This window comes from Podarcis cretensis (assembly GCF_951804945.1).
Source record: "Podarcis cretensis genome assembly, chromosome: 4".
NCBI classification, from domain to species: domain Eukaryota; kingdom Metazoa; phylum Chordata; class Lepidosauria; order Squamata; family Lacertidae; genus Podarcis; species Podarcis cretensis.
The window spans coordinates 103057091-103129179 of NC_137173.1; the positions used below are offsets into that span (position 1 = coordinate 103057091).

General features: G+C 42.1%; 2 long non-coding RNA genes across 3 annotated transcripts; one reads left to right on the plus strand and one right to left on the minus strand.

Annotated features, from left to right (window-relative positions):
- The first annotated feature begins 11507 nt into the window (after window positions 1-11507).
- Window positions 11508-41477, plus strand: LOC307214482. Its single transcript, XR_013838143.1, has 5 exons — window positions 11508-11638; window positions 12947-13133; window positions 36487-36625; window positions 40811-40884; window positions 41366-41477. It is a non-coding gene; the product is annotated as an uncharacterized lncRNA (long non-coding RNA).
- LOC307214480 lies at window positions 33854-52416 on the minus strand. Of its 2 annotated transcripts, XR_013838141.1 has the most exons (3): window positions 52293-52416; window positions 38528-38638; window positions 37303-37429 (listed from the first exon to the last, which is right to left on the minus strand). It is a non-coding gene; the product is annotated as an uncharacterized lncRNA (long non-coding RNA). The 2 variants fall into 2 exon arrangements; XR_013838140.1 differs by lacking the exons at window positions 37303-37429; window positions 38528-38638 and adding an exon at window positions 33854-34158 and having other exon boundaries at window positions 52293-52410.
- Window positions 52417-72089: the final 19673 nt, after the last annotated feature.

A 72089-nucleotide genomic window follows, 5' to 3' on the forward strand; every position in this document is an offset into this window, starting at 1 on the left:
TCCTCAGTACCTTTGGGCTTCTTTGTTCTTTGGTGTTGGTAATACCCAACAAGCCTAGCAGTGAGTCATGGGTGAATTGACTGTGCATGCTGGAACACACACCAGAAATCCTTTGCGGTATGCTGGAATTTTTTGTTTTAATGTTTAATTCTGGTTTTAATGTTGTCTTTTAAATTGTTGTAACCCCTTCTGGGACCTCAGGATGAAGGCTGGGTATTAAATTAAAATTACCATCAACAACAAATCTTTTGAGTCTTGCTATATGCTTTACCTCCCCTATCTTGAGAATCATTATTGTCCCTTGTTTCTAGTTATGCCCTAATTATTCTTTCTGCAATAATAATAATAATAATAATAATAATAATAATAATAATGATGATGATGATGATGATGTTGTACCCCACTCATCTGATTGGGTTGCCCCTGCTACTCTGGCTTTCCTATACAGGGCTGCCTGCATATGTAACACTGAAACTTAATTCCTATCTTGTGCTTTTCTGAAAGATAACTTCTGTTTAAATACTCCAACAGCCAGAAGCATGGTTGTTGTTTTTCATAGGGAAAGAACCCAATTTATGTGCAAGTAAATTGTGCTAAATAATAGCATGTAAAAAGCAAACTTCTGGGTTTTATTTTAAAGCTATGAAATCTTAAACAGTTACATTAGTATTTAAGTATATTTTGCAAATTGCAGTTATTAGCTAAATGTCTTCATGTGTTATCCACAGATTTCTTTCCTTACAATTAGCTTTATTTCTGTTCCTAATTTACCAAATAAATTCTAATTCCAATTACCTTCTCTAAGAACCATCATCAATTAGTTTTTCGTTGAACATTACAGAGCATTGTAAAAGCTGTACTATGAGGGATGGCCAGAAATTGTCTTTCCAAGCACTGTTTGTTGAGTATGAGCAATGACAAGGCAGCCCTCCCAAATGCCCCACCTACAAACGTGGTTACCCCACCTAACAAGCAAGGCTAGCTACAGTGCTGCTCAAGCACCACTAATCATAGGCTTTTTTGTCCTAATTTTAATAAAAAATTTACCTGTTCAGTATAGTTTCCCATTATTTTTGTTTTGTAATGAGTGGTGTGAGAAGTCTCCAGGATGAGGACACAGAAAATGCTGACAAAGGAAAAGGCAGTTTAAATTAGATACATGTCATGCTGCCTTTGTTTACAAGCCATCAGATTTATGTCCTCTTCTCTCTTTTACTGCCTTTGTTCAACAGTTAACTTTACCTGGAAAGCCTTGTTTTAGAGTTTTGCTGCCTCATCTTCTTTGTCACTTTTGCACCATTACGTTCTTTTTCAGCTGGATTATATTTCATTTATGGTTTTGGAATGCAACATTATTAGTGTAAAATTAGAGATGGACCACTGTAAAAAATTTAAGGTACACTAGCAGTAAACCCATAAAGTTAAAATCTTGGATGCAAAGTATTGTATTATGTAAATGGAAACTATAACACAGTAGTCCAGAAGGAGCTGCTTTAAATGTGCATCCCAATTAAAGAAAAGCATAGAAAAACCACAAGCCAGTCAGAGCCATAAAGATCAGAGGAGGACATTGATATTGGAATCCCTGTAATCCCAACATCAGCAGATGCCTAAAGGAACCATGGAGAGCAATGACCAAGGACATTTGTTAAAGATCAGAATACGAAGAAGGAGGGAAGCAATGTGTAGAAAGAAAATGCCCATAAAAACCTGTTTTTTTTTTATTATAAAAAAAAGACAGCTGCCTTCCCTAGCGCTTCTAATATTGGATAGCTTTAGCATACTCAGGAATCAAAAGTTTTGTCTTTTTTGTAGGAAATGTATACTTTTTTGTGCATTCTGCAATCTCCTCTGCAATCTCCTGCTTTGTTAAAGATCAGGTAGGAACAGAAGAAACACTATGCTCCAAACACAGCACAGATTCCTCAAATTCATAATCAGCCAATGGATTACTACAGTTTTAAGGTGTTGTAACCCCCTTCTGAGCAGCCAACATAATCAAATGAGTTCCTGAGCTGGTACAAATTCATTTTGAAAGATACGAATAGCTCATTTCTAAGGAAAATGGACTGCAGTAAAGAGCTATCAATAGAAGAGACATACACTGACAAGTACACAGAATAATGTCTTATGTTCTTCCAAAAAGTGGATTTATATATGTATATTAAATTCATGGGGGCCTGAGATGCAACATTTGGACATTCAGGGGTCTCATGGAGTAAGAAAGTGAAGATTTTCGGGGTGGGGCTAAGAATACAGGTTTAGGGAGAACTGGTAAATAAACATAAAAATGAGAAAATGTAGCCAGGTGTGCATATAGTAGCATGTGGCTTGGAGGAAAAAAGAAAGGAAGTGATACCATTTGTAGGCCATTGGATGCCTTTCACCCAACCTGAGAGGAAGGCAGTGTTCAGCAGGCATCCTGCTGAGGACTCAGTAGGGCTTGTATACAGCTCCTGCTTCATCTCCTTCCATCAACACTGCCTCACTTCCATGTAGGGTAAAGCGCACCCAATGGCCTACTAATGGTATTGCAGAAGCCCAGGAGATGTTTATTTGAAACCATGGGTCTTGTCACCCAAGAAGCTGCTTTTGTTCCAGTCACATTGTTGGCCATCTGATATAAATGTGTATAAATGCTTCATGTATCATCAACAAGAGCTATATTTGAATGGGGAATAAGAATATTGCATGTGAGTAGTGTTAACAGGGCTTTGTGAAAGTGAGGAACTACAGTAGATTCCGGCATATAAGGAGACTTTTTAACCACAGAAAAGAGGTTACAAAGCTTGGGTTCAACTTATATGCCGGGTATGAGTGGCGAGGAGTGGAGCCCCCCCCCCCCCGCTGCTGCTGGGGTGGCTCCGAAGCAGCAGCAACGAGCGGCAGGCTCAGCTCCACGCCGGGCGGCTTTCTCCCGATGCAGAGCTGCCCAGAGTATTAGGCGACTGGGCTTATAAGACAAATCCCCAAATTGCAGCTGCTAATTTGGGGGGTCGTCTAATATGCCCAGTCGCCTAATATGCCGGAATCTATGATATTAAGATATAATACAGTGGTACCTCTGGTTACGTACTTAATTCGTTCTGGAGGTCCGTTCTTAACCTGAAACTGTTCTTAACCTGAAGCACCACTTTAGCTAATGGGGTCTCCGGCTGCTGCTGTGCCGCCGCCGCACGATTTCTGTTCTCGTCCTGAAGCAAAGTTCTTAACCTGAGGTAATATTTCTGGGTTAGCAGAGTCTGTAACCTGAAGCATATGTAACCTGAAGTGTATGTAACCCAAGGTACCACTGTATATAATAATAGATAATGCAGCCACAAATTTATGACTTGTATAAACTTGGTTTAGAAGTGCTGACCACCAAAACAGGACTTCCTCAGCTGAAGTTTTTTTTTCCTATAGAGATAATTAGTACTCTCATTTGTCACTGAGACAACCAATTAGAAGATTGTTACTATAGAAGTTATGTATCCACCAGTTCCGATCATGGATGAACAAATCTTCCTTGGATTTTCCCCAAGACACTGAAACTAGTGAAAATGAAAGTTGCTACAAACTTGAATTTAGGATCACTGACCTATGTTATAAAACCTGTTGTAGAAAATGGATCAAATGGTCATGATGCAGGAACAGGTTCCTACTAGAAGCAGGACAGATGTGTGTGTCAGACTTTCATGTCAAAACTTTAGCAACTTTAGCAAACCATTTCTTGCCATTCTTCCTGGATCCACATTAGCTTCTGCAAATCTTGTCAGGGCAAAAGAAGCCAAGTGGAGCAGAAATATCTATAAAGGTGAAGCAAGCAGGAAGAACTGCAATCTAGACTCTTCAGGCTATGTGAATGAAATGGATTCTGCTCCTCTAAAGACGAATAAATGATTTACATGAATATATATTACACCAGTGGTCCTTACAACAATGCTGTAAGGCTGGCTTGAATTATTATCACAGTATTATCACAGGAGGTTCATCTTGCCTCTATCTTGTTGTTCTTCCATGTGGTGTTAAGACCTACCTATTTAGGAAGGCTGAATGTCATTGCTTGCCTGCCGTAATCACATGCCATTCTTCTGGATTTTCCCTTCCTCCAACTTTTTAATATGTTTCGTACTGGCTGTCTTATTACATTGCTACATTGCATGCTTCTATTGCCACTTCTTTTTGCATATTGCCTTTCTTCTTATATTTCATTATTCTCAGCAGCTGCCTTGAAAGGTGAGAGATATACATATTTCAAATAAGAACATTATTGTGGTTGGGAGAGGCTTGGGGAGAATGGTGCTCCTAAGGTCATCCATTACATTCATGGCTGAGGTAAAATTTGAACTGATTGTTTCTGGTTCATGGGTCTTAACAGCAATGGCACACCAACAACTCTTTTGGAGGGCATCAATTAAAAAGCATATTCACTTCTGGAAAACAACAGTGGTTAGATCACCTACAATCACCCTGTCTTATCTAGTATCAGATACACTAACAATGGAAGGAAGATTCATTTTGTTCATTGCCACCATCCAGGATGATATTTCTTTTAATCAGTTCCTCCCAGTACCTGATAAGAGAACACAAACTGCTTAAATTAAAGGGTGGGCAACAGACCTTCAATAATAGATACCTCCTATAGTCTAGTCCTTCAAAAGAATTTTGGGGCTAGCAAAATTAATATTCAGTGTTTTTCTACTAGGATGGAGTTGAAATTGCAGTTCTTTTATAAACATTATTTATTTATTTGGGATATTTATAGCCCATCCTTCACTGTGATAGATCTAAGGGTAGGTTACAATGCACGAACTGTAAAAAAATTACAACAGCGAAAAAACAGATAAAGAACCCTATTCATCAGGTTTCCAATTAGAGTAGCAAACATACAATATTAAAACTACAAAACTAATAAACAGCAAAGCAGGCTCTCTTAACTCAAGAAGCAGCAACCACACAGTGCAACCATTTTGCACTGAAGAAACAGTAACCAACCAAGAACAACACATACCAATTAGGGGTGGGGGAAGAAACTATATTCCGTTTGCATTTAAATGCAGTCTTCCTTATTTTGCACTTCCCAAAACAGTATGTGAACTGAAACACAGCCATCTTTCGAAATTCTCACCTCTTTGAATTTTGCAATGCGGTTTTTCAGTGAAGTAATGTGTACAAAGATGCCTATGCCGAAGTGAAGTTTTGAGGGAAAGTATATTGTGAAAATAGCACATAAAGTGCATTGTATTTTGAAATTCTCCTAATATACAGTATATTGGAATAATTCTGCAGTAAAATGCTGGTGAATTTTCATGAGAACTTATTTTAAAAAATTAAAAAATTGCAAACCAATTTGGAAATGTGGAGAATTGAATTCAAGAAAGGATAAAGTAAAGGTAAAGGTAAAGGTACCCCTGCCCGTATGGGCCAGTCTTGACAGACTCTGGGGTTGTGCGCCCATCTCACTTAAGAGGCCAGGGGCCAGCGCTGTCCGGAGACACTTCCGGGTCACGTGGCCAGCGTGACATCGCTGCTCTGGCGAGCCAGAGCCGCACACGGAAACGCCGTTTACCTTCCCGCTGGTAAGCGGTCCCTATTTACCGGAGGTGCTTTCGAACTGCTAGGTTGGCAGGCGCTGGGACCGAGCAGCGGGAGCGCACCCCGCCGCAGGGATTCGAACCGCCGACCTTTCGATCGGCAAGCCCTAGGCGCTGAGGCTTTAACCCACAGCGCCACCTGCGTCCCTAAGAAAGGATAAAACTGAACCTGAAAAAATCCCTAATAGTAACCATAAAATTAACACCACCACCTGCTTATTTAAAATACAATAAAATTTACTCTGTTTTCAATTTAAAGTTGAATCTGTGCTGCTTTGTCCCACACTTATTCACAACCTCGGGAAGCTGAGGTGTTTAGTTAGATGGTGGCAGAGGTAAAAGGGTTAAAAAAGTAAGTAAAGCATCACAGCTAAGTGAGTAAGAAACACTAACGTGTGAAACAGTTCTCTTTAACAGTGGGGGGGGGGTCTCCACATTGTGCAACTGCTTCCATGAGCAGCACATGTGACCACAACTAGGCAGGACATTTATTTTTGTGTACATGCTTGTACTCCGAAGGGTATACAGCCAATTATTTAGGGCTGTGACACTGCAGGAAAATACAGATAGTAGAATTAAATTCAACATTCAACTTCCTGTCAAATAGCCCAGGGCAGTGTGAGGGAGGATGCTTTTCATTTGGGCCACAGGAAGGGGAGAAGGATCCCCCCACCCCCCGCTTAGCATTTATGTATTAATGAAGATTCAGGGATCAGGTACACTCTGTTCTCCCCATCACAGTCCCTATGAGGAAGTCCCCTCCCCATCCCTGCTGCCTTTAATCCTATGATGAAAGTTCACTTTGATGCCAGTGGGATCTTCAAGCTGGGAGGAGGGAGCCATTTTCATCCAAACAGTGGCAAGGGAGGAATGCCCTCTATCTATTTACACCATGCTCCCAATCCTGGAAGGTGGCTGGGCAGATTCCGAGACCAGGGAGAAGAGTCGGTGGAGGAAGATTGGAAGAAATTTAAATACTATTTACAGAAACATTGTAAAATTAATAACTGTTAGAAGGATGTTGGAATAATATTATATGATTTTAGCAGGAATGATATAAAGGATTTAGGAATAATTGACTGTTAATTGGTGAAAGGAGGAAAAGTAAAGTTACATTATATTAAGATAAATTACAGGACTAAAATTTTAAAAGAGGGAAAGGATTTGCTGAAATGGATAATTGATTTAGAATACAAAAAAGGGAGGTGTGAGGAGGTCAAGGAAATAAGCTAATGAAAGATAAGTAATGAGAAGATTTGCTGTATTTTTTTGCATTTTTGTTTCTGTTTAATGGATTTTATTTTTCTGTTTTTTCATATTGTGATGTGTTGTTTTGTTTTTGTTTAATGTGGTATTTTTACTTTTTCTTTCTGTAACCTTTAAAATTTTAATAAATATTATTTTTTTAAAAAAAATATCCTGGAAGGTGGCTGGTATGCTATTTCTGTTTTAAACAAGAAGCATAATGTAATAATTACACTTCAACTGATGTGGTTTAAACTACGTGTAGCTTGAGCCCAACAATGAACCCAAACAAGGATTTCATAGTAAATATATTGCATTTGGCACTTCAAGTTGAAGACAGGAGTGCCTGGCATGCTCTGGTCCAGGGGGTCACGAAGAGTCAGACACGACTAAACAACTAAACAACAACAACTTATTCCAGGACAATTATTTTTGTTTGACTTTGTTGTACTCTCAATCAGTGACTTAAACAGCAAATTCCCATCTGATTTTAAATGTATTGTACAATAAATGAGAGAACAGAAAAGTTCAGGTTTTGGAATTCTGCAAGTGCATTTAGTTGGCCACTGTGAGAACAGGATACTGGACCAGATGGACCTGATCCAGCAGTTTCTGCTTATGTTCTTAGGTGCATGTGGTGTTCAGGCACATCTCCTTAGTATGAAGATAAGGGTGATACAAGAGTGCATGTATTTTCATCTGTGAAACGTTGTTTGGGGTATAACACAAGGAATCTGTAAAGACAGGGTTTTAGGGTTGTTTACAAACTGGAAACACATCAATAGTTTTTTTCAATGAACTGTTGACATATTGTGACATATACATGGGAGGAAAGTTAAAACCATTAATACTAATAAAAATCTTGTAATGACAAGCAGTCATATTTTGCCTTAACTAGGGAACAGCAGCTATGCCTGAGGTCAAAGTCATTCATTAATGTTAAAACTATCAATAAATGATTGCCTTTTATTATCTTTTAATTAAACTTACTGTGTCAGAATATGAATTGTAAATTTGACCTTTGGTGCCTACGCACTTTGTAATGTGGATGTGGCATTTTCTTCAAGCAGGCAGGTTGAAAAATTAGAATGCAAAATGAGTCTCCTTCCAATATTTCAAAAGCCATATCCTAATAGCAAAAGGACTTAACATTTTTATTAACCAAAGGCTGAGCGTTATAGCAACTGACAGGTACAACATGTGATATTATATATTCATCTTGATAGTGGAGGTAGTGATTCCTTTTGCCATTCAAAGCTACATGTGCAACACCTCTTGCATTGGGTGCATTGGTGACAACAAAGGATGAGTGATTGTCAATTTCGGTTTCTCTTGGTTCTTTGATTTTTCCAGTATTGAGCTCAGGTCTTCATATTATATAGCAGTTTGTTGTTGGCATCCATCTGTTCCAAGAGACTATGGAGTGTCCCTGTGGGGGTAAAGTCAAACCACTGTTTTTGCCGCACTGAAATGACCTCCCCAGGGTGCAAGCCTGGGCTTTGTGTATGAAGATCCTGGGCTATCCAGATGACAATGCCGCACTCTTAGCTTCACTGAAAGCAGAGAAAAATGTTTGTCACCAGCTTGGCTGCAAGAGTTGCTGGAATGAGGCTTACAAGGTTGTCTTAGGAACTCCAGATTTGTGTAGGTTTTACTTTCTTATTAGTATTAGAGTTTTAGACCCAAACTCGGGGGGTTATGTGAAACACCTGAGTCCTAAATTATTAAGTATAGTAATTTAATTCACTGAAATTGTAAGTGCTTGTATGCATTACCAGTGCTTTTTTTGTTAAAAAAAATGTTTAGGGGTAGTCTCATTTCCCTACTCATATTGAAATACTGCCCCTCAATGAGGCCAAACTTAGATTCACAAAATGTTTTGGGGTATACGTACCCCTGCATTGCCCCAGAAAAAAAGCACTGTTCATTACTATGTGTTTAAATTTGATTGGTTGGTAACTGAATTGTCATGTGATTGGCTAATGTTGGTCACATGGGAGGTATCTCGTGAAGGAGAGATTCCATTTTATGTTAAGCAAGATTACCGTGTTTTAGAGTCCACTGTGAATACTGCTAAATTGAATAGTGTTTGAGTGCTACTTCTCTGCTTGAAAAAAAGAAAGCAAAGCTGCAGAAGAAGGTAAAAGTGGAAATCTCTCATAGGACCTGCAAGACATGGCCTAAGTGAGATACAGAAGGCTGCATGCTGAGTTCTAGAAAGAGAGAAAAATACAGTTGTTTGGAAATTAGAAGAACTGTAAGCCCATGCTTGGAGAAGCATGTGACTGTAAATATTGTGTTTTAATTCATCTATAAGTTGCTGCAAGTAAAGTTTTTGAATGTTAAAGTCCAGACACTGGTCTAATTTCCAAATGAGGTTATCAGTCATATATATTATTTGAGCTTCTTAGCTGCGTTTTTGCTACCCTTACTTCAACATAAACTCACTCAATGGGTACCAGGGTTTTATTCCAAAAGACAAAGTGCATAAATGATTGGCTGCCTGAATCACAACTCCTTATCCAGAGGTCACAAAACCTAATAAGGTGCTTCATGAACTCTCCTAGCATTTACTGGTTGCAAAACAATTGGAAAGTAATGATGAGATTAAAAGAAAGGGTGGATTATTTCAAGCAAAAGGAGAAGACATAGAGGTTATGGTGGCTCATGCACTCCTGAAGTCAAATCAGAATAAGTCAAATGCGCATAATACTAAAAACCCCCCAAAGCTGATTAATTGGTGTTTCATATGAATTTAGTGCAGCAAATGTGAGATAGGCAAGCAAGAAATTAGCACACTCTTTTTTCCAAAGCGCATTTATGGAGGTTTCCCCCCTCTGGCACTTTTTGATTTAAGAAACGGAAGGCTCAGGAGATTTGTTAAACAACACAGAGAGCAAAACAGCACTGATTGCTCGAAGTGTCAATCTGAGCCCCCAAACAAAATAACTTTCCAACGTTTTGACCTTTCGAACACATGCAAACATTTCAGCATGTTTAACATTAATATTATCCCAAGGCACATGCTTATTAGCAAAAAGTCAAATCATACTCTGGTTTTCAGTACTTGCTAGCTATAGCTATTAGATCTTAACTTTTATAAGAAATGTGAACTAGACTGGAATTCATCTCTTTATATTTTTGTTGCACCCAGGATTAAAACTATACTGAGCTTATACAAAAAAAATGTTTTCAAATCTGCAACACAGCATTTGAAATTTATGATGAACAATAGATTCATTGATTGAAATTTGTCACCAAGACAAAGGTCAGCTGTGGATTTTAGCATTTAAAAGGTGGGTTTCAACATCTCAAATGTCAGTACATGCAGGTCCCACTGCTGGAATGGTCATTATCAGAAATTTCAGTTATCCAAACACCAAGAATTATACCCAAACCTCACAACACTAACAGCTAATTCAGAAATCTGAAAAGCCAGAGTTTGCCCACTTGCTTATTTATTTGTGTTTTGCTGGCTGGTAGCAGCCATTTTGGGCAGAAACCAGGAATGTATTATACCTACAAAGCGGGACCTACATGTATTACATGTATAGGGACACAGTTGGCGCTGTGGCCTAAACCACTGAGCCTCTTGGGCTTGCTGATCGGAAGGTCAGCAGTTCAAATCCTTGCAACGGAGTAAGCTCTGTCCCAGTTTCTGCCAACCTAGCAGTTTGAAAGCATACCAGTGCAAGTAGATAAATAGGTGCCACAGTGGTGGGAAGGTAAACGGTGTTCCCATGCGCTCTGGCTTCTGTCACAGTGTCCCATTGCGCCAGAAGCAGTTTAGTCATGCTGGACACATGACCTGGAAAGCTGTCTGTGGACAAACGCCAGTTTGAAAGCAAGATGAGTGCCACAACCCCATAGTCGCCTTTGACTGGAGTCGTTTGACTGGAGTCCAGGGATCCTTTACCTTTACCTTTTATATATATATATGTATTGCAAAATCATCAGGTTCATCTCACGTTTCATTTTTAGGGTCTTCCAGCGCCTATCATTATTAGTGATGCAGTTGCTGTTTGATCCAATGTTATTTCAAATGACTTTGTAGCTGATGGTCTGTGTCTTTGGTCACATGTCACTGTTAACAGACAGTGAATGTGGAGTTTTCCTTTCCACGCTAATGGTGGATTGTGCCCAAATTGAGGAAAGTTCCCTAACTTACACTTGTGTTCCTCTAGTCAGTGAATGTTGGAGTTAAGAGCAAGTGCTCCTTTGTATTACCTTACAGGGTTGTTGGAAAGGTGACAAATGCATCTTTCCCTCATCTCCCTTGCAGTGGAAAAGTGACCCTGTATGTTCTTGCCTTCCATCATGCTGTGACACATATGCAGTTGCAATCAAAATTATTCAGCCCCCATTATAAATCAGGTTTATTATCAAAATTTAGACTATCAGATGTTTACAATGAGCAAATCAAACAAAAGCAATTGAAATAGCTCAACACGATGGATGCTTCAAGTGTTTTCCCCAAATTCAGCTCAAATTGCAATTTATACTGGCTTCTCCAGTCTCACTACTATTCAACCCCTTCATGGCAAGCATCTTTAGTACTTAGTAGAGCAGCCTTTTGCTGCTATGACCTGCTGCAAACGAGATGCAAACCAGACAGCAACTCTTGGCCCCATTTCTGAAGAATCGTAGCCCGTTGCTCATGAGCAATGGCCTCCAGTTCAGCAATATTCTTGAGTTTGCATGGTGCAACCACCTTCAAATCCCACCAGAGATTTTCTATGGGGTTCAAGTCAGGTGACTGTGGTGGCCACTGTAGAACTTTCCAGGACTTCTGCAACCAAGCCTTGCTGGAATTTGAGGTATGCTTGGGATCATTGGAAGGTCCAATAGCTTATTAATGCTGACTTGGTAACATCAAGACTGGATTTTTACAATGCTCCCTATGTGATGCTGTCCCTCAACTTGGTTCAAAAGCTGAAGCTGGTGCAAAATGTGGCTTCTAGGTTGCTGAGTTTAGCACCTCACAGCATACACATAGAACATATGCTAAAGAAATTGCACTGGCTGCCAATTTGCTACCAAGTCCAAGTTTAAGGTGTTGATGTTGATTTATAAACAACATGCAACCAGGCTATCTGAGGCAATGCCTTCCCCCATATTGCTCAGCCTGACCACACTGATACTCAGAGGTGGCCCTCCTGGTCATTCTGTGCTGTGTGGAAATGCATCACATGACCATATTAAAGAGGGCCTTCTTGGTGGTATGGCCTGTTTTGTGGAATGATCACCTGTCAAATATCTGGCAGATACTAACTGTGGTGGTTACTAATTTGGCCAGGCATTCCTGGGCCACAGTTATTTTAATGTCAGTTTTACCACTTCATGGATGTCACTGTTAGATAGATCAATGAATTTATCCTGTTGTGAACCATTGTGCTATGACTTTAATTAAAGGCAAATAAATAAGTCAAATAGTAATCAATAAAAGACTTCAATTGAAAATGAGTGCTACACACTGAGATCAGATTAGATATTAAGGCAATAAATGTTTTTACAGCGAATGGAGAAGGTTTAGTATGATCTCTCCAGAGGACTCAAGCAGCTATGCTTCAGGATGTGGCAGATGGTCTCCTACCAATTAGCCTGTTTAAAGGGGGGGGGGCGGATTAAACACCCTTCTTCCTGACCTCACTAATGTAGCAATCAAACCTCTCTGTGCACATAGGACAAATCAACCAATCCTCCACGCAAGATTATAAAGTCTTTCAAAAGTAGGCTTCATTCATTGTTTAACCTCTCTATTTAGGGATGTTGTGAGACATCAAAAAGTTATGTTCACAAAAGTTGATTCCTGATGAGTTGTTGGCATCTGTCTCGAGAGGCAATGGAGTGTGCCTCCGGGGATGAAGTCAAACCACTGCATTTGCAGCACTGAAGTGACCTCACTGGTGAGCAACCCTAGGCAGTGTGCACAGAGGTCCTGGGCTGCCAAGATGACAATCTTGGCCTTGCTGATGTGGTCCAAAGGAAAGCAGAGCAACATGTTTGGCACCAGCTTGGCTGCAGGAGTTGCAGGAAGGAGGCATACAAGGCGCCATCTAACCACCTTAGGGCCTTAACTCTGGATATGTGTATAGTATACTCCTTAACCTTTTCTTTTCTTGAAGATATCCTGCAAGGCAGTGAAGATTTAGGATCAGAGTTTTCCTTCTCCTAGATGAGCTACCTTCTCAGGCTGATGAGCCATATCTGCCCATCTCCCTCTACAGAATTTTCAGAAACCGTCTTCTTGAATGTCGAACATACTATAGGTCTTGTCCACTTAATCCACCAGAGCCTGTTTTCATATGCAGGGTAAGTCCCTAACTTACTGAGAGTTTGAGACTCATCAACTACTCTCAGCTGGTTTAGCTGGCTACTCAAAGCCATTCCTGGGTATGACCTCTGTCACATGCTGATAGCTCTCACCTGTGGCTCCTACAATATGAGTGCAGGTTGGGGACCAAACATGGGCAAACTCCTCCAGAAGTAGGATGGCATGTCCCCCACCAGAGGTACTACCCATCCCCTAACACCCCTCCTAATGACTTAGGCTGAGTCAAATAGGGCCTGGCTGACTCCAATCTCGTGCCTACCTCTGCTTTCTCTGTAGCCCAAGCTTCTCTCTTTCCTTTTTCTACAAGAGACCAGTAACTTACCTGTAGTGGCAGGAAAGTGAAAAGCTGAGAGTGATCACGCTCCATCTTACCAGCAGAACATCCACTTCTTTAGGGAATGGGGCAATCACTACAAATCAATTCAAAGATGGTACTGTTAGTGATGTTTCTCCCTTTATATGAAGGAGTCAATGTATCAGAAGCAGGTAAACTCCCAGAGTGGCTGGGGCAATCCAATCAGATGGACGGGGTACTAATAATAATAATAATAATAATAATAATAATAAAATTTATTATTTATACCCCCCCATCTGACTGTGTTTCCCCAGCCACTCTGGATGGCAAATAATAAAATTGTTGCTGTTGTTGTTGTTATATCAGTTCATGGACATTCTAGTTTATCCTGTTGGATCATAGCTAATACTGTACTGAAACATGGCTTTAAGGATTATTACTTTAAAAACAACAACAGGTAGGTTGTCGTGTTGGTCTGCCATAGTCGAAATAAAAAAAAACTTGAAAAAGATTATTTTAAAAAATCTTCCAAAAAATTCCAGATATCTGATATCAGATATCTGAAGAAGTGTGCATGCACACGAAAGCTCATACCCATAACAAACTTAGTTAGTCTCTAAGGTGCTACTGGACAATTTTTGAAAGGATTCTTTTAAGGACTTTTTTAGAAAGAAAAAAAAAATTAACGACTTGATTCATTTAAAGGAATTTTTCTTTTTTAAATTATTTCTTATTTAAATTATTTTTTAAATAATCTTTTCCAAGAATTTATTTTATTTATTTATTCATTTTTTTAAAAAAAAAACTTCTTTTGTTAAGCAGCTTTCATCATCCTTAAGCACCAGCATCAACCGTCATTTTAACCACCAATCAGAAAGAAGTCACTCCAAAGCAGTGTTGTGGTGCAGAGACAGAAAGACAAGTTTTTGGGAGCAACCAGATTTTAATGTGTCAAACAAAAGCACCATGTATTGCCCTAAAAGTCCAGGGAACATTAGCTGCTTCTGAATGTCCTTTTCATTGGACATGCATCCATATTATTTTCACCAGGAAAAGTCTGGGGGCTGCCTTACATACTTCCTTTCCCACCAGTCCTAGAACTTCCCAATGAAAAAAAAAAAAGGCGGGAGGGGAGAGATAACACACACACACAGAGGGCGGAGATTTGCCCCATTTCACACACCCGCTCAGTAAGAGCGGCGGGGGGGGGGGAGGTATCAATGCCGACTCCTTAAAGGAGCAGATATTTTCCAAGCTCTGTAAATGGAGATGGAAAAACTGAAAGCAGGCAACAGGGGGAAAGAGAAGAGAGCCCGCAAAAATCCAAAGCCTTGGCAGCAGAGTGGAAGCTTCTTAAAGAGGCAGGCAGCTCATTAGAACCCAAACCAGTAATGCAGGGGAAAACACACACACACACACACACACACACACACAATTTGGGCAGGGGATGAGCACACGGACTAAAAAGAAGAAAGGAGCAATCTCAAGTACAGTGGTGCCCCGCAAGACGAATGCCTCGCAAGACAGAAAACCCGCTAGACGAAAGGGTTTTCCGTTTTGGAGGTGCTTCGCAAAACGAATTTCCCTATGGGCTTGCTTCGCAAGACGGAAATATCTTGCAAGTTCCTGCGGGGTTTTTTCCCTTCCCCCCCTTTTCCTAAGCTGCTAAGCCGCTTATCAGCTGATCCGCTAAGCTGATAAGCCGCTAAAAGCCGCTAAGCCGCTAATAGCGCTAATCCGCTGTCAATGGGCTTGCTTTGCAAGACGAAAAAACCGCTATACGAAGAGCCTCACGGAACGGATTAATTTCGTCTTGTGAGGCACCACTGTAAGTTTGGTTTTGCCCTCCAAAGCCGCTGCAGCCAGGCAGCAAGGTCTGGCGAATGAACGCCAAGGATGGAGACATACTGGTTGCATGATCCACCTGACAGGACAGTTTGCAAGAGTAGCTGCTCCCTTGGGGAACTGGCAGGAGGAAGTAGATCCCACAGCAAAGGAAGCAGGAGCTGGAGCAAACGCCAGATCGCCTCCAGCCAGGGCTTCTTCTGGTATACAGTGGTACCTCAGGTTGAGAACTTAATTCGTTTTGGAGGTCCGTTCTTAACCTGAAACTGTTCTTAACCTGAAGCACCACTTTAGCTAATGGGGCCTCCTCCTGCTGCTGCTGCTGCGCTGCTGGAGCACGATTTCTGTTCTCATCCTGAAGCAAAGTTCTTAACCCGAGGTACTATTTCTGGGTTAGCGGAGTCTGTAACCTGAAGTGTCTGTAACCTGAAGTGTCTGTAACCCAAGGTACCGCTGTATTGCAGGGAGCTGAGCAGAGCCCAGCCAGCCAGCACGCACGTTGCCGCCCCTTTTTCCCGTGAGCGGAAGTGGGGCAGCTGTTCGTCATGCAGCTGCTGTGACTCCCAAGCCTACAGTGAGTGGCCAAGCGGCAGCTAAGCACCGCTAGCTGTAGGCTTGGCCGCCCGCTGCTGGGCAGGCGCCCTGGCGCAGGACCCACTAAACCAAATAGAAAAGATGGCCCTGGCTGGACCAGGGTGGAAGCAAAAGACCTGAGAGACTCCACATGGAAGAGGTTGCAGTCTTAACTGAAGATTGCAAATATAGTCCTCAGAGCCTAGCTTGCTGAATCTTAACTGGATAGGAGTGTTATAGGGAATTTGGCTTCGGTTTGGATATGAGAGGAACTGAATCTCTTCCGTATCCTCTTAGAGTGGCAGATCATTCACACTGAGAGGAACCATATAGTGCTAACATTTTAAAAAGAAATTAAGGTAACTGTAATGAAGTAAATGTTACCATCTTGTTTATTAAGTAACTGTGCACACAAATATCACCACCTGCTTCTATTCATAACAATATTCATAAAAATAAAGTATAGCTACTTTGATTTGTTCTTTATTTTGGGATCTCTCAGCTGCTTTGTCCTGGTAAGCTGAAGAATTAAACAATTCTTCTAAACACACCATGATGCCATTTGCACTGCCACTGTACAGTCAACTTTTAGAACTTCATTTTAGAAAATGTATGCCATCAATAGTGTATCTGAAGCAGATACGTTATCTTGGAGAATATCTTTAGGGCAATGTAGGTAGTCCATTTAAAATAATGCAATGTTGTGTAACTTTTAGCAATTGGTTGCACACTGTTTGAAGCAGCAAATTAATGTACCAAATAGCATATGTGGGAATACTGCTTGATCTGATTTTACAAAAAGAGGCAATAAAGGAAAGTCCTTTCTAATTTCCTTAATGGAATTTTCTTTATTGTTCAAGAATATTTAGGCAGAAGCAAGACTTGCATTTTCATTAGTACAGTTTTAATTTCCTAAATGGCCATATTGCTCATCTACATGTGGCTAGTAAGAACCATGCAACCCAAAATACACATTTTGGAAGTCGTTATAGGAAAGTGGTGATTACCTTAAATGCTGTTCTAACTCAAACATCACACATCTGTACCAGCAAAAGGATGAGAATCTTACAAATACATGTCTACTTGGAAGTAGGGCCCACAGCATTAAGTGGTACTTACTCCAAAGTAGGGCTGGGGGAGAAATTTTATTCAGCTTGTGTTTAAAGCTAAATCTATCAAATTTACACCCAATGTGAGCCTCTCTGGGAAGAGCATTCCACAAATGTAGAGCCACCAAAGAAAAAGCCCATTATTGTGTTGCAGCCCTTTGGACCTCTCATGGAGGAGGCACATGGAGAAGGCTCTCAGATTATGAATTCAGGTCCGGGATTGTTCATATGAGGAGAGGCATTGAGGTATTCTGGCCCCGAGACATTTAAGGACTAACAGGTCAAAACCAGCACTTTGAATTAGCCCTGATGGAAAGCACTCCTTGCCACTGAGGCCACCTGAGCCTCAAGCGACAGCAATGGTTCTAGGCATACTCCCAAGCTACATACCTGCTGCTTCAGAGGGAATGTAACCCCATCAAGAGCAGGCAATTTCCCATCCATCCAGCCTAGGGAACCACCCACTAATGGTGCCTCAGTCCATTTATCTGACCTACTTAATGAGAAATACTTTGTGAAAGCATGGATGAAGATAATTTTTTTTATTTAAAAAATGCCTTTTTATTAGTTAGAGAGGTCACTTGGGAATTGCTGACACTGGAAGAATGAGCAACCACTGTGTGTGTGCTGGCTAGAAAGTCAGAGTTGAACAAGGGGGTATTATTATGAAGCTTGTTGACTGGTTTGGGCATGTGGGGTTAAGGTGAAGCTGCACAGCATGTTATGATGAGAGAAATAGCTGAGTATCATTTCCTCATCAAAAAGGTAAGCCTCGCTGCACAAGGCTACCTAGTAATCCTGGTGATTAAACAACTAATAACACAGGCCTAGTGAGTAACAGCATCTTTCAACCTTAAACAAGTTTGTTGTGATGTTCATGCCACTCTGAACTCATATAAACATCAGGATGCAGATGTGATAAATAAACTCCCATTCCAGTTGTAAAATAAGTTGAAGTATACTAGAATAGGGAATCAGAGGACACGCATGCATGTATTAGTTCTATAAATGTTCAGAGTGTATCTATAAAATGTGGTCCACATTTGAAAATGACTACTGAAAAATAATTGTATGTCATATGTTTGCACCCTTTGTGTTGCATAGGCATACAGTACATGTAGTTTGTGTTTTGATATGCCTTCCTAAGAGCATAATGTAGTATATGAAGCTGCATTTCATCTGAGTTGACTAATGTAGAGTGCAATCAAATTAGGATTTGGTAAACAAAATCTTCCATAGTCTTATTAGTATCTATCATGCCTGTCTGCCCTTGGCATTCATTGAAACAGCTTTAGCAAGAAAAAGTGACCATGTAAGTCCTGGCACCTCTTGATGGTTGTTGGATATCATTCATTGTTTCTATATACAACTGAGAGAAACTTTCTTTGCCATTCTGAACAAAAAAGGTAGCTAATTTGCGGATTGATTTCAGTATGCATCGTCACAGTGCAGTTGTCAACCAAAGCAGTTCAGATTTAAAATCTCCTTAAGAGTAATTGGAAGGGAACATCTGTGCCCTCCAGAAGTTATGACAGTATGAAAGTAACTTTCAAAAAATGCATAAGCAAAGGTTGCTTCAGAAACAGCTTGCTAATCAGCAGCAATATGGTGACCCAGTTCTCTGACAAGGCAGCATCATTAAACTTTCTTGTATACAGCATCTGTGTTAAAAAACATACACCCAACAACAGAGGATATGCAAAAGGGGGGAAAGAGAGAGGAAGTGTGTGCACTCAGTGGACTAAGTAAGCTTTCATTATCAGCGATATTCAACACTTGTATTGAGAATCTCCATTGCCAAATTAACTCAGTTGCCAGAGTGGGGGGTGACAGGATGGAAACGTCTAAATCTCTTTGGCAAAATCAACTCTGAGCCAACACAAGAGATGCTAGCAGATTTCATTGTGTTTTTAAGATCCTTTATGCCAAAACCCATCATGTTTAGCCAGTACACATGTTTCACTGCAACAGCCCTAGAATTGCCACTAGTATATTTGCAACAGAGAAACACAACCAACCCTGGGTATCTGATAATGCCACTAATGATATGCTGCACAGTTTTAAACACCTGTGGGTCTCATTTAAAATGTTCAGCTAAAAATGTTTAATCTTTCCTCCTTTTTTCAAACAAACAAACAAAACCAAAAACACCACTGGCCTGCTTCTGACATAAATGAGAACAATGACTTCTGGCTATATGAATACTCTGTTAGAAAAGTCACTTAAATAATGCAGATAGAATCCAGAGAGAGAGAAAATCCTGATAACTTTTTACTGGTTTTTTGTTTGTTTGTTTGTTTGTACACACACACACACACACACACACAATAATCTAACAACATTTCAGGTTTTACAATCAATCATTCAACCTCGCACTTCCGCCTCCACCACGGTTTCCCCAAAGTTTGGATTTGTGCTGCATATTTTAGTTACTCCATGCCTTTGCTTCTACAAAAAAACACAAAAACAAAAAACTTCCACTGACCTTTCCACTGCTATTCTCAGTCAAATCCTATTTGTGTCTTAACATGTTTACACTGAGTTTTTAAATCTAAAAACATTTTCCAATTCTCCTTAAAGTCAATCTCCTTTTTATCTCTAGTTTTACAAGTCAAACTAGCCAATTCTGCATATTCTGTAATTTTCAATTTACTAAGGATTTTTAAAAATAAAAATAGAGATTTGGTGGATCAAGGGGATGCTTTGGACATAGCGTATCTTGATTTCAGTAAAGCTTTTGACAAAGTCCCCCATGATATTATTGCAAGGAACCTGGGTTGAATGAGGTAACTGTTAGGTGGATTTGTAGCTGGTTGACTGAGGCAAAGAGTATTCATTAGTGGTTCCTCATCATCTTGGGAAAAAGTGACAAGTGGGATGCCACAGTATGTTGTCTGGGCCACTTGTTGGTCAACGTCTTCATAAACTACTTGGATGAAGGAATTGAGGGGATGCTCATCAAATTTGCAGATGACACCAAACTGGGAGGGGTAACTAATGCCGCAGAAGATAGAATCAGAATTCAAAATGACCTTAACAGATTGGAGAACTGGACCCAAACTAACAATAATGAATTTCAATAGGGATAACTGTAAGATTCTGCACTTAGGCAGGAAGAACCAGATGCACAGATATAGGATGGGGGACACTTGACTTATTGGCAGTACATGTGGAAAGGATCTAGGGGTCTTGGTGGACTACAAGCTTAACACGAGTCAACAGTGTGATGCAGCAGCAAAAAAGCGAATGCTATTCTAGGCTTCATCAACAGAAGTATAGTCTCCAGGTAAAGGGAAGTAATAGGACCACTCTATTCTGCCTTGGTCAGACCACACCAGTGATACTGTGTCCAATTCTGGGCACCACAATTTAAGAAGGATGTTGACAAGCTGGAACGTGTGCAGAGGAGGGCAACAAAGATGATCATGAATCTGGAAACTAAGCCTTGAAGGAGCCGGGTACTGTATGTTTAGCATGGAAAAGAGGAGACTTAGAGGAGATATTATAACCATTTACAAGTATCTTAAAGGCTGTCACATGAAAGAGGGAACAAGCTTGTTTTCCCTGCTCTGGAGAGTCGGACGCGAACCAATGGCTTCAAGTTGCAAGAAAGGAGATTCCGACTAAACCTTCAGAAAAAAAATTCTGACATTAAGAGTTGTTTAGCAGTGGAACAGTCTCCCTTAGGAGTTTGTGGACTCTCCTTCCTTGGAGGTTTTTAAGCAGAGGTTGGATCGCCATTTGGACTAGACCCTTCGAACTCTATGATTCTATGTCAACTAGAGACTAATTAAAAACTAATGCAGCAATGGGAGTCTATCTTGGACATATATGTAAGGAGAGTGGGAAACCAGTTTTGGAAAATTATATTAAATTGTATTAATTTGGTAACGATTTTTAATAATTTGAAAAATCAATAAAAAATAATTGGCAAAAAAATATTTATCACTAGTAACAGGGCCTTCATTGCATAGGCTGCCCCAAAAGAATGCTAAGAATTTGTTAGTCAGTGTCACTGATTGCTTTGTTCTCTCTGTGTGTTTATATTACCGCTGAGCTACTTTGAATTTTTTATGCACATATTTGCCAATGTGAAAAAAATCCATCTGATTCCTCTCTGTTCCAGTTGATTTCTATTATCTTTTCTTATGCTCACACACTTTATCTATTGGCATTATCTGCTCTCAGTGACACCGTCCTCTATTCAAATATGTTCAGCTACATAATAATATATAAAAGTAACCTGCATCATAGCTGGACAGTGACTGGAACGCAGGTCCTGCTCTATCACTACATTTCACTGGTCTTCAGTATATTTCTAGCTTTAGTGAATTCAATGGCCGGCTCCAGGATTAAATAAATATGTCCAGGCAGCAAGTGACTGTGAAAGCAAAGTGTTTCATTATCTCATTACACTCTTTTAGCTAGTTTCATGCTAGTGTTTGCCTTTTGGAGATGGAACTTACTTGGTATGTAGGTATCATTTTTCTTGTGTCTGCCTCCAGCATCTCAAATGTAAAAGGAGTCTCTAGCTACTGAGTCTCTTCAGACATTATGGTACATGTGTCTTAGTAAGTGCGACATAAATCAATATCCAAAATGATCATCTGGGCTCCATTCTTCTAGGCTTTCTTTGACCTTTCTTCTGAAAGGGGAGAAACTTCATGTCTGCTAAGTAAAGCTTCTCAACTGCAGAACATACTAATTTATCTGCAGAAGCTATTTTTCATCCCTAGGCAAAAATAAATTCATCCTTCCCATCATGTGATTTAGCATTTCCCCCCTAGCCATTTTCCTGATTTTTTTGTTCTTGTTCTGCACTTCATCCAAATGGATGGACACTTCCCCCCACTCATTAGTATAGATGAAAATGGAAAAGAGTAGGGCTACAATTTGGAAATTTGATGGAGAAACTATTGCTACCATACTACAAATCCTGCTGTGCTGAGGTTGAGAGAAAATTCTGTTTCTCCTATGGGATTTCCCCTTGGAATTCTTTTGCTTTTAACTGCTGTCTAGCATTGAGTTGTGACAGCCCTATCTAGAAAGAAATAACTGGACTAGGATTTTTTTCATGGGGGAAAAAGATTTGTGGATAAGGTGTGTGTAAGAGAGAGTGAGAGAGAGACAGACACACACACACACAGAGAGAATAAAATACTCAATAGATTGCTTGTTTTTGCACATTTTCTATGGCCCTGAGGCAAAGTCAATATTGTGTAGAAATTTTGGAATGGCCACCAACGTTACCAAATCAGGATTAGAATATGTCGGAACCAAATAAACACTCAAGGCTGGTCCACTAAATTGAATGGGACACTGTGACACCCACCTCAGTGTATCCTCGACCACTGCCACTGGTCTGCCATCTTGCAGCACAGTATGAGTAAACTGAGGAGAAGCTCAGTATGTACCTCAACTTGATTAAAATTAAGATGGGCTGGGCCACTGGGGACTACAGGATCCAGTCCAAATGGCCACCCCTGCCTTTTAGTTACTGTAAAATGACCAAAGACCTAGGATTAACTTCCCCCTTTTTGGTTCCAAATAGTTCAATAAAAATGTATTACTGGCCAAACACGACAGGTTCATTCATTGCTGTTTTCAGAACATTGTTCTATTAAATGTTATTCTTCAGAGAAAGTCGTTGTTACAGTTTTCTAATTTATACAGACAATGGACAGCTGTCCAAACATTTGTGACAGAGATAGTGATTTCTACTCTTAACAGGCGAGATTTCTGAAAGTCATTGCATATTGTAAACAGTTTTAAAGACCTGGGTTGAACTAAACAGTTGAGCTGCTAGAGGAAACTAGTGAAATGAGTCCTGCTGGTGCAATGGGACTTTCCTCACCTCTCTTCCCCCGATGTCCCTCAAACTGGTTAGGGGTGTGTATGTCAGAATAACCCCCGGAACAGCATGGAGGTTGAGGGGAGGGGATATAGTTCTGCCAACAAGCTGAAATATTTGTGCTGATGAAACAATCAAAATAGTGTGACATTGAATTGCTCTCAATATCTTATTTATTTTTTTAAAAATGCCATTCCACATTTATATTCAAGGTAATATACAAAGCAATGTTGCAGAAACCCTTACAAGTTGACCCAAAATTCAGTTGCCCTAATGCTTTTGCAGAGGCTTGTTTCTGAGGAAAGAAGTCTCTACCTGATGACTGACCAACTGATTGATTGTTTTAAAAGTCATTGAGGAGTGAGAAAATGGACCTCTCTATAAAGAGTTTCTAAAATTAAGTACCACAGGGGGTGGTTAATATGTTTTCTCAAATGTTGTTTGTTTAGTCACTATTCATTGCTAGTGAATGTAGTTCTGTTATATTCCAATAGTTGTGTTTATTTCATTCTTCTACCTTACAGTTAGGCTAGTATGCACCTACAAGAGGTATCATTATGTAGAACTTTTGTTCACCAGCCACTCGAAGTCTGCTAACCCCATTTGTGGACTAACATAGTACTCAGCAACTTTCTATTTTCTCCCCTACTCTGGGCAGCTAATAAAACTAGGAATTCTACCAAGGCCTTGGTGAGCTGTGGTGTGTTCACCTTTATGGGCCTACACTGTGGAATCTTTTGATCCTGACCACTGAACAGTTTCAATGATCAATAAAGATACACTGACAATGAAATGGGTAGGTGGGAATGTTGGGAGATTCCATGTCCCCTAATAATCCATTGCTCTAATAATGCCAGCTCAGTACTGTGGAACTTTTTATTATTACAAAGTACCACAGAACCATGGTGAATTGCTGATTGGCAATATACCATCATAGCCTTAGCACATGCCTCTATTTGCAGATTTAAAATAACTCCACATTTTTGGCCACTAAATCCCTCCCCAGTCTTCTCTAATTGCCACATAAAACGAGGTGATCCACCGTAATGAATAATCATAATGAAGTAGCCACGCAGCACGCCTCTCATTCCTTTCCTTATGCCATTATCAGTGTCACTATAGTCTCCGCTGCATATTTCGCCTATTATTGCAGCTGTCAGAGAATTAAGTGAAATCTATCTGGCAACATCTGGCTTCTCAGGGGGAAAAAATGAATAATTTCATCAGCCTTCCCCAGCTCCGTCAGTCTCATCCTAATTATGATGTAACAGAGGGCATTAGCATGTGGTGGACTTGGTGATTAACCTCAGGCAGCTGAAAAAGTGGTCTGGAGAGATGAGCAAAGCATTTGGAACAGCTCGATCAATTATAGATGCTCCCCCCCCCCACCTTCGCACCGGACGAGGCATTTAAATTACAGCAATGACCTTGTGACTGGTAACAGTAAGTTACGCTTGAACCCATTTAGAGGGTCAGATGTTTTGTAGCACATTTCAATAGTTTAAATGCTTATTTCTAAATTCATTTGGAATTAATTCCTTTTTTTATTTTTTACTAGCGACTAGAGCTGAGCAAAATCTTCACAGGTTTGATTTTTGCACTGGAATTCAAGATATCAGTGCAACAGAATTTTGTCTTTGAATCTGGAGCAAAGTGATGAATCTATTACAAAGTCACGAGGAGACACGTTTATCTAAAGGCGATTTTGGGCCTGAAAGTGAGGCAGTCTGTGTGCTCTAAAGGGAGGCACCCAGACAAAAGTTTGAAAAAAGTCTGTGCTCACGAATGTGGGCGAAACAAGGGTACAGGGTGCTGATTATTTGATGGGGAAGAGTTTTCTATAGGGTACATAAAGCAAGGGTAGCTCAGGGAGCTTCACCAGAATAGTCACTTCCCATTGCGTTCTAGATTCTATTTTTTCTGTCATATGTGGGTTTGTTTGTATTATTCCAAACCCAGCACACCAACTTCAGGATTCTACAGGCTGCATATTTTCTTCTTCCTCATCGATATTACATTTATATCCTCTCTCCGTTCCTACAAGCTGTCATTCAAGCTGTCACTCATGGTTCTCCATTTCCCCATGTTATACAGTGGTACCTGCAGTTATGAACTTAATTCGTTCTGGAGGTCTGTTCTTAACCTCAAACTAGAGGCGTACTGCACCGCCGGCACACAATTTCCGTTCTCATCCTGCGGCAAAGTTCTCAACTTGAGGTAACTCTTCCAGGTTAGCAGAGTTTGTAACCTGAAGCGTTTGTAACCTGAGGCATTTGTAACTCGAGGTACCACTCTACTCACAACTCTGTGAGATAGTTTAGGCTGAAAGAGTGTGTTGCCCAAAATCACATGATGAGTTTTATTTGAATCTTAACCCTGATCTCCCAGCCCTAGTCCACCAAGTCCTCCACATTCTGGGGGCAGGGGGAGATGTAAAAGTGATGAAGCTGGATGTAAAAGTGATGAAGTTGTTAAATTTTCAGATATACGTTTCCCACAATAAAATATAAAGCATTACATCTAACGACTTCCATTCTTTTCCTTCCATGGTTCCTTTATACTTCCAAAATATACTGCATATTCTATTTCTGCCGTCTATCCCTCCCCTTTTTCATATAATCTTAATTTCAGTTATACTGTTGAATTTATATTAATCCTGCCAGCATTTTCACTTGCTTACAGTTATTTTCCAAATGTTCCACAAATAATTTCCATTCATCTTCCTCCACTCCTTCTTGTTCTCTTACCCTGCTGGCTGTTAGCTCTGCATATTCCATCATTTTCAGCTGACCTTCCTCCTCCTTTGGGACCTCTCCCACCTTCCATTTCTGGGTAACAAAATCTGAGCTGCTGTCATTGCATACATAAATAACCTTTTCTGACCCCTGGGTACCTCTGTCTGTATCTTTCCTAAAAGGAATGCCTCTGTTTTTTGGGGGGAATGCTGTTTTAAACAGTTTTTTTCATTTCATTATAAATCATTTCCCAGTAGTCCTTAACTATTCTGCATGACCTTACTTTTTTGTTCAAGGCCGTCATATTCTTCAAAAAAGTGAATGCTTCACACACAGCTTTAAGGCACGATCAAGACATACAGAAATGTGATGGAGTCTCATTGATGTCAGTGGGAGAGTTAGGAACCTTCTACCACTAGAAGCAATGGGAGTGAAATGCCTTTCCTTATTGATTGTGTAAGTAGTTTGAGGAAGTGGCTTAAATATCCTAAAGTTCTGTAGGCAACTCACATTAAGAAGCAATCCTGTTTGTATGAAACTTTAGCATATAGGAGCGGGGTCTATTTATTTCAACAAGCTTTAGAACCAGGGGTGCCAACTTGAACGAAATATTGGGAGGCAGGTAAGCCCCACCCCACATAATCAATCACAAGATGTGGTGTGCAAACACTATTTAACTGGTAGTGCCCATCAACTTTGGAGGGCCAGCCTCGTCAACTTTTTTTTTTTTTTGGGGGGGGGGGTAAAGTGACCTCACCCCCTAGGAGTTGGCTCCTATGTTTAGAACTGGCTGATGTTTAAAGCAAGACTGCTCCAACAAATATAATATTTCAAAACCAGAGTTGATGGTCAACCTTTTTAGATACAATGGTTTTGTGATTACAGATCTTTCTTTTCTTGCACCTAATTCATATTGGGGGACAGGGGGAATTGGAGCTTACTGTTTCATTCCAGTATACAGGCATAGCAAACGTCTTATGCCATCTGTTGGATAGTGATTAAATTCATTTTGGGGCATACTCTAGTGCAAAGCGTACTGAAATACAGTGGTGCCTCGCAAGACGAAAAACCCGCTAGACGAAAGGGTTTTCCGTTTCGGAGGCGCTTCGCAAAACGAATTTCCCTATGGGCTTGCTTTGCAAGACAAAATGTCTTGTGAGTTTTTCCGACTTTTTTTTCCTTTCCCCCCCTTTTTCTAAGCCGCTAAGCCGCTAAGCCGCTTATCTGCTTATCCGCTAAGCTGATAAGCCGCTAAAAGCCGCTAATAGCGCTAATCCGTCAATGGGTTTGCTTCGCAAGATGAAAAAACCGCTAGGCGAAGAGAATCGCGGAACGGATTCTTTTCGTCTTGCGAGGCACCACTGTAGTGTGCCATGCTAACAGCTTCAATGGGGCTGGTGCAAAGGATTGTCCTATTTTATTGATGTTCTTGAAGCCTTGTGCAAAAATAATATGTGAGAAATTTTGGAACACATGAGGAATGATCCAGCAAAAACCAAACCATTTTAATTCCCAATAATTTTAACGGAAAAGATTTACAGTGCAATTCTGTACATGTTTGCCTAGGGTGAACACGCATGGTGAGCTGTTTAACTGAAAAACAAAGAAAGAGTGAGGCATAAAGAGGAATTGTATGCATATTCACTCACAAGTAAGTCCTGCTGCATTCAATAAGGTGCAGCCTTAAACAAGTTTAAATGAGGCTGAATTATGCCCACCATAACTAACATTCCTAGACCAACTTCCCATAATAAAAATATTGTTTATGTTTTAATGAAAGAGACACCAGTGTCAACACTGCTTTTATTAAAATGAACTTTGCTATTTATTCTTTAACAAGAGTTCTCTCTTAATAAAAAATTGCCTTTCCCAAAATGCTTGAATAATACCTTCAATAATACACCAAGAATTTCTCACCCAACCAAATGAAATATTATATTTACTGCTACCTTTGCATTACTGCAACTATTCATGTACTGGAATATATTGGGATAAATGTAATCAAGCAGCAAGGGTGAAATATGATGTGTTCATCTAGTATATAAGAATCTTGCACCTCAAGTACATTAGAACTAACTTTCTTTTTTAACGCAAGTCATACGATTAGCAATACTAGCTTCTCCAAATGCTTCACCAACACTACTGAAACTGAAGACTTTATGCTTAGCTGAAACTGAACTATTAAACAAACTGAGTTTCAGTCTAAGCATGAATTAGAAGTTCGTGTGGCAAAATTTTATCTGTATGATCATACCAACTTTCGACCTGCCCCTTGGACTCCCCAAATGGTGTTTGTGTAAACCAGATGAAAGCTAGTATCTTATGCTTGGCACAGTTACAAGCTAAAGCAGATATGGGACTCTGCAACACACAGGGCCAACACCAGATTTCAGGGGAACCTTTACATGGTGTTGGTGATGGGGTACCACCCAAAACAACCCCTCAAACAGGACACCCTACCTGTGGCTGCCACATGCTTTCACAGCTACTGCTTTGATGCCACCCTTTGTCAGGTTTTGGAATATGCTTTCATGGAGGATGGGTAGTGGCACTTTGAATGGGGATGCCCACCATCTTATGTTAGCCAAAATGCAATGTCCCAGTCCATAGAGCTATGCGATCAATAGATCAATAGGCTGGGACATCTCCAAAAAGGAGATAAGAGCTGAGCAAGGTCCCCATTCAAAAGCTGCAGCACTGCCCACGACTGAAAATGATCCAGGGTTCTTGAAGGGGGGCCGGTGAATGGCAGCATGGCCAGGTCAGGCCATTGGGGGCCCTTCCAGGCTGCTCAGCCAGTGTGCAACCTGACTAACCTGTAGTGTGGGGCTTGGCAACATGTATCCACATTCTTGTGCATTGCATATTTGTTAGTGTCTGCTGTTCCTCATTCTAAAGCACAATCATTATTGTGTATGTCACATGCAGAGTTGGCGTACTTCTGTGCCATATTCCTGATTTAAAAACCCATACTGCTGCCTAAATTCCTTCTTTGACGATCACTCGTACCTTAGTAAGATTGTCTTCCATGAATATAGTCTTAACAGTGTTCCATAAGTGACTGTGGAAGCCAATTCTGAATCTGCACATCCTTCCAAAGTGGGGACATAGGTTTTCAGGCAGGAGTTGATCAAGGGCGAGGATTTGCCAAACATGCCTTCCTCTTAGCTTGTTTATCCCTTTTTTTCCTGAGTTTGTGTTTCTTCAAAGTCCTTGAGGCTATTCCCCAATTGGAGTGCTCGCAGGCAAGTGATTCCAAGTTGTTGGTGTTTATACTACATTTTTTAAATCCCTTTTGTTTCCACTGGCATTATGCTTTCCATTCTTAAGTTGGGAATATTTTTTTTTTTTTATAATAATTTTTTTATTAATTTTCCATTTTTTTAACAAACACAACAGAAAGAACATAAAAACAAACACATAAATTCATAATTTCTTAACCTTATTTCCATAAGCCTCTTTTCTCGGACTTCCCCATACCTTCCCCTTTTTGCATCCTTTTATTTTTAACAATTATTCAACAACCCTTTTAGCCCCATTCTTAAGTTGGGAATAGAGGAGTTGCTTTGAAAGATGACAATCAGGCATCTAAACAACATGACCAGTCCAATGAAGTTGATGTTGAAGAATCATTGCTTTGACACTGGTGATCTTTGCTTCTTCCAGTATACTGGCATTAGTTCACTTGTCTTCCCAAGTGATATGTAAAAAAATTTAGAGACACCATTGATGGAATCTTTCAAGGAGTTGGAGATGGCATTCGTAAGTGGTCCTTGTTTCACAAGTGTACAGTAAAGTTGGTAGTACAATAGCATTGTAAACAAGCATTTTGGTTTCCCTGAGAATGTCCCAGTCCTCAAACACTCTATGCTTCTATCCAGAGAAAACTGCACTCACAAATCTCAGGTGATGCTAGATTTTGCCATCAATGTTGACTCTTGTGGAAAGATAACTGCCTACGTAGGGAAAATTATTGAAATTTGCCAATGTTACACCATTAAGTTGGATTTGTGGCCCTGTGGAGGGGTTGTTTTGTGCCTGTTGGTGCAGCACTTTGGTTTTCTGGATAGTGCGTGATAGGCCAAGCTTTCCGTAAGAAAGAAATCTGTATAAATTAATGCAGATCTGAATCATTTTGTGCCATGAATGTATAATTACCTTAATTGCACAACAGCTTGCAGATTAAACCGCTGGTCTTTTTTCATTGATATGTTAATATCCATTGCACATGTAATAGCCATTAGGAAATGTATCTGCAATAGGAAGCTTGCAGGTACCTGTGGCATCCCTGCACATGCTCTTTTTTCATCTGATTATGGATGGTGCTCAGCCACCCAGAAGGCCAGAGGACTCAAGCCTCTGGCTCTCCATATAAAGAACGGACACGGGGCAAGATTTAAAACAGTCACTATGCAGTAAATGCTCAAGTGATTCCACCCAAAGTATGTAGTTAACTTTCAAGTATATATTTATTCAAACAATCTGAACAAGACATTCTTGCTGCAAGATTTGTTTTTCTGCCGATGCAGAAATCTCAGACCCACATTCTAATATCCAGGTGCCAAATACAACATTAGCAATCACATTATGATTTGCCCAGAGAGAATTTTTTCCTTTCCCGGAGACTTGGATGCAATTACTGCCTGAGCCAACTCCCAATGAAGTCAATTAGCCCTTAATTAGCAACTAAACCAGTTAGCTGGGATTCATTATTATAATATCATAAAAATGCATAGATGTTTGTAGACAACTGAAATGGCAAACCACCTATCATGCAAAGTTTACATTACAAAAATGGATTTGTTTAGTTATCACACACAGGGAGGTTTTTAGAGGAGCCTTTCAAAGGTCAGTAACCTTTTGCTCATGGGGGGGGGGTGCAAAACAGAATCAAACCAGAGGACTTAAGGTTGGCATTGGTAAGTAGCAAGGGAACAAGCATTAAGGTCAAGCATTTATGAAGGACTTTAGCCAAGATAACTGTTAGGATTCAGATGCAGAGAGAGGCATCCAAGGACTACAGGCAGAGGCAAAACAGTAGCAAGGACCAGAGAGGTATGGCATTAGCATTCGCCTGAAAGCCCTGCTGCAACTTCTCTCCTTCGTGGAGGATAAATTAACCCAAGTCGGAAGCAGAGCTTCTTTGTCAGTAGCTCCAGCCACATTTATCAGACCAAACCACGGATTAAACATCAAATCCTGCTTGGCCAGGGCATTTCGTTTTGAAAAAAGCCTTTGCTTGTTAAATTGCTGACTTCACTGCCCTGGATTGGGATTATCACCCCCCCCCAAATTATCACATTTCCCCCACCCCCCAGTCTTTACTCTGCTTTCCAAGCTTGCATTAATGGAGGCACCAGAGTCTTTTAAACAAATCAAAATTATTCCAATAACCAGGAGTGATTTGCCTGATAGCGCATAACTAGCAATAGCCTTCCAGCAGCAGTGTTGTGGCCGCTTACCATGACACTGAGGCAGTGGTGAGGTCAGGGCTGTGCAGTTGACTGGCAGAGCCAATCCAGGGACTTTCTGGAGGTTGTATGTAGTATTCACCTAAGTTTTTCTGAGAGCAGATGGACTGAAATGAATGGGCTTAATTTAGTCATGCCCATTAGTTTCAATGGGTCAACTCTTGAGTAAAATTAACTCACATACCACTGCCCAATGTGTTTATTTTTATCAGTTATGAAAACATTGGGTGGAAGAAATGCAAAACTATCAACTCCTGAAGCAAAGATAATGATTTTATTCCTAAAGTAGTTCCTAATTTCAGAAATGACATAGTTTCAATTTAGTACAATGGAAATGATTATGTCTTAGACTACGGATGGAAAGACCTTCCTATTTCTGTTTCCTCAGTTCTGAGTGTCACCATCTGAAACTCAGTCTCCACATTTCTACAGCAATTTGCAATAAAAAAACAACCTTATAAAAATTACCAAGCACTTTAGTTTGAATTTCTACTAATAAACACATATTTCCAAGCAATATAACACAGATCCCCTGATAAATATATTTGTTTTTTCTGCAACCTTTCTGCTAATATAAGCATGTCTGCACAGCATCACAAAATGTGGATAAGTGTGAATTTCAAAGGATAGCAGTGTTTCAGCTTCATAATGTTTCCAAAGATGTGAATTTGATAGATTTAGCTTTGAATGTGTGCTGAATCAAATTCATACCCTATTCCTATCTTGGACTATATTAAATGTTCTGATTTGAGATTTGCCTCATATAAAAAAGACAGACTGAATATTTTACCACATAAGAGGGTGGCTTCTACGAGCTGTTCCAGTTTCTGGCAGACACTTTATGGCTCTGCAATGCCTTTCCAGAGGGGCTGGACCAAGACTGGAGAGTCTGAAATTAAGCAGGTGATTCCTAAACAGATGCAGCTTCTTTCATTCATGTGCCTTGTGATGCAATTTTTGCCCACAATAGTTTGAGGGACTGTCACCCAACCCAGAAGTTTTGGAACTACTTTTCTAAGATGTCTAGATAACATATTTGGTTAATTAACATTCTATATCCTTTTAAATGTGTTTATGGGAGAGGGATTATTCGTCTGTTATGTTTCCATTCTTGTTTTTTATTATGCATTTTGTGTTTTTATCTTGTATTTTTACGCTGTGAGATGCCCTGGCATCAGCGGATGAAGGGAAGCATACAAATTTAATAAATAAAAAAAATAGAAAACAAAGATAGCAAAACCTTTTGTACCTGATGATGTAGGGTTCTTGACAGCAGCTCTTGGACCAAATAATGTTTGGCCTAGTTCACACAGAACGATAAATCTGTGTCTAAATTGCATCAAAGATTCAAAACCCATTTTTAAAGGCAGTGCTGATGGTGTGGAGGGATTGGGACCCTAAATCTTCACCATTGACTCCACTGTTGGACCATCCATTATTCCGACAGGAGGATAAATATGGACAATTTAAAAACGTGAGGAGAAAAGAAGCCTTTTGCAATTTCTAAGCATGAGCTCATGGGGAAACTGGATGATGCCCAGTTAACCTGGTTTCAATCTATTCAGTTGTGCACATTTGCAAGATACTTGGTATCTTCATACTCTTACATCTTTGAGTCTTTAACAAATCAATATATGAAATAAAAGGAGTTGTGTCTTTAATTTATAGCATTCTTCTAGAACAATATACGGGTGATACAGGAGGCCTCTGGACAATATGGGGAAAAGACTTAGGGATCATAATTGCAGATAATAAATGACAATCAGCTTGGCACAATCCATCCCTACGAACCATCTCTGCTCATTGGCAGGAGACTTCTGTTAAAATCACTAGCACTGGACTCCTTCATGTCTAGTCAAAATAAGCACTAGCATCTCTCCCCTATGTTTGAAAGGCTGCAGAGAGTGAGGCTCATATTTCATGCATGGTGGAGTTGCACATTGTTATATTCCTTTTGAGAAAAAGTGTTTCACATTATTTCCAAAATTACGCAGCAATCCCTTCCGCCCAATTTGGCTCTTGCCTTGTTATCCTTAGACTCAAATTTAAACAATTACCTTAAATTCAGAGGTTTAGTTGTTTTTTTATCAGTAGCCTGATGAACAATAGCCCGATACTGGAAACAACCTATAGATATCCCCATTGAAATCTGGATAAATATTTGGAATGTGGCCCTATCAGAACGCCTTGCTCACCACAGAAGGGTAATTAAAGGCACTTCAAAAATAGACACATATTGAACTGATAATGCAGAAATAAACATATTGCTTGTGTACTGTGTACTACATATGAAACTTAAATGTATCACTGGACAAGTTACGGTAGTTGTGTGTTGTTAACGTATTTACATGAAAACCAATAAAAATAATTTGGGGGGAAGAAAGCTCCCTCCAGGGCATGCCAGGGGTTGACTGCTAGCAGAATATGGTAAATTGGGTGTGGGTGGGGCCATCTAGAATCATGAGAATAAATAACAAGAACTATTTAACACCAAAGGTGTACTTGCAAAAGTGTACTTGCCCCCTCCCCATGAATCCCTTGACAATACTGCTGTCTTGCTTTGGCACATGCCTGGAAACTTTACTTTGTGCCAAGTAACAAACTCTTCTGAAAGACAAATGGCTAGGGAGAGTTTAGCTAACCTGTGCTAGGGAGACACTTTCCCACTCTGAACCTGGTTTTGTTCTGCTGAATAGTAGACAGGCTGCTGAAAGTCCCACTTTTTCCAAGTCCAAAGGAGCACATCTGGGTAACTTTCAGATCATTTAGCCTAGGTAGCAGAATGCCCACTCAGAGAGCGGCACAGACTACATCAGAGCTTTCCCCCAAATCCAGTTTTACTGAGAGAGAAAATAAAACGGCAATTGAATATTTAACTGACCTAGAGACGAGATAGTAGGAGAGGGCGAGAAGTGAACTGGGTTTCAGCCATGGAGGTTGTGCAGAGGATTGCTTTGGTTTTGGAGAGAGATAAAAAGGAAAATTTTGCAGTAGGAACAAAAAAGAACTGGCAGGAGGGAGAGTTGCAGGTTGCCTTCCTTCCGCTCTTTCTGAAACAGGGCGGGAGGGAGAAGATCTTTAAAGGAGAACTGGTGTGACTGATGCTTTGTGTCTTTCTTTCCTCCTAAATGGAAAGAAAGGGGGTTATGGAAGTTTAAAAAGAGATCTGTCACATTCTTCTGCATGCTTTAAAAATTAAACACTTAACTAGTCATTCCAGCAATTCTTTCAAGTACAGGCACTATTGTGTGGCCGCTTTCTACCTGTGCTCTTACAAATCTTTTAGAAAGACATTTCTCTGACTTATGCTGTATTATGATTGCAGGTAAAATTTCAAATAAAATGGGAAGACACAGTTTATGAAAGATTGAGAAGGGTTATAAAATTTGATTTTTTTTGGTAAATAATTCATGATGCTCCTTTCACAGCCCTGATAAATTCTTCTCACAGTTCGACTCTTTGGCTATAAATACACTTGGACTGAATACTGTACTGAATAGGCTACTTCTGCCCCTTGGGATGTGATGCCTAGTAGGTTTGTGGTAAAATGTGCACGTTTGTTAAATATATGCACACGCTACTTTCTTGTGAAACCAGGAAAGGAAAAACCAACACTTTACTTTTGTTGAAAAAATTAAGTTTTTCCTTTTTTTCCTTTGAATTGGCCATCTGGTAATTGCAGCCCATTTCCAGACAGCATTGGCCATAAAGTGTGCATTGAGCTATATATGTCATGGGAACCCCTGCCATCAAAAACAGTTCCCTAAGTTCGAATTCTCCCTTTACATAATGCATAGTCAGCAACCTTCATCAGAAGTACTGACTAGCCCATTTTCCAATGTCACACATACCAGTTTGTCTTATCCCCCTGAAATTCATGCAACGATTCCCTAGTACAGATGTTTGTTTTGTACTGCGGGCAGGGCAAGTCAGAGTGCACAAAGTCAGGTGTGGGGTTAGTTGATGTAGCCCTACTCCCTCAAACATGAATACAATGCATGAAGAGTGTTCAGGCCTAGCTTCTATAGAGTTTAATTAAATTATAGTTTGGATTTTAGTATGCTCCTATGGCCAGGAAAATAGGGAGTATACTTAAACATCATGTTTCCTACTCATAAAGCACTTGTGATTTAGCACAAATCCTAGTCGCTGGCCTACAGTGTAAAATCAGCAAATTATAAAAGTGGAAAATGAGAAGAAGAGAAAAGAGGAAAAGAGTGGAGCTGAAAGGTTTGAGGGAAGAATGTGATTCTGTCTAGAGACGTTTAAACACAAGCCTTGTTCAGTCTTTTAGTCTGAATCAAATGAACATTCATGGATATCATGGTGGAAGGATCCAGCCTCAACTATTGTGCATTCATTTATGGGTCCTGTTGCTGCAATGAGAACCCTGCCTTGTAGTGTGTTGGCTCACTTAAGATGCTGAAATTGAATGCATGCTGTTTCTGGACAGAACCTGCTTCTTCTCTCATGCTTACTTATTCTACCTAGATTGCACATTTGAAAAAGGCCTTTGAAAGAAGGAGTGGTATGGATGTTAAGGGTGGAAGCAATGAATTCCAGAAAAAACGCATATTGAGATTGGATGGAAGTATAAAATAGAAGTTAGTTACCCAATGGGACGCGAGTGGCGCTGTGGGTAAAACCTCAGTGCCTAGGACTTGCCAATCGTCAGGTCGGCGGTTCGAATCCCCGCGGCAGGGTGCGCTCCCGTCCTTCGGTCCCAGCGCCTGCCAACCTAGCAGTTCGAAAGCACACCAGTGCAAGTAGATAAATAGGGACCGCTTACTAGTGGAAAAGTAAACGGCGTTTCCGTGTGCTGCGCTGGCTCGCCAGATGCAGCTTGTCACGCTGGCCACGTGACCCGGAAGTGTCTGCGGGCAGCGCTGGCTCCCAGCCTATAGAGTGAGATGAGCGCACAACCCTAGAGTCTGTCAAGACTGGCCCGTACGGGCAGGGGTACCTTTACCTTTACCCAAATAGAATATGTTTGCTTTACATTTACTCTTTGAATCCAACCCAATGTGCAATTAATATCTGGAGGATAATAAGGAAGGTTCTTCTTCTGTAGTGAAATGCTAGCATGTTTAGGTCATAGCTCTCAATGTTTCCCTTTTTTAAAGGGAAATTCCCTTATTCCGAATAGGATTCCTCGAAAGAAAAGGGAAAAGTTGACAGCTATGGTTTAAGTTATTATCATGTTCCAATTAGATTTAGTTAAAATATTTAACAGAAAAAATTAACAGAGAAAATAGCAGATTCAGGAAAAGTTTCCTTCTTCTACTGAAATGGGCTTCACTCCAAAGCAAATATATTCTTCATTTGCCATTCCCCATGGCTTCCCTTTCCGCAGCTCCTGTAGATAGCCGAGCTGCTTTGAGAAGGAAGAACACATCAAGGATTCTTTAAGACTTTCCACTGATCTATTTACCTTTCTGTCTCTTTCCCCAAGCATCATGGGATGAAAGTGACCTGGAAGATAATCATCCATCACCCTATCAAATCACCCTTCAGCACTTTGAACAAAGTATAACTGATCTATTGAGCACAGAGAAAGTGCAGAGCTCAGAGATGAGCACACAAAACACGGGGTAAGGGCAACACGCCCTTCTTTTAAACTGTTTGACAGCATATGAAAATTGGTGCTCTATTTGATGTGCTTTTAGTCTGATTCACAAAACACTTCATCAGCTTACTTTATCCCTACTACTCTAAGTTTTTTTCTTATTTTAAAATCCCAGATTTTGTGTGCAGTGTGTGGTTGGTGGTTGCAGTGATTTGCGAAGAGAGGAAGAGTTGGGAAGAGATGATGAATGTTGGGTTTGCATGTATGCAAAGTTGACCAATGACTTAGAATAAGTGCATTATTATGATAGAGATCGATGGATGCACTCAGTTCAGCGATTGCCAGAGAAGGAGCAGGGAGAGGGATCTGACAGAGCTGCAGTGGAAACCTAGTCACACAAGGGAACGCGTGAATGCAAATTACCTTGTTTTGGATCACATCAGGGGGCAGCAAGCTTTTTCAGCCGTGGGGCGATCCACCGTCCCTCAGACCATGTGGTGGGCCAGGCTATATTTTTTTTTTTGGGGGGGGGAATATGAACGAATTCCTATGCCCCACAAATAACCCAGAGATGCATTTTAAATAAAAGCACACATCTGGCCTTAGGTTGCCTACCCCTGGATCACATGATAGTAGAAAGAGCACAATTTGGGAAACAGTAAAGGTAGAGAACAAAAGGTGAAATGAAATACTCTCAGTTGCCTGTTCTGTGGAAAGGAGGAGGAAAGGAGGTGACTCTCCAGATTTCATTTTGATTTGAAGAATGTGGGGTTCCATGGACTGGATGAAGACTAGGCACAAATTCTTTAGTCTGCCTTAGCTCGCCCACCTGAATATGGTTGATAGTAAGACTCAGAAGGGGAAAAAAGCTTCAGGAAAGAGGCTCAGATGATGATGGGATGGATGAAGGTAGGAAAGCGTTTGTAGGTCACCCTAGGGCCATACATATATTTCAGTGGTTAGTGATTCACAAGATAGGATCGCTTAGAACTCTCATAATATGGTTTAAACATGGGAGGGGGGGAAGCTCCCTTAAAGGAAGAGCATTAAACATGTTCCCTTGAGAGGTCCTGGCTAACTTGAAGAAAAGAAACACAGAGAGGAGACAAAGGGATAAGATATAGTTAAGGCTTACAAGGTTTGTTTCCATGGACTTCCATGAAGTTGAGCAGGCTTGTGTGAGAGACTCTCCTCCTGCAAGAGAGGGGAGTGGTTGTGGTCGGGAGCCGGACTCCGCCTCAAGCAGGGGGCGTTAGCCCCCTGCCTCCCACTCACCTGGCTGGTGCCCACGCCCACCAGCAGGCACCCAACCAGGTGCCTCCGAGGGGGCGTGTACAGCAGCCTTAATACTGCGGCGCCAGCTCCCCCCCCCCAGCCTCACTCTTCATCATCCCGTTGCGAGTCACCCACCCTCCACTCCCTTAGAGCTCAGGGTCTCAGTTTTCTTTGGCCTTGCTATGGACCTTAGGTTGGTCACCCTAGTTGTCCGGGGGGCCTGGTAGGAATTTTTCCATTTGGCATTAGGCTTTTTGGTTTTTTCGCCTACCTCATAGCAATCGTCACAACTTTCGTGGTATTGGTGGGTAGGTTAGGCATTGGAATAATGTGTTGTGGTGTGTTAAAGGGCTAGGTGTGGCCATCGCCTACGCCTTCAATTTTGGGGTATTCTGTTAAAGGAATCCGGCGGTCATGTATTCTGTCCGATGCCTGCTTGGCGGGAGGCCATGGCACGACCCTCGGTGACATCAGGGGAGAGCCTATAGTTGGATTAGCATCAACAGGCTCCACCTACTGGTGAATAAACCCCCCTGTTTTAGACTCACCCCTCTCTGAGGGGGTGGAGTCAGCTGACGTAATCCAATGCCTAAGCCAATACCTTTTCACTTGCTGTAATCAATAAAGTTGTGGCCTTTTCTTGCCCATTTACCTTATATCACGTGTCCTTGTGTTTTCATTCCACTAAGCGGGGATCGGGTCCTCGAACTGCAAGCATATACCATTCTCCTAGAGGAATTCCAAAGGTTGAACTGTGGAGAGTCTGGGATAAAAAAACTAAAACTAAACAGGGAAACCATTTAGAGGACATGTCATTTGAGAGACACCAATTAGAGAGCAGAGCCTCCTAGACAAAAAATATTATTAAATCAAGTACAAACTAGACAAAAGGGACATTCAATGACTACTGGCACTGATACTGAGTCATCAGCAGGTACAACAAAGCAGGTATCCTGTCATGGATTGATTGGGTGGTCACAACAGTTTTCTGAACCAATGAAAACAGTCAGATATCGAGGGTGTCCCTTGAGGAAACAAGTGGTGTTTGCTCCCCAGGGAATGCTAATAGTACATTGATTCAATTATCAGTAGAACTTGTTGGTCAGAATGACATCTTTGATCCTAGCAGAGCTAACCAATGCTGCCTTAGATGTGGCAAATAGTGTCAATGACTATTTAGGTATTAGCAGAGGTATGTCTTTGTTATTTTTAGCAGTATTTAACATCTGAAGTTGGTGCTCATGTCCAAGTCTCATGCATAAGAAGAGTAGTCAACCTGAGTCAACATTTGCTTGCTCTGTTATATTGGCAACTCGTTGTACACAGAGCCGTTAGAGAAACCACCTTATCACATATGCTGTAGATCCGTTATATGCACAGCACTTCCAAAGTCTTCAAAAGCCTGCAAGTTCCAAAGATTGCAAAAGTCCACTCCACAATAACTCAGAGCAGGGCTTTCAGTGTGGCTGCCCCTGTTCCGTGGAATAGCATTCTGGCCAAAATACAACAATTAAATTTATGCATTTATTTATTATCCCCAATAATTATATACCACCTAATGACAAAAGGTGCCTTGGGGGGAAAATTGAAAATTATAAACATAAAATGCAACATGATACTAAAATCTAACACATACCATAATTAAAACCAGCAACAGATAATGATATCAGTACAGCTAATATAAAAAGGAGTAAAAAAAAAAATATTGACCTGGCACCTAAAAAGGTTATCATATCAGTACTAGGCAGACCTTTCTGTGGGTGCCAACGCTGAGAAGGTCCTCTCTCTAGTAGCTGTCCTCATTTGTTTTGTGTTGTCCACATTCTGTCCTGCATTCATACGTGACACAAGAAAGGAAGAAGGGAAGTTCAGAACCACAAACCAACCATAATGAAATTTATTGGACCTTAAATTAAAGGCATTTTTTGTCTCAGGCTTTCCAAACTGGATATATGGATCTTTGTCACATGTATCTATTTGTATGGTTTTAGTTCTGTTTTAAATGTATCAATACCTTTTTTGTATTTTTTAATTTTTCTTTTGCTGTTTTCATTGCACATTGCCTTATGTATAAAGGTAAAGGTAAACTGGACCGTTAGGTCCAGTTGCGACCGACTCTGGGGTTGCGTGCTCATCTCGCTTTATTGGCCGAGGGAGCTGGCGTACAGCTTCCGGGTCATGTGGCCAGCATGATTAAGCCGCTTCTGGCGAACCAGAGCTGCACACGGAAACGCTGTTTACCTTCCTGCTGGAGTGGTACCTATTTATCTACTTGCACTTTGACGTGCTTTCGAACTGCTAGGTTGGCAGGAGCAGGGACCGAGCAACAGCAGCTCACCCCGTCGCGGGGATTCAAACCACCGATCTTCTGATCGGCAAGTCCTAGGCTCTGTGGTTTAACCCACAGTGCCACCCACGTCCCTTGCCTTAATGTATAGAAGGTCATTAATACATTAATATCACTAAATAATAATAGTACTAGTGGTAGGTCTGACTCATGTGCAGACTTCCAGCTCAACCGAGCTACTCAGTAATGCACCTTTTATATGAAAATAATTCTCCACCTATTTTTCTGCTTCAGTTTTGAAGAGTTGGCTCTTCATACCCTATGTTCTAACATTATACTTTGACCGTGAAAGTATAACTAGCCTGTAGCAGAAAAATGCTATAACTCTCTACCTTGAGGGCCTGTTTAAGAGGCTTCAGAGAATTTACATGATTTTCTGTCGACAATAATGTAGCTCAGTGTTACAAGGGTAAAAATAAATTACTGAAGGACTTTGGCATTACACATAATGATCTGCTTTTATAAATTCATTATTGTAGATTGTAATTATGCTCTTGGGTACAAAGGAAGAAGAATCAAAAGAGGAGTGATAGAATTGGTGTACTGTATATCCAAGTTTTCAATTACTATTTATTTGTTTATTCTCAGAGTTAAGGAAAGGAGAGGCGTCATCGTGATGCGGCATGTCAAGATATAAAGACTGCAACTGGCGAAATATAAAGGTAGGTATAATTAGTGCAAAAACAGAGAAATAAATAAACACGCTGGGCAAAAATATTCCTACATTGCAGGGGGTTGGAATAGAGGAACTTTGTAGTCCCTTTATTTAAGATAAATTCCATTCATTTATAGAATTGTTGAAAGCTGTGACTATCTTTCCCCATTGATTTCAATGGGGCCTAAGTTCTAACCAACCCAGAGCCTACAATGGTGGTTTTTGGCTAAGTTTTGTTCCCTTCACTTCTCAATTACTTGGGTATCTGAGGAAAATCCCAGCCATGTTTGGCTTCTTCTGATCTAAGCTATAACCTGCATTAATGTATACACTTATCAGAGCTTGAAAATTCAAACCCATTTTTCTCTCCAACGTAACCGAGTAAACAAAAAACACTAGCATAAGCACTCCCTCTTAAATCTTATTATATCTCCCCAATTGTAGAAGTTTTATATTTAACAGAACATTTGTCATTTCTCTTTTTTCAGCATTTCTGATGTGATTGTTGCCAATTTCATTACAAAACAACATACACATCTTTCCCACTAAATGGAACTAAAAAACTTATTAATTGTCCTTAGTTTCCTCCCCAAATGTATTCATACCAGTAATTGTTTGCTACACCATGGTTTTAAAAGTTTAATGTCATATAATCCTGAAAATAAAATGTTATGGAAGGGTTTGAGAGAGACTGTATGTATGTATTATTATTATTATTATTATTATTATTATTATTACTACTACTACTACTACTACTACGATTACGATTTAGGGAACAATTAACTTTGACTACCAACAGTCTTTGTGCAAGGAAGAAGCTAGTCTTCATATCTCCAAGTACTACAATCATTCAAACTAAAAGGCAATATTGATTTATTTGTCAGGATATAGACAAAAACATATTCTTCAAACTATCTGACAGTTATCAGAATTCAGAAAGAGCAGCGTTAACCTATTTGTCTTTTATATCCTAGGCAGGATGAAGATCTGCTTGCTGAATGCAAGGGCATGTTGACAATGACTAGAACCACTCAATATCCAAACCACTCAGTATCCTGGGGCTGCTGCACTAATCATTCCATATTAGCTTTAAAGGCTATCAGTGGCTACTAACCATCAGTGGTGGAGCTTCATGCTCTGGCACCGGGGGACGGAGAGCAAGCGGGGGCGGAGCTGGCGCGCATCCTGGGGGCGTGGCGCACCGCCCACACTCCTCTTCCTCTGCCAGTGCTAACCATGATACTTATGTTCTGCCTCCACCATTGGAGGCTGTATGCTTCTGAATCCCAGTTGCTGGAAGCCGCAGAAGGAAAGCGTGAGGTAGCACTAAGGTCTGGCTTGCAGACCTGAATTGGGCATCAGCCCAGCCACTGCCAGAACAGGATGCTGGATTAAATGGGCCACTGGCCTGATCCAGCAGAGCTCTTCCTATGTTCTTATATTCTTTTTCATTACAGGGCTGACCCTGAGAATTTACACTAAGGTAAGGAAGCCATTAGCAGATTACAACAATGGCAAGTATTTCTTGCCGAGAGGAAAGTACTCACACATACTCTGTTTCGTTCTACTGTCAGTGAAAATTGACCCGTTTTCATATATTTGTTAAGCAGTAGACAAGCTGCAGCGTAAGTCCATCTTTTGTTTTAGAATAACAATGACAAAGCAGAATACATTTAACAATGGGGAAATAGAAATAAGGGCATAAGAAGAGCCTCCTGGATCAGGACATTGGCATATCTAGTCATGGGATCATAGGACCATGGAGTTGGGAGGTATCTTGAGGCTCATCTAGTCCAGCCCCCTACAGTGCTGAAATCTAAACTCAAGCCTCCAGGACAGAGAGCCATCCAATCTATGCTTAAAAGTCTCCAAGGAAGGATAGCAAAAGCTCCTGAGGGAGTCCATTCCACTGTCAAACAGCTCTTGCTGTCAGAAAGTCCTTCCTGGTATTTACGTAGTCAGAATCTCTTTTCTTGTAACTTGAAGCCATTGGCTCAGGACCTCACAGTGGCGAGCCAGATGCCCCTATCAGCAAGACCTGAAGACAAGAGCATCTCTCCCCTCCTGTGGTTTTCAGCAACTGGTATTCAGAAGCCTTGCAGCCTCCCACTGAGGAGGCAAAGCACAACCTCCGTAGCTAATAGCTATGAGAATTGATAGCCCTCTGCTCCTCCATGAATTTGTCAAATCCTCTTTTTAAGCCATCTAGGTTTGTAGTTACCCCGCCTCCTGTGGAAGCGAGTTCCATCATTTAAATATGAGCTGCATGAATAAGTACTTGGGGGGGGGTACTAGAAAACTCATAATAGAAGTCTATATTTGAGTAAGATTTCTAATTGCATGGAACACCCCATGCACATACAGCAGCAGTGTATATATAGGAAGCCTTCCATATGTTGTGTATTGAGTCAAAGGATTTTATATCTGTATTATTATTGTCTGTATTTGCATTAGGGTAAAGTAACTGCCTTTTGGTTCCAGAGGGTACAGCTACTATTGGTTCATTTAAGCTGCTGTATTTGGATCCTCTGTCTTATTGGTTTCCTCCAAAAGGCAGGACTGTGATTGCCTGATATTGTTCCCTCCAAAATGTATCCTTTCTAGCTAGTTCCCTGTCCCTATAAATGTAGCTCTCCCTTCCTCAGGTCTCAGTCTTGTTGCTTTAATAAAGAAGTGTTACTAGAGAACCGTCTCCAGCATATTATGTCAAGAGAGCTGAAATCACAAACCCCACGTCACAACAACTGGCGACGAAGGTGGGATCCGGAATGCTGAGGAGCGGTTAAACGCAGCCCTGCCTCAGAGTCCGGATTGTAGCTAAGAACAAGACTCACTGGCCAGCTGAGAAGACGACCCTGCCCATAGGACAATGGAGAGTCCAAGGGTATTGGAGCCCTTCCAGCCATCAGAGACCCACACGTGGGAAGACTACGTCGAACGCTTCGAGTTCTTCGCAGTGGCTCAAGGGATCACCGATGCCAGCAAAAGAAGGGCCACATTCCTGAGCTACTGTGGGCCTGAGATCTTCAAGCTGGCCAAGGCATTGCTTGCCCCAGCGAAGCTAAGTGAGACATCTCTCAAAGATATTCTTGCCTGCCTAACAAGCCATTTAGCGCCTACTGAGACCAAGATGGCCCGGCGGATGGAGTTTCATAAGAGGCAGCAGCGTGCTGGGGAGTCTGTATCTGCATTTCTAGCTGAACTGCGGAAGCTCGCTCAGCACTGCGACTTCTAAGATCTGGAAGAGACTCTCCTGGATCGGTTTATCGGTGGTCTGAGCAGCAAGAAAGGCAGAAGACGCATCGTGGCCAAAGAAGAGGTTACCCTTGCTTCACCCTTGAAGGAGGCCACCGCCACGGAGAATTATGAAAGAGAGGAGCTTGATGCCAGTCGCAGGGCCCCTAAGCCACAGATAGAAGTTGCACATGCCATGGACGAGCTAGAGGCTACTCCGAGCCAGAGCCCAGTCCGTGGGGTCGAGTCAGTGCGTCAGGCCTGCACAGTGCACAAAGATCACCAAGGCAGGTGCCCTGGTTGTGGCGGAAACCATGAGCGGAAGAGTTGTCGTTTCCGGGATGCTATGTGCCGGACGTGCGGAAAGACAGGTCACATCGCCAGGGTCTGTAGATCGGCGGCGTTGGGAGCGACAGGAGCACCTAGACTGGAGCATCGCAGATCGCCCACAGCAAACCATGTTCTAAAGGACTGCCACTACATAACGGAGATCAATGGGAGGGTCGTGCAGTTTCCAGCGCAAGGCAAGGCACACGTCAAGGTGAAGATTGAGGGTCAGCTGTGCGACATGGAGGTGGACTCCGGATCTGGATTCACTATCGTGTCGGACCAGACCGCGAGGACATTCTTCCCCAGGGGTAAGTTGCCCCCTCTGGAGCCCTTCCCAGCAACTTTGCAGTCATACTCAGCGGGCCGCATCCATGTCATGGGAATGTGTGCCGTGAGAGTACAGTTCCGGGACAAACAGGCGGTACTCAAACTGGTGATTGCGAAGGGCAGTCGCCCCAGTCTCCTGGGCACTGACTGGTTCCCCGCCCTGGGACTGAGTATATCAGGGCTTAATTCAATCCAAACCTGCCCTGAGATGAGCGAGGCATTATGCAAAGAATTTGCTGGTCTCTTTAATGGAAAACTGGGTTGTTATAAAGGGCCCCCAGTTGACTTTGAATTGGACCCTGGGGTGGCCCCAATCCGACTCAAACCAAGGCGAGTGCCATTTGCACTGCAACCCAAGATCGAAGCAGAGCTGGATAAACTGGTCAAGCAGGGAGTTCTCTCACCCGTGGACTCCGCTAAGTGGGAGACTCCAATCGTCACGCCCCTTAAAGCAAATGGGGAAGTCAGGATCTGTGCTGATTACAAATGTACTATCAATAAGGCACTCAGGGGAAACTCATACCCCATTCCAGTCGTATCACATCTGTTGGCTAAACTGGCTGGGGGCAAGGTGTTCGCCAAAATTGACCTGGCGCAAGCTTACCAACAGCTGCCAGTAACCCCACAGTTAGCGGAAGCACAGACTATTGTCACACATAAAGGGGCGTTCAGAGTTAACAGATTACAATTTGGAGTTTGTGTGGCCCCAGGGATTTTTCAAGGGCTCATGGAACGCCTGTTAAGAGGTCTGCCGGGGGTCTTGCCATTTTTTGATGACGTTTTGATTGCTGGAAAAGACCCACAGGAACTGGTTGCGCGTGTCCGTGCCGTGTTGCTCAAGTTCAAGGAGGTGGGGTTGCAACTAAAAAAGGAAAAATGCAGTTTTGGGGTGCCAACTGTGGAATTCTTGGGGTTTAAAATTGATGCATCAGGCATCCACCCCACAGTTGCTAAGGTTAAGGCCATCATCGAGGCACCACGACCACAGAACAAGACGGAGTTGCAGTCATTCCTGGGACTTATTAACTTTTATCATTCGTTCTTACCCCAGAAAGCTTCAGTAGCTGAACCATTACATAGACTGTTGCAGAAAAAGAATGTGTGGCGATGGGGGCAGGAGCAGCAGAAGGCTTTTGACTCCTTGCGAGGAATGCTGAGTAGCAAGAGCGTCCTTGCTCATTATGATGAATCGAAGCCGCTGGTCCTGGCATGTGATGCCTCTCAATACGGCCTGGGGGCGGTGCTGAGTCATAGGGAACCGGATGGGTCGGAAAAGCCCATCTCTTTCTATTCCCGTACGTTGTCGCCCACGGAGCGCAACTATGCTCAAACTGACAAAGAGGGGCTTGCGATTGTGGCAGGAATCAAAAAGTTCCATGATTATGTGTACGGTCGTCATTTCTCCATTGAAACGGACCACAAACAACTGTTGGGGTTGTTCAACCCCAACAAACAAACGCCACAAATTCTCTCCTGAACGGGTTCCAGTACACCTTGACCCATGTGCCGGGGAAACGGTTGTGCATGTCAGAATTCAGTGCCGGTCAGAGGTATGTGCCTATCTCTCCAGGCACCGGCTGAATTCTTTTGACCTCCCTCCGGCGACTCCCGGTAGGAAAAACACACGAGGTCCGTTCCGGCGATTTTTCTCAGGCTGTGAGAAAAACACACCAACTGCTTCTCTTCCTCCCTGCTCTCCAGCATATCCCCAGGGAGGGGAATCAGACACAGACAGAAATGTATCTACATGTTTTATTCCTGTCTTCAGCAGTCAAACAGTAAAAGAGAAAACATGTCTGCTCTCTTCAACAAACAGAGAGAAACTCCAAACTCCACCCATGTACATCCTGTACAGGTCATATGACACACACACTGAGCTAACATCCGGTGCTCAGTACAGAATGGACTGCCCCTTTGTTTCCATGGCAACAGTCACACACATCCTGTTTGGCTTTCCAGCCACAAGCAGCTGACTTGGCTGCTGGCGCCTTTGCTTGCTGCAGCATTGCTGCTTTAGAATAACATACTCCCCCTAAAGTATCAATGCGTGCTGCGAGCAAAGCGTCATCCAGAGAAGAAAACAAACAGTTGTTATACTTATAACACTCCCCTGTTGTTTCAGTTCCACCCTTGGAACTACCCGCCACTGGTTTTACCAATGTACCTCTCTGGTTGTGTGACTTCCCAGGAATGAGTGCTTCTGCATTACCTTGGTTAGCAACTCTCTGTTGTGCCTTTGTCTCTGACTCAGACACAGCTTCAATTTGACCTTGGTCATTTACAACAGCAACACACGCAATAGCTAGGTTAGCAAACTCTTTTGAATACCTTTTGGGTGGTACACCCTTCGTTGCTCTCTCAGACCTACGTAAGAGGTGCTGCTCTCCCTTGCTTTCTGGTTCAGCCTCTGAACTCTCTGAAGAACCAGTACTAAGCTTAATCAGTGGTTCATCCTCCTCTTCTGAGGGTCTAGTCATTACGTGAGATTTCCTCTCAATGACTGTGACAACTGAGCTGTCTGAGCTATCGCTGTCATCATCAGTACTACTGAACTCAATAAGATCAAACTCATCATCATCAGAATCATCATCATCACCTGTGGGAAATGTGTGAACAATCACTCGCTCCTGTTCAGGAGCACTCTCTAGAAATTTTGTAAGAATCACCTTACCAGATTCAGACAAAACTACTCTGTAGAGACCCTTTTCATAACCCACAAAAATGCCTCTGGCATTCTTTACTCCACCCGGAGCTTCTGTCCTCACATGAGACCCAAAAACCTTGAAATGGGCAACAGAAGGTTTTCTATGGAACAGTTTCTCAAAAGGAGAACATCCCAATTCATTTGAAAACTTTCTCAACCAGGTGTAACAAAATGACATTAGTGACTCAGCCCAGTACTCATGTGGCAGATGTGAACTAAGCAATTGCGCATGCATTCCCTTTTGCAATTCTTTGTTCACCCTAACACAGACACATCTCTTCCAAGCTTCTTCGGAACTAGCAATTTTGTGTCTTATCCCTTTCTTCTTCAGGAACCTCTGGAAATCCTGTAAGAGAAAAATTGGCTTCTCATCTGTGCAAAGACAATCTATGTCAGCATCGTGCATATTTTTAACCTTGTCACAAAACTCTTTAAACCTTTCTAAGGCTTCTTTCGGTCTTTCCAAAAGATAAATCCAGACAAAACCTGTGAAAGAATCAACACATATTAGGTAATACTTTGCATTGCCTCTAGATGGTGCTAAAGGACCAATCACATCAGTATACACCCGCTGAAATGCCCTGTCGACCCTCGAGGTGACCTGCTTGGCGTTCTTCTTGGCTACACCTGCAAAAGTAACCATGTTAGAATCACAAGAATTACATTCCATGTAATCACTTTGATCAAAAGTCAACAAATACAGTCCATCTTTCTCTTTGGCAGAAAGATACAACTCCCCATCTTTGTAGATCTCGCAGTGTTGATCATCATAGGACAGTTTTAGTCCCTTCTTGGCAATCTGCGAAACGCTGAGCAGATTGTACTTCAACTCTGGAACCAAATAAACATTGTTTATAGTCAAGTTCAGACTTTTAAGGTACACAGTCCCAATTCCGGTGGCTTCCAGCTCTTGACCGTTGGCTTGTTGTACAACGAAGCTTTGCTTCTTAAATGACGAAAACAAATCCCTGCGATGGGTCATGTGAACCGTCGCTCCCGTGTCTAAAACGAAGGAATTCCCCACTTGTGGTGTGGCTTTTAGGGACATCAAAGCCTTTGCAGGCTTCGCCTGTGACTTGGCATGACTTCTGCCTGACGCCTCAGACTTCGTGGAGCTTCCCTTGGCTCCTTTGTTCTGACGTGGCTTCCTGCAGTTCCGCTGAAGATGCCCAGTCTGTCCACAATTGTGGCATCGGACAACGTTCAAAGCTACAGCGTCTCCTCCAGTAGCTATAGCAGTGGGGGTGTCAGAACTCCGTTCTTCCCTCCCCCTGTCCTTGACTTCCAGGGCGGCAAGTCTGTCATGTTCACAAAGAACCACGGCAAAGACCCTGTCCGACGTTAGATCTTGCGCTGGGAGGGACCCCAGCTGACTGGCAACCGTTTTGTAAGTCCGATTCAGGCTGTTGATCACCATGAAGCAAAACACTTCCTCCTGCAGACGGAAATTGCGTTCCACCATCTGCTGACGCAGAAATTTCATTTCCGTCAGGTGCGCTTGAACATCTCCATCAGGCGCAAGCCTCAGGTTAGTCAGCTTTTCAAAATACAGCAACGCTGAAGAACCTGCATCTCTCTGATGTGTCCTTCTCAGCGTGTCCCAAACATCTTTCGCGTGCTCTAAATCTTGTATATGAACAAGCTGAGAGTCTGACACGCACAGAATTATAGCAGTTCTGGCCTTCATATCCTGTGACTCCCAAACAGGCGTTGGTGCTGCAGGGATGGGGTTCTCAATCACCCTAAACAGTCTCTGATTCTGCAGCAAAGCCTTCATCTTAATAGACCAAGATGCATAATTGTCACTGGTCAAAAGGGGTGGAGAAGGCAGGCCTTCCCCCTTCTTGGCATCCATTTTGAGTCCTTGCATTGACTCTCAAACACAAGCCTCTAAAATCCAATAGCTGGCTTGTTTACACTCTGTGCACCTGGCAGCAATAACACTGGCCGCTTGGAAAGTCCCTTTCACAGTTCCTTTGTAAGGACCTAGTCAAAACACGAGCTGTTTGTGCCTCTCTGGGCATAGCCTGACTTCCAGCCCTTATCTTGAAACTGGCCTGCGTTGCTAAGCAACCACATTCCTTTCCTTGGACAGGAAAAACCACAGGAATGTTTGGAATGCAGACTCTTCTCTCTCGGAGCTGTTTTTCCCAAACGTTGCTCCCATGAAGCAGAGAGTGAATCAATCTGCATTCACACTCTTAAGCCCGAAAATCTCATACCTGGGCTCCGTAGCTTGGCTTTCTGCTTCTTCTGGTCAGCTTCTAGCTGCAGAGAATCAGCCTCCATCTCAGGCCTCCATGGAGAGGGATGAAAATAGCAGCTCTGCCCCTATTTCTGCAGACTTCCATGGATCAAAGAAACCAGCAGCTCTGCTACCAATGTCAGAATTCAGTGCCGGTCAGAGGTATGTGCCTATCTCTCCAGGCACCGGCTGAATTCTTTTGACCTCCCTCCGGCGACTCCCGGTAGGAAAAACACACGAGGTCCGTTCCGGCGATTTTCCTCAGGCTGTGAGAAAAACACACCAACTGCTTCTCTTCCTCCCTGCTCTCCAGCATATCCCCAGGGAGGGGAATCAGACACAGACAGAAATGTATCTACATGTTTTATTCCTGTCTTCAGCAGTCAAACAGTAAAAGAGAAAACATGTCTGCTCTCTTCAACAAACAGAGAGAAACTCCAAACTCCACCCATGTACATCCTGTACAGGTCATATGACACACACACTGAGCTAACATCCGGTGCTCAGTACAGAATGGACTGCCCCTTTGTTTCCATGGCAACAGTCACACACATCCTGTTTGGCTTTCCAGCCACAAGCAGCTGACTTGGCTGCTGGCGCCTTTGCTTGCTGCAGCATTGCTGCTTTAGAATAACAGTGCCACGCTGATGCGCTGAGTCGATTGCCCCTTCCTGGCGGGAGCAATGAGGATCCTGCTCCAGCGGAGCACATAATGATGCTGGAAACACTTCCGGGGGCTCCTGTAATGGCTACTGATATTGCTGAGAAAACGAGGAAAGATGCTGTTCTCTCCTGTGTGCTCACTTGGGTGGGGAGGGGGTGGCCAGGTGGTCCGCATGAAGACAAATTCAGGCCTTATGCGACAAGGCAGCACGAGTTATCCATGTATAAGGGTTGTCTCCTGTGGGGAGATAGGGTGATCATCCCAGCACCACTGAGAAACAGGGTTCTTGAGACGCTTCACATGGGACACCCGGGAATGGTCAGGATGAAGTCGCTAGCCCGATGTTATGTGTGGTGGCCTGGAATGGACCAGAACATAGAACAATGGGTACGAACATGCAAGGCATGCCAAGAGGTGCGGCCAGAAGTGGCCAGAGCACCAGTTCACTGGTGGGAGCAGTCCAGATCTCCCTGGAGCCGGCTGCACTTAGATTTTGCTGGGCCATTCCAGGGGAAAGTCTTTTTGGTTATCGTCGATGCATATTCCAAATGGTTAGAAGTGGCGATGGTCCCTAGCATGGCATCAGCTGCCGTAATCAAGGTGTTGAGGCAGCTGTTTGCAACCCACGGGTTACCTGAGACCATTGTATCAGATAATGGGGCAGCTTTTGTATCCCAAGAATTCAGGGCATTCTTGGCTGATAACTTCATAAGAGGGGTCACATCCACGCCCTTTCACCCATCCTCCAATGGGCAGGCGGAGCGCATGGTAAGAACAGCCAAAGAATCCATTGCGTGCTTAATGGAGGGTAACTGGTCAGCTCGCATCGCGTGAATGTTATTTTTGCAGCATGTGACACCGTGTACTGCGATGGGCAAGTTGCCAGCTGAGCTGCTCTTGCGTAGAAGATTGGTAACGGTGCTGGATTATGTCCACCCGGATAAAATGCCAAACCGTAATTCAAGAGCAAACCCCCAGGCTGAGACTGACACAACAAGGTATTTCGCCCCTGAAGATCTGGTCTGGGTGAGGAACTATTCACGAGGTTCGCGGTGGGTGGCTGGTGTGGTCACCCGGACTAGTGGACCTGTGTCCTATTATGTGACCTTGGAAAATGGGCAAGTTTGGAAGAGACATATAGATCAGCTGAGGCGCCGGGCGCTCAGCAGGGAGGAGTCTGATAATTCATCCCTGGCTAACGACGCAGAGCTGCAAGACCAGAGTGAAAATGGCCCAGAGGTGCAATTACCAGGGGCTTCAGCAAATGAACCAGGGTCTGCTAGTCCTCAGGATGACGAGGTACAGGTAGGGGACCCGGAGATGTCTGGGACTCCATTTGTTCCTGATGAAACCCCTATAGCAGCCCCCCTACCACAAGTGACACCCAATCCAGAACCGGCAACACCTGTTGTCAGGAGATCAAGTAGAAGTTGTAGGACTCCACAGTACCTGAGAGATTACGTCTGCTGTGCTCACTAGGGGGGGAGGGGTGTTGTGTATTGAGTCAAAGGATTTTATATCTGTATTATTATTGTCAGTATTTGCATTACGGTAAAGTAACTGCCTTTTGGTTCCAGAGGGTACAGCTACTATTGGTTCATTTAAGCTGCTGTATTTGGATCCTCTGTCTTATTGGTTTCCTCCAAAAGGCAGGACTGTGATTGCCTGATATTGTTCCCTCCAAAATGTATCCTTTCTAGCTAGTTCCCTGTCCCTTTAAATGTAGCTCTCCCCTCCTCAGGTCTCTGTCTTGTTGCTTTAATAAAGAAGTGTTACTAGAGAACTGTCTCCAGCATATTATGTCAAGAGAGCTGAAATCACAAACCCCACGTCACAACACCATACACACAGTTGAATGTCACTGATTCACAGCAAAGGCAGCAGTAAAAACTATGCAGGCAAAATACTTACATTTGCAGTATAACTGGCTTCAAGCATGTGCCCAAAGCTGGAGCAAGCGGAGACATGTCTACATCCAATGCTGGTCAAAGGAAGAGGAACAGGAACAGGAACTAGTATGTGCTCCTTCCACTCTAGGAATGGATAGGAAATGACATCACACAGAGCCCTATCTACCAATTGTATTTCTATGGTCTGAGTATCTGCCTGTCAGGGCTGGAGTCAGGTGTTGGTCTGCAACAAAACTATGTCCTCCAAGACCAGTGAAGTTAACTTTTTAGTCAAGGAAAGGCAGCTCTCAGCAATTCTTTCTAGGAGGCCTTGCAGTTGTGAGGACTTAAGGTGCCTGCCTTCCCAGTGCCCACTAGGATTCCTCCTCTCCAGGGTCTTTCCCTCACAGTCTCAGGCTGCGTTTGTACACAACCACCCTCTGCTTTGCTCATTTCATTTTTGATAGGTTCTCAGAGACCAGGAGGGAGGGGAGCTGGTTGCAGCAGGAGGGGGAGACTCCCTGAACTCTTCAGCACCCCTCCTGTCTCCCCTCCCCTCCAACCTCTGCTTATGCCTCAGAGTCTGAACTATGCTCTGCCGCAGCCTCTTCCTGTTCACTAAACCCTGTCACCTCTTCTGACACCTCCTCCCCCCGCTTTGCTCCTTCTCCCTCTGACCACTCATTGTCCTGCCCCCACCAATCCCTTGACTCTGAGCCTTCTTCCCCTGGGGGTTCCCTTGGGGGTTTCTTAGCTGGTGCCTCCCACCATTACTCAGCATTCCTTTAATCAAGCAACTTTGCAAATGCATCAAACAAAGTTAATTTAAAATTAAAATCCTCTCTACTTGAATTATTATAATCCCATTGTATTATAATCCCTTTAATGGATACTGCAGCTGGGCTGTGTGTGCATTTTTGCACTTGGCTCCTGCTGGCAGCTGTTAGGCTGTTGTTGTTTTCACTGCAAAGTAGATCCAACAAGCTTCCACTCACCCAACCCCTGATGTGCAGCACAGAGTTTCTGAAGCAAAATCAGTAATAAGTAGGAGTCCATATTTGTCAGCAAGTTGGCATATTTGATGAACAACAGCTTTAAAGATTGACTGAATCAACAGTAAGGATGAAACCGGCTCTTTAAAGAGTGCTCTTTTAAGATGAGTCAAGCTTACATGGGAAGGCCAAAGCATTGGAGACAGTGGTCAAACCCACTGCTCCCCTGCCCTGCCCCCCGAATCCTGGGAACTAGTTTGTTAAGGATGCTGGGAATTTTAGATGCGTGTGAGGGGCCAACTGCACTTCCCAATATTATTTCAGGAGAGCCATGCACTTTAAAAGTGTGTTGAATATGCTTGCTGTTTCTCTGCTAGCAGCAGCTTCTTTTTTCAACCCACACAGCGGAAGAGCAAGTTTGCTCCTGTCAGTGCCGCTCAGTGGTTTCCTTTTGCAACTGCTCTTTGCTTTGCCTCCCAGATGCATTGTTTTGCACCAGCAATTTTATGTGGGAGCCTCCAACTAGGAATGTGGCAACAATTCCACCATGGATACACAGAATGTTGCAGTGTCAAAATACAGGCAAGTTCTTCTTGGCATTGCACAGCAAGGGTGAAATGCACACCTGCTGTTTCCCCTGGCAATTACACTTTCAGCATCTCTTCTTGTTTGGTTCCCAAGGTTCACTGGGGAGGTTTCTAGAAATAAAAGTTAGTGCTGGGAGTGAATGTTGCCATTTTGAAAATGAGAAAGAGCCTTTGCTCTAAAACTTAGCTTTGTCAAATTTACCATGGCTTTTCAAAAATAATTGTCAGTGGTTTGCTAAGGGAAGCTTGTTAATTTATTTCATATCTTTTAGAGTTTTATCTACTACACCAGAACAGATTCAAATTTTCAAATTATTTCCCAGTTTGCTTTCAATGACCATTTTTAGGAAAAGCTTCTTGATTAGTTAGCTACAACCTTTCTTTAGTTTTCTTATGGAAGGCAAATAGAAAGAAAGGCACGGTCTCTTAAGGCTTAAAAAAGCATTTAATTTCATTGCATCTTAATTTATTAATTGACCTACTTTGTGTTACTTCCTTTTCTCCAACCAGTTGCTCTTGTTTCTCTTGTCCAAGAGCCGTCTCTCTCTCCCTCTCCCCCCTCCCCCCATGCTTGCATCTTTGATTATTGTGCAATGGTTTAATTGTAAAAATGGGGGAAGTCTTGTGTACCTGTAAAATCCTTGGCCTCCTACCGGGGATCTTTGTCTTCATCATCACCCTTATTACTTGGTTGTGACTAACTGATTGCAACAATTGTAATCCTACACCCACATACCTGGGAGCAATTTGCATCAAAATTAATAGGATTAACAGGATTACACAGCAAGATTTTATTAGGAGCCAGACTGGACATGGGACAGGAGGTAAAGATGGAGACCTGCACATATTACTGAGAGGAGAAACTAGTGCCTTCACATTAGTGCATTCTGGTGTGCTCTCCCAAATACACTAGCTCTATTCAGATGCTGCTCACTTTAAAGGGCAGTGTGGGTGCAAAGGGGGTGTGGGACCATCCATTTAGCCAGTGCCTCATCATTACGCACATCAGGCAACTTCCCATGTAGTTGTAAATCTCGCTGCATGATTTAGGGCCCCAACTGGTCCGATCTTTTGTTGAACCTCCCAGCCAATAAGGACAAACAATTGAGTGGAAGTTCACAAGTTTTATTTCAGCACTGGAATTTGGGTTCAGGGATTTCTTTCCAAAGCTGAACCAGTGAAGCACACACGTTATATACGGAACACACGTTATGTACTTTCTCTACATGTACCCTCCCGCCTCCCCTGTGATCCCTGCTGTGCCCCATTGGTAGAAAGGGGTCTTTGTCCTTGTGTGGACATGTTCTTCTTGTGTTTCTTTCTATCAAGCAAGCATTTGCCTTCTCTAACAATTGTCTAATACAAGCAGACAAAACTACAAGAACAAGAACTTCTGTGGTCAACTCTCTGGCTAGAGGTGGGTGTCAATCTAGTTCAGACAAGTATTGTGATTTAGAGGCAACTCATTCATTTGTGTCCCTCTTCCCCTTACCATCTTTGTACCCTCTGCAATTCTGGGAAGCTAGGTAACCACAAAGCTCAGCTGTGTAAGCTCCTCTAATGTCTACTGCAGCTGGTTAAATGTGTCATGTTGCAGGGAGCTAGGTGTGTCAAGCAAAAGGGGTCTTAATATTTGTGCAGGGTTGAAGAAGCAGAACACAAACATGGCCGAATTTAGGTCAAGGGGTCCTTTTGTGTACGCCAAGGGAGATTGCTAACTTCTGGCCTGGTATCATGGGGTTTCAGTATCACTGCAAGATAATGCTTAATACTGTGGGAAGCCTAAATGAATTGAGTGGTGATGAGGTAGGGACTAACAGTATAGCCCCACAGCCCCTTTGCAAACATGTATACCTGTTCCTGGGCAGGGATAGCTTGCCTACAGTGACCTATGTGCTGGTAACCTCAAGACTGGACTACTGTTGTGTGCTGTGAGTGGGACTGCCCTTAAGCCTGGTTTGGAAGCTGCAGCTTAGTGCAGTACACTATGGCTGGACTATTGAGCAAGGGTGGAGAAACTTTTCATCCTGGCAGGCCAGATCCTAATCTCCACCACCCCCAGTAGCCCACTTTGACAGGTGGAGTTGTGTACACATCAACTGATATCACCATGACATCAGATGATCCATTTTTTTGCATTGCAACATTAACTGGGAGACAAGCCATGCCACAAAGGAATGTTCCCACAGGACTTGAAGTCACCACTGTTCAGTCAATTGCTGGTGACTTCCAACCCAACTTAGATCAGCTACACTCCAGAGTTCCTGATCTGAAACTCTGGAGAGCAGGCAATCCCAGGTGGGCTTAAAGTAATCAGGCAGCTGACAGGTACTGAGCTCAAGCCCCAGTTACAAGAAAGACATTAATAAGCTTACTGCTTTTCTTAAAAGTGAGGCTTAATTGAAAAGCACAGGGCATTCAGGTAGATAAGACAGCAATCAACAGCCCAGGGTTCAGGTGTCAGCCTCCAATACTAGTGACTACTGCACATCCCCCCCCCCCCCGATATATTCCTCTGCTTATTTCCCCCCTGTTTATCTAGCTATAGATCCAGCATAAAATTTGACATGTCCATTTAACAGTTTCTCTTCACCAACATAGGTTGGCCTAATGACTTTATGTTAGCTATTGGCCACCTTTTTGGTGGCCTGCAGTCACATTTCAAAATTCATAGGGTCCACCACTAAATGGCTGCCATGGAGTGGGGGCAAGATAGTCAAGCATGTGTGTCTTCACTTTCTCTATTAAAAGCTGGAGAGAGCCCTGTTGCTCAAATTCTCCACTTGTGGACTCACTTATGCAGATAATAATAGCTCATGTGGTTGTGAATGGTGCAGCACAACTTCTTACTCTTATTAACAACTTCAGCAGACTTGACAGCTAAAGCTGATCCTTCATTCTAAATGTAATTCTGAAATTAATCTATTTAAAACAGAATTTAAGAGCTGGAACAGTAAAGATGAGTTATTTACAGCCTGAGCATTCCCGAGCATTCCCAGGTAATTCCAGCCCTGGCTTGCTAGCCTGCATTATATCTCCTCAGAGAGTTTGTTCTAGAGCTGAAAAAGTCTTTGCTCCTAGCAAGCACTACTCTTTTAAGTAAACAAAGGTGGAGCAGGTCCTTCCAGAGAAGCCTTACATGGAAATGAGAAGTACCATAGTATTTTCCATTATTAAGGCATGCATTATTAACCATGCATACAATAACAACACCTGATCCAAAAAAACTGAACAAGGTGACCAAGAGAAAGGTTATGAATACATTCCCCTGGGGAAGACTCAGAAGGCAGGACACTTCTACATTTGGAGGAATTTCCCCCCTGTAATCAGACTGCCAGGAATTTGGGGTTTTGTTTGTTTGCTCGCTTGCTCGCTTAAGTATCTGGAGTTTAATTTACTTCTTCTCTTAAGGCATTCTTTAATTTCCCCAGCCCTGCAAACTACTTTTGGCACACTATGATCTTGATGGCAGGAGCAAATAGTTTCTGGTTATTTGGTTACTGAAGGTTGATTCTCACGGCAGGGAGCTGGACATTCCATTTTGGAAACCTTCCAGGCCTAGAGTTTTACAGCCATATCGGCACTAGCTGCTTTGTACGATTAGAGGGAAGTTCCAAGCCACACTGCACTTGCTGGGTCTGTAATCATCTACTTTTATTTGCTTGATTTTGTCTAATTTGCTTATACTGAATCCAAAATATAAAGAAAGGGTATCTATAGAACTCCTTGCATATACAGTCGTACCTTGTTTTGAGGCCAAGATCCATTCTGGAGCCCCAGCCGCTAGCCAAAAAGGGCACAGGGCAAAGAGTCACGTCTGCGCAGGCGTGCAGAGCAGTTTGCGCTTTTGTGCATGCGCGAAGCGTGGTTTAGTGCTTTTGCACATGCACAAGTGACAAACCCGGAAGTAACCCATTCTGGTACTTCCAGGTTTGCTGCAGACGTTAGCCAGAATGGATGCTAGATGAGGTGGACATTCGTGGAGGTATTACTGTATCCTATTAAACACAGACACACACACACACACACACACACACACTCTTAGACTTAAACATAGAGTACCTATAGGCCTCTATGCACATATCTCTTCTTAATGTTTATGGTTTAGTCTAAACAAAATCAATCTAAACAAAATCAAGCAGATATCATATTGGTCTGAATATAAGCCGCACCCGAATATAAGTCGCACCTTTAAAATTGGAGGCAGGGAAAAGAAAAAATACTCAAATATAAGCCACTCCATTCCTCGCTGCTCCTGGCTGCATACTGGGGGAGGGGAGCCACGTTGCCGCATTTCCCCTTCCTCGCCCTCTCCCTTCCCGGCATTGGGGAAGAGGATGGGAGATTACATGAGGGGCAGGAGCTGCTTCACCGCGCTCACCCCACGCTCCTGGCTGCATACCAGAAGGTCGCAAATAGTCACCACTTTAACTTTTCATGGTTGGGATTTGGGGGAAAAGTGAGGCTTATATTCAGGCCAATATAGTAATATGTTACACCTATTGTGGTTTTGCTCCATTACAACCCAGAGCAAGTCACAACAAATAGTTATCAAAGTAAACATGATGCAGGATTCCAAAAAACAACTCAAGAGGCAACTCAAAGGCAACCAACTTCATCCAGTATTATTTGCTGAAGGCAAATAAGCATGACAGTTTGCAAAACTCTTCAGGATTGGCATAGTCCTTAAGAATCCAGTTGCAGCAAAAAACCATAGCTTAAACTTAACAATAAGACTAAACCCTTAACACTTAAACATACAACATACAGATCACCACACTGGAAATAAGTACTGTAGACAGAACCAAGAAGGAAAGAGAAAGTGAAAGCCAGGATCATTCTGGCAGCATGACCTTGGGAGAAAGGGATATAGGACCAGTTTGAACCAGCTTAAACCCAAACAACACCTGCTCTCAGCACAAAGAAAACTTACTTGTTAGAAGAAGAAGGAAAAAAGGCAGTTTGCACCAGCTAGAGAGTGCTAGCTTCTATCTTGTATCACACAGAGAAGTTTCCAGAACCATCTTGAAGCAAACAGATTTCTACACATTAGATCAATACTTTTTTGTACTGCAAAAATGGAAGCCAGTGCAACACCGTACTCATTATATGTTATATTGCATACCACATCATGTTATATTGCAAGAGTGAACAGCATATTGAAGCAGTCATTCATGCTGACTGATTTATGTATTTATGCATTGGTTGCATTCAAGGCAGCATGGGAGAGTTTTTCTCCTTCCCCCTTCCTCTCTTTCCCCTTGCAGCCCCTTCCATGCCCTCAAATTCTGCTCCAGTGAGCCCCTCAACCTTCTGGAGGGTGATTTTGAGGGTGTGTGGGGACTGTAGAAGGGAGGAGAACAAAGGGAAGTCTCATTGTGCAAGCAGAAATATGTATGTGTGCAACCCATACATTTTAGGAGTTTTTAAAGCTAACTTCAAGTCCTGCTTAATTAGAAGGGAAGAATCTGACCATACACTAAAAAAAACCTGCCTTCAGCATAGTCGGAATGTTTCACTGCCTACATCTGTGGTAGCAAAATCTGATCGTATGCTAGCTAGATTGCTAGACTTTTATCAAACTAGATGGTCTCAAAGCATGAGAGAGCGCTCATATTCACTGTCACATTATCTGATGTTTCAGAACTGTCATTGACATGACATATTTCACAGAGATCAGACTCACAGGAAGTGTAAAGAAGAATAGACGTCTCAAAATAGCCCCCGTTTTCTTCCATTAGCATAGGCTCCCATGCATAGGCCACTGCCAAGCTTAGTATGGAAAAGCTATGTACTTTATCCAATTACTGTCCCAAAGAACATCAAAACATGCACGAGACTTGAGAAGTCAAGTATTGACTTCTTGAGAGTTTCCTGAATTTTTTCTTTTGCTGTTTTAATGTCAGGGACTGGCTGGATGAAGAAGGGTGGTGGCAGCCAGCAGGCCAGGAGGCACCTGAAGGGGGACTTTGAACCAGGTTCAGGCTGGGGGACAGGAAGGAATCATCACCAGAGAGTGAGGGGGAAGGAGAGAGGCTTGAGGCTTCCACAGATACTGACAGAGAACAGCAGGGACTGTGTCTCCTGCTCTGCAATACAGTCCTGATTCAGCTCCTTCCCCTCTCCCACTCTCAGCGGAGGAACGAAGGGTCGAGAAAAGGCTAGAACAAAATTAAGAAAAGCCGAGTCACAGCAGAAAAATGCAAGGAGGGAGGTATAAATAAGGGGGGGGGGAGAACAGAACTTTAGCTTCTGTAACTGACGTGCTATTACTGAACAATAAAGTTCATTACTGCAGGTGGTGCTGTGGTCTAAACCACTGAGCCTCTTGCGTTTGACGATCAGAAGGTTGGTCAGCTCCCGTTGCTCTGTCCCAGCTCCTGCCAACCTAGCAGTTCAAAAGCACGCCAGTGCAAGTAAATAAATAGGTATCACTGCGGAGGGAAGATAAACAGTGTTTCTGTGCGCTCTGGTTTCTGTCATGGTGTCCCATTGCGCCAGAAGCGGTTTAGTCATGCTGGCCAAATGACATGGAAAGCTGTCTGTGGACAAATGCCGGCTCCCTCAGCCTGATGAGCACCGCAACCCCATAATCACCTTTGATTAGACTTAACCATCCAGGGGTCTTTTGCATTGACCTAATTACTGCAAGCGCTGTGCCTGCTTCTGCTTACAGCATTGGCCAATAGTAAAGGGGCGTTTCTGGCAGCCTGACATTTAACTATTGTTTGCTTTTCTTTTTTTACATGGTTTTGTATGTTTTGTGGTATTATATGCGTTGCGATTTGCTGTTATTTTTATTGATTATAGATTGGCAATTCTTTATTGTGGTTGATAAGTGTGAACTGTTTAATTATTATTTGCTGATGTTTAATTTTACTGCTTACTAGTAGATTCTGATGTATTGTTGAATGTGGCTTCGTTTGATACAAGTTGTTTATTTTATTGTGACTTTTATATTGGATCAGAATGCTACCATTAATGTTTGATGTTTTATTATGTTTTATGTTGTGGAGGCCACCCAGAGTTGCTGGGGCAACCTAGCCAGATGGGTGGAGTATAAATAATAATAATAATAATAATAATAATAATAATAATAATTGCTGCTGCTGCTATTGTTATTTCTTTTTTAATATTTGATGTTATTTTCTCCATGTGTGAGGTGAAGGAGGCAGAATGCAGAATGCCTTTATCTAAGCTGCTAAATAGTAAAGAATTGTTTTTCTGAAAATTGGCTGCCCAGAATTGGCCTCCACAGTCACTTACAGACTCGTCGTTAAAACCCTGTTTATGGAAGACAATCTTACTCGACTACGAGTGATCACCAAAGAAGAATGTATAGTAAAGAAAAAGTCCTGAATGTGTCACACAGGTTATATACACGCTCAGTGTGCTCCCACCACTGGTTTGGAGAGTGGTGTACACAGTCTGTATCTATCCTGTATCTATTCTGTTGTTTCTTAAGAAATATTGTGTTTTGAAATGTTGTTCCCCAAACTAGCTTTGATCCAAATTAAGAAAAAGAATGACCTAGCTCAGTTTTAGCCGGCAATGTGTACACAGCCTAAGTCAGAATTTAATGACCAGAGAATCTATTTTTAAAACATTATTTTTATAAAAGTTTCTAGCCCTTATGGCTATGAGGATATGTTTGAAGCATATGGGCAATCAGTGGCTGCTGGGATCTTCAAAGTCAGAAGAAGTGGATTAATAAGATTTCCACTGATTAGCAGGGAGGACCTAGGAAACGTTTTTGCCTTTTCCCATTACTAGTAAGATGCATTCATTCATCTTATTTGCATGTCAATTTTCCACACCAAACCAGCGTACAACAAAGAAAACAGGAACGTATTTCAAAACCAAACAGGCAAAAACAATTTTGTAACAAAATTTGTAACAAATTATGGCCTGTTAAATGTGTGGGTGGGGACTCTTATTATGATTATTTTATTATTGTGATGTTTATTATTATGCTCTATTTTATGTTTTTATTATTATGCTCTGTAAATTATGCTCTTAATATTGTACATCACACTGGGATATTTTGATAAAGGGTGGTATACTGTACGTATGCAAAAATCAGTATTATAGGAAATAGAAGAAATTATCTAAAGGTACCTGAATTGTATAATTTCTAAGGGACTTGGATGCCAGTTCTTCGTGATGCTGAATTTGTATTACCAGGGCACACAATTTTATTTTTTATTTTTTAATTCAGCATCGGCTCAAAACAGGCTAGAGAGATCTAATGGTGTTACTGTGTGTGTGCTGTTTGAGCTGGAACAAAATAAATACTTAGTAATGACAGCAGTGTCCAGCCACTGATTGCTGAGATCCAATCAGGGTTAATTTCTCTCCACATGAGGTGACCCCAGGTCAGGGAGCAGTGGGTCTATTTTCAGTCCCATAAATGTGATATATAAATATGCATTCATTTTTTAAAAGCCCTGTTCCAGACCTCTTTTCATCTCACCTGTGCAGATGTGACTAAGCAACAACCTGAGAAGTTGGGGGGGGGGGAGCTCTGTTCTCACTTTCAAAATCACACAGAGAATCATAGAATTGCAAAATTGGAAGGTACCCCAAGGCTGGAATCTCAACTAAAGCACCCATGAGAGATGCCCATCTGATAGGATGATGGATAGGAAGTGTGAAGGAAAGCAGGATGATGTACATGTATCTGCTCTTGTTCCCCTTCCACATCTGCACATTCAGATGTGCCAAGCCCTTGCCAGCAGATAATTTGCCCCCCTTTCAAGCAAATTGGTGCATAGATTAGACCATAGGGACTGTATCAGCACCAATGTGGCATAATTGGTCAATCACTTTGTGACAGCAAATTGTGCCATCTTTCTTTGAGCTTGGCATGTGATAACCACCTGATTTCCTATCTGGGCCAGAAGAGGCATAAACAACAACGAAAAAGTAAGCCTATGTTCACATATCTAGGCATTCTACCCTAAGAAATGCAAAGTGGGAATGGGGAGGAAGGTCCATGTCTTTCTTAGTCGCAACTTTGGGGCACCACTCAATGCTCTGCCACCATCAAGTTCTTATCTGACTGCAAATTAATATGTAAAGCAAAGCAAAGGAGTCAACTCCTAGGGGCTGAGGCCTCTTCAGCCCCCCCTGAAAATATTTGAGAGGACCCCCTCCCCCCAAAAAAAAGTTAATGGGCATTGTCATTCAAATGGTGTGCATGCGCAGTGTTTTGTGATCAATATGCGAGGCAGGGCTTATCTGCCCCCCAGTATTTTATTCAAGTTGGCATCCCTGAAACAAATAGTGGGATTTCAGGGTGTCCAGTGTAAATTAGAAAGTAGAAGTAGACCGTACCACATCAAGCTGCAGCTTGGGGATACAAATTTGAAGGCTTCCACATTTGAAAACAAAGCAAAAACTTGCTAGAGGGAAAGAAGAGTTCCTTTCTGTGCTAGTTTCTACAAACATTTCTGCAAGCAGAAATGTTACCTTTAAGAAATGAGAATGTTAAAAAAAGCCCCTGCCTGCATTCTGATGTTACCCTCACATTCTAGTATTCCATTCCCATTTCATTCTGCTGCATGCATGGACCAGGTCTGAGGCTGTGTTGCTTCCTCATATGTGGAAGGAAAGGAAAAATAAAACTGAAGACCCCCTTCTGACAGAAACAGTTAATATTTCATAACATGATTGAAGCATCTATACAGACCTTTTCTACATAGGCCGTCTTGTTTGAAGGTTGCATCCAAACAATTATACTGGTTTTTTAAAAAGGTTAAAAAATGATGAAGTCATTAAAATTTTAAAAGTTACAAATTATCCTTTGAAGCTTCACTGGCTAGAAATTAGCCTTTGCTATAGCTTTCTGCTAACAATCTATAGATCATTTTATTATTCATGAATTTTAGTAATTTTCAGGACACCATAGGTCATATTGTGCTCATTTATTTGCTAAACACCTTGCTCTAGTATTCCTTTGTTGAAAAATTGCTACTATTTACTTCCTGAGAGACAAGCGAGCAACAAAGTGGCAGTATTTGGCCCCAGACATCCTGCATCCAAGGCAGCATATACATCTTGCTGTCAGTGAAATAAATGAGCCTTTAAATTGGCTGCAAAGCTTTAAGAACTCAAATTTCTGTGTCTAGTTATCAAACAGAAAAGTTCAGAATGCCTGCCAATAGAAGACGTAATTGTGACAAACGGTAACATTTTACCTTTAACTTTTCACTCTCAACACTACAACTCCATTAGAAGAAACCTCTAACAAGTGTCCTTCATGGATTCATGCATGTGTGTGTATATAAATACACAAGGACAAAAGCCTTAGTTTTATGTTGATATATTTCTGTTAGGGGAGATGGAGGAAGAGTTTGCTTAAAATTGTTTTATACATGGAACCCAGCCATTCTGACCCAACTAAGCTTTGGATCAATTAGACAGCCTCTTTTCTCAAGGGCCTGCTTAGGTCCAAGAATGTCATGCATTGTCATATTGCCCTTGTTTTGAATGAATCATAGAATCATAGAGTTGGAAGAGACCACAAGAGCCCCATGCTGTATTGTGTTTCTGCAGCATAAGTGTTTTTATATAGTTATCAACATTGTTGCAGGGGTCTGTTTATATGTTGTTTGCTTTAGGAAACCTGTAGTGTATATGCATATAATATCCATGTAATATCATATGTATAATGATGCATGTGATATGTGAAAAACGTTTGTAGGTTTAACAGAACCAGGAGGAAAATAATTTGCTTCCCATTGACATCAATAATAATAATAATAATAATAATAATAATAATAATAATATAATTTATTATTTATACCCCGCCCATCTGGCTGAGTTTCCCCAGCCACTCTGGGCAGCTCCCAATCAGTGTTAAAAACAGTACAGCATTACTGTACTGGAGAAGGATGGCCCAGTATACCTGAAGGAGCATCTTCACCCCCTTCGTTCAGCCCTGACACGGAGGTCCTCTTCTGAGGGTCTTTTGCTGGTTCCCCCACTGTGAGAAGCGAAGTTATAGGGAACCATGCAGAGGGCCTTCTTGGTAGTGGCCTTTCAGATGTCAAGGAAATAAACAACTATCTGGCTTTTAGAAGACATCTAAAGGCAGCCCTGTTTAGGGAAGTTTTTGTGTCTGATGTTTTATCATGTTTTTACTATTCTGCTGGGAGCTGCCCAGAGTGGCTGGGGAATAAATAATGCAATTATTATTATTACTACTACTACTACTACTACTACTACTACTACTGAAATCCATGTGGACAAGTTTGACATCAAGACATCAAGGAAAAAAATCTATGCCTTGTAGTGAGTGGTTAAGCTTTGAATCAGGAATCAGGAAACTCCTTTATCATGTGTGCACTAAGGGGGAAATTTCCCCCCCCCCCCATTGCAGAAATTTGGAGACTGCATTGCATTATACCAATCTCAGTTAGAATACTTCACATGACCAATATTGTCTTCTAAAAACTGTTGCAAGAAGGGAGGAGAGACAAAACCAGTAATAAAACCAAGACTTGATGTAGTTTGTCCATTACCCCCCTCCCCACTCTAAAATAGCTGCTTATTTCTTCACAATTACTGATAAAAGTTCCATTCTCTTAATAACATGCATATTGGATTTGCAGGCTCTCACATTAAGTGTTTTGTGTAATGTAAATGTAGTTGGAAAGCAGTTAACAGAAGTAATAACTATAAAACAGAATGAAATAAAAAGAATAATGCCCAAGCAGCCTTCCTCACTTCGTCTTCTGAAACTCTCATCCTTAGTGGGGCTGCAGATATGTGCAAACTAAATAATTTCAGTTGCCAAAAGATGGGGCTATTTTGTGCTCCATTGCTATGGCCAACATTAGTGCAGCAGACATTGCATATTCTCTTGCTATGTGTCTGCATCATATAGGGTGGTCCAAAGTTTGGGTGTGATGCACAATTCTTTTCTAATTCTTTGGGCTATTATTGTCATTGGTTGCCACCCTTGGCAGTTTCTTGCGCCCATACAAAGCACTGACATGCATTTCTACCTCATCGTGAAAACACTCCTGGAAAGGTGGGTGTATGTTTTTTGGTGACATGAAATGTTTATTGTGTAGTGTAATGGTTTTCAGGATTGTATAGGAAAAGACTGCACATTCTTCTTTCAGTGTGATATGTTTTTGTTGGACAAACTCCCTTTGGAGTTAAAATTTGAGGGTTTGTCAAGCCCTTGCAGATTAGCAGTGTTGCAAGGCAATTTCATTTCTCAGTGGTAAGAAGAATCTCCATTTCAAATATCATTGATTTACATTAACTTTGTGCAAAATAAACAAAAATAAATGGCAAGGGTTTAACAGTACAAATTGATGGCAGGCAGTGGAATTATTATTATTATTATTATTATTATTATTATTATTATTATTATATTAATTGGATTACTATTATTAATTGAATTTATATACCGCCCTATACCCAGAGGTCTCAGGCCACACACTCAGGGAACAAAATCAAAATATAAAACAACAAAATATATAATCAAAATAAAAACAACCCAATACCCCCCCCAAAAAAAAACACATTTAAAAGGGCATAGGATGTCAATCAAATCAACCAAAGGCCTGGTTAAAAAGGAACATTTTTGCCTGGCGCCTAAAGGTGTATAATGAAGAAGCCAGGCAAACTTCCCTGGGGAAGTTCCCATTCCACGGATGGGGAGCCACTGCAAAGAAGACCCCGTTCTCGTGTTGCCACCCTCTGGACTTCTTGAGGAGGAAGCACATGAAGGGGGGTTCAGAAGAAGATCTCAGGGTCCAGGTAGATTCATATGGAAAGAGGAGGTTCTTCAGGTATTGTGGTCCTGAGCATCAAGCCTATTGACATCAAGCCTATTTCTGTAAATTCCCAATCCTGTGTTTCCCACCTTCAATAAAATGAAATAATAATGGAGGCAGAGGGAGACAAAACTACAACTGATTTTGTACAACAGGACTTTAGTATCCAGAGCTACCCACCCTTGAGAACTATAGAGCATACTGAGTGATCACATGTTATTAAGAAGTAATAATAACAATTTATAATTTATACAGTGAAATAAACATACACAACATTTTTAGAGCTAAAAAAAAGTTTAGATCAATGCCTCAAAGTGTTGGCAGTATAAATTTTGAATGTGGAAGGCAAAGGGAGGAGCTGGAAACAGCAAAGGAAACAATCCCACTGAAAAAAAGAGAGGAAATGGTAATACGAGATTAATCTGGACAAAAATAGCTAAGCTTTAGCCCTCTTCAAGTGTCCCTCCTCAGGTGAGGTGGAGAGCAGGACATGTTTCCTAGTCCTGCCTCATCCATCCCCCCCACCCCATCATCATGACCTAAAATCATAGAATTGCAGAGTTGGTAGGGATCCCAAGGGTCATCAAGCCCAAGCCCCTCAATGCAGGAATCTCAACTATGAGACTTGGCCACCCAACCTCTGCTTAAAAACCTCCAAGGAAGCAGAGTCCAATGAACCTTCCAAGGGAGTCCGTTCCACTGTTGAACAGCTCTTACTGTCAGAAAGTTCTTCCTGATGTTTAGTCAGAATCTCCTTTCTTGTAATTTGAAGCCATTGGTTCAGGTCCCAGCCTCCAGAGCAGGAGAAAACGAGCTTGTTCCATCTTCCATGTCACAGCCCTTGAGATATTTGAAGATGGCTATCATATCTCCTCTGTCTCCTCTTATCCAGGCTAAACATACCCAGCTTCCTCAACCGTTCCTCATAAGGCTTGGTTTCCAGACCTTTGAGCATCTTGCTTGTCCATCTCTGCATATGTTCCAGCTTGACAATAACCTTCTTAAATGGTGCCCAGGATTGGACACAGGTGTGGTCTCACCAAGGCAGAATAGAGCAATACTATGACTTTCACTGATGTGGACATTTCTTCTGTTGATGCAGCGTAGAAGAGCATTAGCTTTTTTTGCTGCTGCATCACACTGTTGCCTCATGTTAAGCTTTTGGTCTACTAAGACCCCTAGATCCTTTTCACATATACTACTGGCAAGCCAGGTTCCTCCATCTTGTTCAGGGAAGTTTTTGGTGCCATCTGCAAATTGGATGAGCATTCCCTCAATTCAAGTCATTTATAAAGACATTTAACAACTATGAGCCCAGGATGGAACCCTGTGGCCCCCCACTTGTCAGTTTTTCCAGGGTGATGAGGAATCCTTAGTGTGCACACTTTGGGATCTGTCAGTGAACCAGCTACAAATCCAACTAAAGTCATACCTCGGCTTAAATATTTTTGGGTTGCGCTCCACGGCGACCCGGAAGTAACGAAGCATGTTACTTCCAGGTTTTGCCGCTCGCACATGTGCAGTCGCTCAAAATGACATCACGCGCATGCGCAGAAGCGTCGAAACTCAGCACATGCAGATGAGAAGTCACGTCTTACGTTCGCTTCAGGATGCGAACGGGGCTCCGGAACGGATCCTGTTCGCATCCAGAGGTACCACTGTAACAGTTACCTCGTCAGGCTCACATTTTACCAGCTTCTCTGCAAGAATGTCATGGGGAACTTTGTCAAAAGCCTTACTGAAATCAATACAAACTACATCCACAGGATTCTCCTGATCCACCAAGCTTGTCACTCTATCTGGCATGACTTGTTTTCAAAAAATCCATGCTGGCCCTTAGTAATTAGAGCACCCTTTCCTAAGTGCTCATGGACTGACTGTTTAATTATAGACCTTTCCTGGTATTGATGTCAAGTTGACTGGCTGGTAATAACCTGGATCTTCTCTCCCTGCCTTTTTGAAGATTGAGGAAACATTTACCTGCTTCCAGTCTGCAGGGACCTCACCTATTCTCTAATATTTCTCAAATATGTGAACATTTTGGTTTTCTTTTGCTTTAGCGCATTATGATGTTTTTAGTGCATTATGATGCCTCTGGTTCATATGTTGGGATGGCTTCAGCTGTCTTACATGACACTTTTCTTTGGAGCACCACACTGTAAAAAGAAGTCTATTCTTTTAAAGGGAGGTTGGGGTCAGCAGCAGATTGCAATACTTTACCTGCAACTCAGCTGCTCCCAATGAGCCTAGTTTCACCAGAATTGGACATAGAGTGGTACCTTGGTTTATGAACTTAATCCATTCTGGAAGTCCGTTCTTAAAGCAAAGCATTCTTAAACCAAGGTGTGCTTTCCCATAGCAGCGGGGGACTCAGTTTATAACACACTCAATTAGAACACACTCAACAGGAAGCGAAACTTGTTCTGCTTCCAAGGCAAAGTTCACAAACCAAAACACCTACTTCCGGGTTTGCAGCGTTCTTAATCCAAGTTGTTCATAAACTAAGCTGTTCTTAAACCAAGGTACCACTGTACTGATTTTCCCTGAGATCAGATACAATATAATGGAAATTCCCCTTCTGTGACAATGCATGCATAGGATATCAAATGTTTTAAATCAACAGCAACATTAGCTGAGACCTTTAGCAATCAAGCAGTAGCAGCTTACTTTAAAATGTCACACTTTGCAATAAAATAATTTTATTGACAGAATTCTGAAAAAAAATGTAGGAAATGTGAGTGATGGATGAGGAACTAACATTTTGATGCAGTTCATCACATGTAATTAAACACAGATAATCAGATTTATTCCCCCCACAAGCAACAAAGTGTTACCTGTGAGTCATGCAGTCCATCAATCAGGAAAAAATGGTGAACTTCCCATTTTAATTAAGTACATGATCTAATGATATTTTCCTCTCAAATAGAAAATATATATTTCATAATAATTGCCTCACATTTGCAGGAAAAGAGCAAAACAACCATATAGGGCAATCGCTTGTGTTATTTAGATGTAATTTTGCCTTTTGGGGAAATATATCAAATGTGTTTCTTACTGAAAGCACCACAGTTAAGTAGAGCATAGCAACCCTTTTGGGGAAAAAATATAGAATTAAGCAGAAGAAACAAAGTATTAAACAAATGCAAACACTAACATGAAGTAAATGAGTACTTTTACAAATCTCCAAAGAAAACCACTAGGGGGAGACATTTTAAATGAGAGGTTATCCTGAAACCAAGGAAGGATTGTAGAAAATAATACATCTCTCTCTCTCTCTCTCTCTCTCTCTCTCACACACACACACACACACACACACACAGACGGGAGAGGGCAGTCTCAGAGCCATTACACTGCAGACACTCTTAAGAAAAAATGTCTTAGAGTGGGAAAATAACTCAGAGAAAGTTAAATTTCTGCATTGAAATAGGCTCAAATATCAAGCTGCTCCCATGACACCACTAATCCACAAATAAGCAACATACAGGGCAAAACTTTACTCGGATGTAAACCTTACTGAGTGCAATGGGGGCTTGCTTCAAGGTAAATGTGTACAGGACTGCAGCTTAATACAGCTCCTGTGTTAACTTGCCAGGTTGCAGCTTTGTTCATTTTCCTCAGATCGAGAGTTTTGAACTCACTCACAATGTTGTCAAAGCATATTAAAACATTCAAATGCCTTCTTCAGCAAAATATCATATTGCTGCTGCATTTCTAAAAGGCATATTCTATTGTAGTTTGCTGTTGAAAACAAAAAGTCATACTTGTTTTGATTTAAACTCCAGAAGCTTTGAATGTAGTGAAGCTTTGCGCGTCAAGGTCCCCAAGACACCCCCCCCCCAAAGAAAAACACAATTGACACTTATTTAAGGTTTTTGGCATAATTTTGGCCACAGCTTTATTCAGATTACAGCAATGTGAGTGGTTGCTTAGGCATTGGTAGCACTAACTGACCCCACACGGGGACAGCTCTGACATTCGCACCCCCCGCGAAGTCAGGAAGGGTAAGTCACCTGGGGAGAGAGACGGGACTGGGAACCATGCCTCACCTCTCCCCAGCATGCTCCCAGGGGCCAGGGGGTTTCGGACAAAAGCATGGGGAGCCCCTGGGTTCCTTTAACGGAAAACCCTTGAAGCAGCAGCATTTTGGAGGGGCAGGCACAGCCGAATCCATACCCCTCCACCAACCAATTCCCAGACCAATGCCTAACCGCCAACTGAGCAATGAAGCTCACTGCCAAACCACTCACAAATGCAACCCTTCCTTCAATCCCAAAGCAACTGCAGCCAACCAGGTGTCGTTTCCTATAGGGTGAAGATGCACCCCATCTGCCCTAAAGAGGGCAACAGCATTGAAGAAAATAGCAGGGTGCAATATCACAGAACCACCTAAAGCAAGGACTTATTTTATTTTATTTTTTTCCGCCTTATTAACATGCTTTCTGGCCTGCTCGGTGGTAATTTGTCTAGGCATTGGTTCCCGACTAGCTGCACCTGACCTCAGCAGGGCAGCACTGACGACTGGGCCCCACCATATCGTCAGTACAAGTAAACATCGTGGGGGACCAATCCTGCAACCTAGGCATTACCGGCGCCACACGCTGACCAGCTGAGCTATCCAGGATGATCCTTAAAGACCTGGAACAGCCTCACCCTGACCCCCGTAGAGGTCCAAGGTTATGTATGAATCATCATCAGAGCCCAGGGATGATGCACCTGCGAGGAAGTGTAAGCATCATCCCTGCTCTCCTCCTGGAATGCTGCCTCCGAAGAGCTTCCTTCTGGAAGCAGGCACCTGGGGCACCAGCATGTCATCCTCTGCAGGAGAGGCAAGCTCTGGAGGCATCTGCAAAGGCCCTGCCATAGTCTGCAAAAAACTAAACAATGTGAGGTGAAACCAATGCTTTGTGCACCACATGGGGACGCTATTCAGGCCAGAAATGGTGCCAGAGGCCACCAAATTCTAGGGCAAAGCGAGCAAAGCCCTAGGATCACCTGCTAGGCCAGACAAATATTTCCAATGAGATAACAGACTCGAGGCAGCCCACCACCTGTCCAGGTACCCCTGTTAGCCCTTTAGAGGGAAGCACCTCCTCAAGAAACCCATTTTATTTTATTTTATTTTATTTTATTTTATTGGGGGGGGGGAGTGATGATATCACAAATGGGTCCAACTACCCAGCCACAGAATAGTCCAAAAGGAGCAGTTTGTTTTGTTTTGTTATAACAATGGCTAAGAGGGGGAAATGAACCCTGTCTCCCAGGACCCAGTCCTGTACTCTAGCCACTAAGCCACAATTCCTCTCTAACATGGTGGTAGCCACTATCAGGGCAAAACAAACTTGAAGAAAATAAACTTGTTCAGAAACAGCATAGTTCAAGAGCATACACAGAGTGCTCATAGTCATTGGAGGCACAGGGAGCCTCTGGCGCCCTCTGTCTGCCTCAG